The sequence below is a fragment of the Ranitomeya variabilis genome, chromosome 1 (assembly GCF_051348905.1).
Source record: "Ranitomeya variabilis isolate aRanVar5 chromosome 1, aRanVar5.hap1, whole genome shotgun sequence".
Taxonomy (NCBI): Eukaryota; Metazoa; Chordata; class Amphibia; order Anura; family Dendrobatidae; genus Ranitomeya; species Ranitomeya variabilis.
This window is the reverse complement of record NC_135232.1, coordinates 798,835,084-798,907,172: the sequence shown is the minus strand read 5'-3', so window position 1 is coordinate 798,907,172 and position 72,089 is coordinate 798,835,084. Positions and strand designations below refer to the sequence as shown.

Below are 72,089 nucleotides of genomic sequence, written 5' to 3'. Positions count from 1 at the left end.
ATTTTCCCACACAGCAGTGCCAAAAGTGAGAGTAGGAACTATTTATCGCAGAGGCGGAGGGATACAGTGCGGAAGGATACCTTCCGTCATTGTATTCCCAGAGCCCCTGGAGAGTGGTCGCATCAGCTGATGTGGCTGCTTTCCACGGGAGATTGTCGTGGAACAGTCATATTAATTGGATATCTGCGGACACAGGGAGCATATTGTTTATTGGTTTAATATTTTTTACAGGTGAGCAATGGCTTCGGGGATCAAGGTGATGGAGAGTATGTACTCTATGTTGTACGTACTGTATGTGTTGTGTATATGTACTGTATGTCTATATGTATGTGTTGTATGTACTGTATGTATGTACTGTATGTTGTATGTACTGTTGTATGTGCTATATGTTGTATGTTCTGTTGTATGTACTGTATGTCAAATGTATGTTCCATGTACTGTATGTAATATGTTGTATGTTCTGTTGTATATTGTATGTACTGTATGTCATATGTTGTATGTACTTGTTATATGTTGTATGTACTGTTGTATGTTCTGTATGTCATATGTTGTATGTACTGTTGTATGTTCTGTTGTGTGCTCTATATATCATGTTGTATGTTCTGTTGTATGTACTGTATGTCATATGTTGTATGTTCTGTATATTATATGTTGTATGTTCTGTTGTATATACTATATGTCATATGTTGTATGTTCTGTTGTATGTGGTATTTTCTGTATGTCATATGTTGTATGTACTGTATGTGGTATGTTATATGTTGTACGTACTTGTTATATGTTTTATGTACTGTATGTTGCATGTACTGTATGTTATATGTTGTATGTACTGTTGTATGTCATATGTTGTATGTAATGATGTATGTGCTATATGTTGTATGTTCTGCTATATGTACTGTATGTCATATGTTGTATGTACTGTTGTATATTGTATGTACTGTATGTCATATGTTGTATGTACTGTTGTATGTAATATGTTGTATGTACTGTTGTATGTCATATGCTGTATGTACTGTATGTCATATGTTGTATGTGCTATATGTTGTATGTAATGTTGTATGTCATATGTTGTATGCACTGTTGTATGTTGTATATACTGAATGTCATGTTGTATGTACTGTTGTATGTACTGTATGTCATATGTTGTATGTGCTGCTTGTTGTATGTTCTGTTGTATGTACAGTATGTTGTATGTACTGTTGTATGTTCTGTATGTGATATGTTGTATACACTGTATATTGTATGTACTGTCATATGTTGTATGTACTGTATGTGTTTGATTTTTACATTCAACACATTAGCCGGATGATGGAACTACTACTGTCCCATCATTGGCTAATGTGTCAATCACTGTCACTGTAGCAGGCATAGCCGATGGGACTTGTAGTCCCATCGGATGATGCCTGAACACACACACACACCCAAAGACCCCCGCACAGACCCCCGACAGCCCCGCACAGACCCCCGATAGCCCTGCACAGCCCTGCAGATGCCCCAGCAGACCCAGGGACAGCCCGCACACACATACATGCGCAGTCTCTGCCCACACACTTCCCTCCTCCCGATCTCCAGCGTTTCCTCCGCAGCTAAACCGTAGATCTTTTTTACATCTGCGGTTTTGCTGCGGATGTGCCCTACTCAATGCAAGTCAATGGGTGCAGAAACACTGCAGATCCACACAAACAATTGATATGCTGCGGAAAAAACAACGCTGCGTTTCCGCGTGTTTTTTTCCACAGCATGTGCACAGTGGATTGGGTTTTCCATAGGTTTACATGGTACTGTAAACTGCATAGAAAACTGCCACAGATCCGCAGCATCAAAAACGCTGTGGATCCGCGGTAAAATCCGCAATGTGTGAACATGGCCTTAGTGGAGAGATGGCCAGAATTTTGTCTACGCCACCACTTACATCGCTCTGTGACAGAGCCCTGTGCTCAAAATAGATGCAAGTTCCATTTGTGGGAAATGTACCTTGAAAGTATTTACTTGATGGCCGAGTATCGCACAAATGGTCCCTGAACAGTGATCCGTATGTAATCCGTTTGCAATGCGAGGATGTGATTTCCTCGCAACTAAATATCCGTGACATCCGTATGCCGTTATTTTCTTGCACACTTACAAAATGGACATTTAACTGATCCATGGCCTCAAATATTCGTCAAAACATATAAACATTATATACACTGCTCAAAAAAATAAAGGGAACACTAAAATCCCACATCCTAGATATCATTGAATGAAATATTCCTGTTGTAAATCTTTATTCATTACATAGTGGAATGTGTTGAGAACAATAAAACCTAAAACTGATCAATGTAAATCACAACTAATATCCCAGGGAGGTCTGGAGTTGGAATGATGCTCAAAATCAAAGTGGAAAATGAAGTTAAAGGCTGATACAACTTCAGTGGAAATGCCTCAAGACAAGGAAATGATGCTCAGTAGTGTGTGTGGCCTCCACGTGCCTGTATGATCTCCCTACAACGCCTGGCATGCACCTGATGAGGCGGCGGATGGTCTCCTGAGGGATCTCCTCCCAGACCTGGACTAAAGCATCCGCCAACTCCTGGACAGTCTGTAGTGCAATGTGACGTTGGTAGATGGTGCGAGACAGAGGCATAGCTAGGGTTTTGGTTCAGGGGGGCGAAGCTTCTGAGTGGGCCCCTAACCAGGTAACCTTGATTACAATTCGGTGACGCACCCTAATAGTGGAGGAGAACCAACATAGATATTACCACCATACGGTCAGTGGTAAATACAGTCCTACAGAACATATAAGAGATTACAGCACAGTTACAGATAATGTCTTACCCCTGACGTCCTTTCTGATGGAATTGTTCACTTTTCCCGTTTTTTCCATCTGGCCCAGACCGACATGACAACTTCTTCCAGCCAGGACTCGTCTGCAGAGAATACAACAAAGACACATTTCACTTCTCACATTCCAGCCCCATCATCATCTATTCCCAACCTGCACAAACTCCTCATCCTGCTGATACCCCAATACTGAGCCACTGCTGCTTTATGTGTCCCTATTACTGCACCTGATACCCCAATACTGAGCCGCTGCTGCCGCATGTGTCCCTATTACTGCACCTGCTGTGTAAATTCTAAAGAACCCCCTCTATAATATAGTAATTCCAGGTGCAAGTGCCCTAGAAAACACTGCCCATATTTTGCCCCCTAGAAAGTAATAATGCCCTGTGTGCCCCTTTGATAGTCACAGTAACTAGAGTTCCCCTATAACAATAAATGCCCACTTTACATTTAATAATGTCCCGAGTCTCCCCCTGTACAGCTCCCCTATACACAGCATGATGCTCCCTCAGTGTATAGTACCACCCACACAGTATACTGACCCCATAGTAGACTCCAAACTGATGGCTCCAACACTGTATGATGGCCCCTTCACTGTAATCCCCACACTGATGGCCCCATAGATAACCTCCATATAGTATAATGTGCCAAATAGACCTCAATATAGTACAAGACAGTACCCCTATAGGCAGACCCGCTAGTATAAGGCAGTACCCCTATAGGCAGACCCTGTGCTATAAGGCAGCACCCCCCATAGGCAGATCCTGTAGTGTATTAGGCAGCACCCCCCCCATAGGCAGATCCTGTAGTGTATTAGGCAGCAGCCTCCCCATAGGCAGATCCTGTTGTGTATAAGGCAGCCCCATAAAAAAACCACAATACTCTCACCTCCCTTCCTTATTCCAGTGGTGCTCCCTGCTCCCACTCTTGTTCTGACAGCGGGCGCAGGGCGGTGACGTGACCGCGCCCACTGTCAGTGTCGGCATGTGCGAGTGACGTTAGACGCTGACAGGGGGATAATGGGGGACGGAGCGCAGTGCTCCTTCCCTCATCAATGCGGTGAGCTGTATCGGCTAGTTGCCGATACAGCTCACCATGCGATGATGGCGGGGGGCCCACTGCTGGCACCAGGCCCCCCCGCCTGCTCAGGGGCCCCATAGCAGCAGGGCAGGGAGATTGATTCTCCCTGCTCTGCCGCAGAATGTAACTGTATCGGCGCGCTGCGCGCACCAATGCAGTTACAGTAGCGTAGCTCCGGGTGGGCCCCATCAGAGCGCTGGGCCCGGGGCGATAGCCCCCTCTGCCCCCCCGGTAGCTACGCTACTGGTGCGAGACATGATGTCCAAGATGTGTTCAATCGGATTCAGGTCTGGGGAACGGGCGGGCCAGTCCTTAGCTTCAATGCCTTCATCTTGCAGGAACTGCTGACATACTCCAGCCACATGAGGTCTGGCATTGTCTTGCATTAGGAGGAATCCAGGGCCAACCGCACCAGCATATGGTATCATAAGGGGTTTGAGGATCTCATCTCGGTACCTAATGGCAGTCAGGCTACCTCTGGTGAGCACATGGAGGGCTGTGCGGCCCTCTAAAGAAATGCCACCCCACACCATTACTGATCCACTGCCAAACCGGTCATGCTCAAGGATGTTGCAGGCAGCAGATTGCTCCCCACGGTGTCTCCAGACTCTGTCACGTCTGTCTGCACGGTATTGGGTTGTGAGCACAACCCTCATCTGTGGACATCAGGCACTCAGACCATCCTCACTGAGTCGGTTTCTAACTTGTGGCCTGCTGGAGGACATTTTGCAGGGCTCTGGCAGTGCTCCTCCTTGCACAAAGGCTGAGGTAGCGGTCCTGCTGCTGGGTTGTTGCCCTCCTACGGCCCTATCCACATCTCCTGGTGTACTGGTCTGTCTCCTGGTAGCACCTCCAGCCTCTGGACACTACGCTGACAGACACAGCAAACCTTCTTGCAACAGCTCGCATTGATGTGCCATCCTGGATGAGCTGCACTACCTGGGCCACTTGTGTGGGTTGTAGAGTCTGTCTCATGCTACCACGAGTGTGGAAGCACAACCAACATTCAAAAGTGACCAAAACATCAGCCAGAAAGCATTGGTACTGAGATGTGGTCTGTGGTCCCCACCTGCAGAACCACTCCTATATTGAGTGTGTCTTGATAATTGCCAATCATTTCCATCTGTTGTCTATTCCATTTACACAACAGCATGTGAAATTGATTGTCAGTGTTGCTTCCTAAGAGGACAGTGTGTGATTTCACAGAAGTTTGATTTAGTTGGAGTTATATTCTGTTGTTTAAGTGTTCCCTTTATTTGATTGAGCAGTGTATATACTGTATATATACTGTATATATCAGTGAGACACACACACACACACACACACACATATATACGTCTTTATATTTCATAGAAAGATAGATAGCAGAATAATTTGTTTGTTGGCTTCTATAAAATCATTGCAGAACCCGACAGGAGACATGGTTTACATGCAGTAAACCCATGCAGAACAGTGAGATTTATTTATGTCAGTGTCTAATACTGTTAGTACTATGTGTGTGTAGAATTTGGTACCTGTATGTAGTTAATAAAAGAATGTTTTCATGGAAAAAACTGGCGTGCGCTCCAGGGCAATTTTCTGTGCCAGAGAGGGAAAGCCAGTGACCGAGTGCAGATCTTAATAGCCTAGAGAGGGACCATTGTTATTGGCGCCCGGCTAAAAATAATCTGCCCCAGAAAAGGCACATTTGTAAGATGCGCCAATTCCGGCACTTAGCCCCTCTCTTCCCACTGCCCTGTAGTGGTGGCAAATGGGGTAATAAAGGGTTAATGTTACCTTTGTATTGTAAGGTGACATTAAGCTTGGCTTAGTAATGGAGGAATGTCAATAAGACACCTATCCATTGCTAATCCTAAAGTTTGTAAAGGGTTAAATAAACACACACACACATGCAGAATTAAGTATTTTAATTAAATAAAAGAACAGTTTTGCCACCTTTATTGTTCTGCTAAATCCAAACCATGCCCTCGATCTCCTGTAAAAAATAAAAAAACAACAATATACCATACGTGCCGAAAGGTCCCACGCAGTAATCCATATCTGGGGGTTAGTTTACAACCCGGAGTGGTGAAAATGCTACCGCGCCGCTGTAAACTACTGAGGAATTGAAGAATGAATGAGATGCTGCCGGCAGCAGCATCAGTGACGTCAGCGCAGCCTCCCAGCTATGAATTTGGCAGCATGGGAAAATGAACTGTCACTTTCCCACGCTCAAGAGTTCACCTCGGGTCAGGCTGGGAGGCTGCGCTGACGTCACTGATCTGCTGCTGGAAGCGTCTCATTCATTCTTCAGTGGTTTACAGCCGGGGAGGTAGCATTAGCACTGCTCCCGGTTGTAAACTATTTAACCCTTCGTCAGGGAAGGAATCTGTTCTGAAACTTGCATCGGGGCGCGCGTGGGTGCAGAACCTGTTAACCCCTAAAGGTACACTGCTCTTTTACTGATGTCCCTAGTTCTTTGTATTCACATTTTTTTCCACCTAGTTCATTATGCACATTGGGAGCTGAATACTCATGGCACTTTGCTCTCCATGTTCCATTTGCTTGCACTTATTTTTCACTCGGTAATGTTTTAACCTTGGATTCATTATGCACGTTGTGAGTTTTTTATATATTTATTGTATTTGCACTTTATATAGTCACACACGTTTTATATTAAATGTATTAGTACTTGGGCTATTTGTACTTTTATTACCATTTAGGGGTTACTATATATATTTTTTTTATATGGCTTTATGTATGTCAGTCCTGCATATGTGCACATTGATTTCATGTATTTTTATGTAATTTTGCTTGCCACCTATTAATAAAAATATGTTTTCACCTATTTTCCTGTCTGGGATTTTCTGCTTATCCAATTGTTCTGGATTGGTTGGTGTATTCATGCATTGAGTGGTTTCCACTTTCTTTCTCACCGAGCACCGTATCGGCCCATATAATATTGTGGATGTATATATGAGATTTGTACATATGTGACATTAACCCCTTAATATCCCATATGCCAATGCTACAGGGCAGTGGGAAGAGAGAGGCTATATGCTGTAATTGGCAGATCTAAGGCTACGTTCACATTTGCGTTGTGCGCCGCAGCGTCGGCGACGCAACGCACAACGCAAACAAAAACGCAGCAAAACGCATGCACAACGCTGCGTTTTGCGACGCATGCGTCCTTTTTTTGGTTGATTTTGGACGCAGCAAAAATGCAACTTGCTGCGTCCTCTGCGCCCGGACGCGTGCGCCGCAGTGACGCATGCGTCGCAAAACGCAAGTGCAACGCATGTCCATGCGCCCCCATGTTAAATATAGGGGCGCATGACGCATGCGGCGACGCTGCGGCGCAGACCGCAAATGTGAACGTAGACTTACAGATGCGCCTTTTCTGGGGTTGCAGGGGGCAGATGTTTTTAGCCAGGGAGGGCCAATAACCATGGACCCTCTCTAGGCTATTAATATCTGCCCTCAGTCACTGGCTTTCCCTCTCTGGCACAGAAAATTGCGCGGGAGTCCATGCCAGTTTTTTTCCGTGAATACATTCTTTTATTAAATACATACAGGTCCCAAATTTTACACACACAAATAGTAGTAACAGTATTAGACACTGACATATATAAGCCTAACTGTTCTGCAATGGTATACTGTATGTAAACCATGTCTCCTATCCTATCGACTTCTGCAATGATTTTACAGAAGCCGACAAATGAATCATCGGCTATTCTGCTATGAAATATCAAGACATATACAGTGGGGCAAAAAAGTATTTAGTCAGTCAGCAATAGTGCAAGTACCACCACTTAAAAAGATGAGAGGCGTCTGTAATTTACATCATAGGTAGACCTCAACTATGGGAGACAAACTGAGAAAAAAAAATACAGAAAATCACATTGTCTGTTTTTTTAGCATTTTATTTGCATATTATGGTGGAAAATAAGTATTTGGTCAGAAACAAAATGTCATCTCAATACTTTGTAATATATCCTTTGTTGGCAATGACGGAGGTCAAACGTTTTCTGTAAGTCTTCACAAGGTTGCCACACACTGTTGTTGGTATGTTGGCCCATTCCTCCATGCAGATCTCCTCTAGAGCAGTGATGTTTTTGGCTTTTCGCTTGGCAACACGGACTTTCAACTCCCTCCAAAGGTTTTCTATAGGGTTGAGATCTGGAGACTGGCTAGGCCACTCCAGGACCTTGAAATGCTTCTTACGAAGCCACTCCTTCGTTGCCCTGGCGGTGTGCTTTGGATGATTGTCATGTTGAAAGACCCAGCCACGTTTCATCTTCAATGCCCTTGCTGATGGAAGGAGGTTTGCACTCAAAATCTCACGATACATGGCCCCATTCATTCTTTCATGTACCCGGATCAGTCGTCCTGGCCCCTTTGCAGAGAAACAGCCCCAAAGCATGATGTTTCCACCACCATGCTTTACAGTAGGTATGGTGTTTGATGGATGCAACTCAGTATTCTTTTTCCTCCAAACACGACAAGTTGTGTTTCTACCAAACAGTTCCAGTTTGGTTTCATCAGACCATAGGACATTCTCCCAAAACTCCTCTGGATCATCCAAATGCTCTCTAGCAAACTTCAGACGGGCCCGGACACGTACTGGCTTAAGCAGTGGGACACGTCTGGCACTGCAGGATCTAAGTCCATGGTGGCGTAGTGTGTTACTTATGGTAGGCCTTGTTACATTGGTCCCAGCTCTCTGCAGTTCATTCACTAGGTCCCCCCGCGTGGTTCTGGGATTTTTGCTCACATTCTGACCCCACGGGGTGGGATTTTGCGTGGAGCCCCAGATCGAGGGAGATTATCAGTGGTCTTGAATGTCTTCCATTTTCTAATTATTGCTCCCACTGTCGATTTCTTCACTCCAAGCTGGTTGGCTATTGCAGATTCAGTCTTCCCAGCCTGGTGCAGGGCTACAATTTTGTTTCTGGTGTCCTTTGACAGCTCTTTGGTCTTCACCATAGTGGAGTTTGGAGTCAGACTGTTTGAGGGTGTGCACAGGTGTCTTTTTATACTAATAACAAGTTTAAACAGGTGCCATTACTACAGGTAATGAGTGGAGGAAAGAGGAGACTCTTAAAGAAGAAGTTACAGGTCTGTGAGAGCCAGAAATCTTGATTGTTTGTTTCTGACCAAATACTTATTTTCCACCATAAAATGCAAATAAAATGATAAAAAAACAGACAATGTGATTTTCTGGATTTTTTTTTCTCAGTTTGTCTCCCATAGTTGAGGTCTACCTATGATGTAAATTACAGACGCCTCTCATCTTTTTAAGTGGTTGAACTTGCACTATTGCTGACTGACTAAATACTTTTTTGCCCCACTGTATATGTGTGTCACTGATGCGTATTTCTCTCAAATCACACGCATGGTTCGTGTGGTATCCGTTTTCCCTCACACCCATAGACTTGCATTGGCGAGTCTCGGCCGATATACGGTGCAAATCGCAGCATGCTGCTACTTCACTCGCACATATAATACGGACGAAAAAAACCCAAAACAGATGATTGGAGCTGCAATTTTTTGTCGTGTAGCACTCGCCCGTATTCCTTTCTAGTGTGACTCCAGCCTTGTTGTGTTATGCAACTTTCCAACAGGCCCTGAACGAGACGTTTCTTTTTTGCCTGTTTCCAAATGTGTGACTCACCTGCAGTGAACTGTGCAATCTGTTTGGATTTGTGCTTTGGGGTAGTGTGGTGCCACCTGCAGGTCATTTTTCCTTACTGCAGGTTTATGAAAATTAATGTTTAAACTGTATTTTGTGATCACATCGTGGATGTGTGGTTTGTTTGGCTATTTTATTGCTGAAGAGGCCAAGTTTACCTTTCAAATGGTGCATCATTTGTGTGTGGGGGTGCAGTATGAACGAAGACACAAAGTAATCACCGAAAAAGAGTGTTTAGAAATAATATAAAAGGATGTTTCTATGAGCAGGATACAGCCTTCAATGGAATTAGTTTGCTTTCCCTAAGTGATATTTTAATCTCCGGTTTAAAAAAAGGCCTGCTTAGGCACTTCCTTACTGCGGCTAGGAAATTGATTCCAAGATACTTGCAACAAGAGAAATCTCCATCAGGTATTGAATTTGTGTCAGAACGTAAGGATACCCTCAGATTGAGGCAATTATTAGGCCAAATCACAGACATTTCAGAAAAAGTAAATCATACCTGGGCGCCCTGGATTATGTACAGAGAAACTCCATTTTTAGTTGATTGGCAAAAATAGGCATTGGGCCTCCACCTCTGGCTCATATCTATTCATCTCATTTTCTGCCCTCTTTTTAGTTTATGTATCATGACAAACATTAGAGGCTGGCACCGGCCCAGGAGAGACTCTGTCTCCTTCTTTTCTTTCTACTCCCTCCTACTTCTATTTCTTATCCTCTCTCACATCCCTGTCCCCTAGAGCAGAGGTGTCAAACTGCATTCCTCGAGGGCCGCCAATAGGTCATGTTTTCAGGATTTCCTTGTATTGCACAGGTGATAATTTAATCACCTGCACAGAATGATTCCAGCACCTTGTGGAATGCTAAGGAAATCCTGAAAACATGACCTGTTGGCGGCCCTCGAGGAATGCAGTTTGACACCTCTGCCCTAGAGTGACCCTTTCTGGACGCAGGGGTTGGCGACCTAACTACAGTACACAAATGGCACCCCGACAAGTCGTCTGTCCCAAATACACCCTAGAATTGTGCACAAAGTGGGCAGTGGATGCAGTTTTCAGACGCATCCGCTGCCCATTATGAATTCCGGGGAGGAGGGGGCGGAGTTCCGGCCGCGCATGCGCGATCGGAAATGGCGGATTTGACGGACGAAAAAACGTTCCCTTGAACGTTTTTTCGTCACGACGGGCCGCAAAATCACGATGCATCCGTTGCATGACGGATGCGACGTGTGCCCATTCGTCGCAATCCGTCGTCAATACAAGTGTATGGCAAAAAAAAACGGATCCTGAGGGCACATTTGCAGGATCCGTTTTTTTTACCAAAACGACGGATTGCGACGGATGGCAAAAAACGGAAATGTGAGGCCTAAGAGATTTTTTTTTTATATATCTAGATATTAAATATGGCCAAAGGCTACCCTCATCATTATCAAGTAGAAAAATATTTTATAGTAAAACCAGACGTACTTAGCCATGCAAAGTTTTTTTCCATTTGCTTTCTTTCCTTTATTTATAAACTGGAGTATTCTGTTCCCCAGTTTAATAACTGCCTGCACTGTACTATTTCACAATATCTTTATCCCTTACATTATTACTTAAGCTAGCATTGCAGCAGCAGTTTACCCAGTGGCGTAACTGGAGTCAGATGGGCCACGGTGTAAGATTTGCACCTGGACTCCCCGTATGTTGGTCAGATATACGGGCCCTTGTAGCGTCTAAATCCTTTCAGGACATACAGAACATTTTATTTTTTTACATTGCCGATTTTGCAAGTTTTGCTACCTACAAAGAATGGAGAGGTCTGTAATTTTTATCGTAGATATACTTCAACTGTGAGAGAAAATCTAAAAATAAAAACCAGAAATTCACATTGTATGATTTTTACATAATTAATTTGCATTTTATTGCATGACATAAGTATTTTATACAATGGAAAAACAGAACTTAATATTTGGTACAGAAACCTTTGTTTGCAATTACAGAAGACACGTTTCCTGTAGTTCTTGACCAAGTTTGCACACATTGCAGCAGGGATTTTGGCCCACTCCTCCATACAGATCTTTTAGGTTTCGGGACTGTCGCTGGGCAACATTGAGTTTCAGCTCCATCTAAAGATTTTCTATTGGGTTCAGGGCTGGAGACTGGCTAGGCCACTTCCAGGACCTTCAAATTCTTCTTACAGAGCCACTCTTTAGTTGCCCTGGCTGTGTGTTTCAGGTCATTGTCATGCTGGAAGATCCAGCCATGACCCATCTTCAATGCTCTTACTGAGGGAAGGTTGTTGGGCGAATTCTCGCGATACATGACCCCATCCATACTGCCTTCAATACGGTGCAGTCGACCTATACCCTTTGCAGAAAATCACCCCCAAAGTATGATTTTTTTTCCCCGCTTCACATTTGGAATGGTGTTCTTGGGGTTGTACTCATCCTTCTTCCTCCACACACGGTGAGTAGAGTGGATACCAAAAAGTTCTACTTTGGTCTCATCTGACCACATGACCTTCTCTCATGCCTCCTCTGAATCATCCAAATGGTAATTGGCGAAATTCAAATGGGCCTGGACATGTGCTGGTGTGAGCGGGGGGACCTTACGTACCCTGCAAGATTTTAAACCATGACAACGTAGTGTTACTAACAGTAATGTTTGAGACGGTGGTCCCAGCTCTTATTCAGATCATTGACCAGTCCCTCCCATGTAGTTCTGTGCTGATTCCTGAATTCTCACAGAATAATCCTTACCCCATGAGGCGAGACCATGCATGGAGCCCTAGCGTGAGGTAGATTGACAGTCATCTTGTGTTTCTTTCATTTTCTAATAATTGCGCCAACAGTTGTTGCCTTCTCACCAAGCTGCTTGCCTATTGTCCTGCAGCATATCCCAGCCTTGTGCAGGTCTACAATTTTGTCCCCGGTATCCTTAAACAGCTCTTTGGTCTTGGCCATGGTGTAGAGGTTGGAGTGTGATTGTGTGAACAGGTGTCTTTTACACAGGTAACGAGTTAAAAAAGGTGCAATTAGTACAAGTAATGAGTGCAGAGTACGAGGGCTTCTTAAAGAAAACTAACAGGTCTATGAGAGCAGAATTCTTTCTGGTTGGTAGGTGATAAAATACTTATTTCATGAAAAAAAATGCAATTTCATTATACAAAACACATACAATGTGATATTCTGGTTTTTATTTTTGGTTTATGTCTCTCACAGGTGAAGTGTATCTGTGCTAAAAATTACAGACCTCTCCATTCTTTGTAGGTGGGAAAATTTGCAAAATCAGCAGTGTGTCAAATATTTATAAGCACATCCAGCCAAAATAGGTCCTGGAAGGACCTCCTCCCATAAAGGCCGTCACACCCCATGCAACCGCGATAATTACGCCCGAGTTTACTGCTTTCAAAGGTGTTATCTTGCACTGGCAGCTCACTGTCCATTTTAGATAGATTTCGTTCGATGCCGCACAGGAAGATTACATATTTCCTTTAAAACTCTTTCACCTTGCAAATCGACAAACTGAACTTAAGTCTAAGGACTCGTTCAAGTATCCATTTTATCTTTCATATGAGAAAACCGGTTCCAGTTCCTCACTAATTTTGTTCAGTGTTGTCTGAGTTTCATTACTTTTTTTCAGATGAGGGGTAGGGGGAGAAAACAAAGTTTCTTTCTCTTGTAGTCCATGAAAAACGGAGAGCATACAGATGACATCCAAGTGCTTTGTTTTTCTTTTCAGATAAATTAAAATCAATGATTTGATCCGAATAAAAATGGACATGTGAACAGACCTCACAAATGAAACACTGACGTCTGGATGAGCCTGTAGGCCAGGTTCACATGAAACATACAGTACCGACCAAAAGTTTGGACACACCTCATTTAAAGATTTTTTTTTTCTGTATTTTCATGACTATGAAAATTGTACATTCACACTGAAGGCATCAAAACTATGATTTAACACATGTGGAATTATGTACTTAATTTCAGTTGTTTAACACTTTTTTGTTATGTCTTATATTCTAGGTTCTGCAAAGTAGCCACCTTTTGTTTTGATGACTGCTTTGGACACTATTGGCATTCTCTTTCAAGAGGTAGTCACTGGGAATGGTCTTCCAACAATCTTGAAGGAGTTCCCAGAGATGCTCAGCACTTGTTGACCCTTTTGCCTTCACTCTGCGGTCCAGCTCACCCCAAACCATCTCGATTGGGTTCAGGTCTGGTGACTGTGGAGGCCAGGTCATCTGGCGTAGCACCCCATCACTCTCCTTCTTGGTCAAATAGCCCTTACACAGCCTGGAGGTGTGTTTGGGGTTATTGTCCTGTTGAAAAATAAAATGATAGTCCAACAAAACACAAACCAGATGGAATAGCATGCCGCCGCAAGATGCTGTGGTAGCCATGCTGGTTCAGTGTGCCTTAAATTTTATATAAATCCCAACAGTGTCACCAGCAAAGCACCATTACACCTCCTCCATGCTTCACGGTAGGAACCAGGAATGAAGAGTCTATCCGTTCACCTTTTCTGCGTCGCACAAAGACACGGTGGTCAAATTTGGACTCATCAGACCAAAGCACAGATTTCCACTGGTCTAATGTCTATTCCTTGTGTTCTTTAGCCCAAACAAGTCTCTTCTGCTTGTTGCCTGTCCTTAGCAGTGGTTTCCTAGCAGCTATTTTACCATGAAGGCCTGCTGCACAAAGTCTCTTCTTAACAGTTGTTATAGAGTTGTGTCTGCTGCTAGAACTGTGTGACATTGACCAGGTCTCTAATCTGAGCTGCTGTTAACCTGCGATTTCTGAGGCTGGTGACTCAGATAAACTTATCCTCAGAAGCAGAGGTGACTCTTGGTCTTCCTTTCCTGGGGCGGTCCTCATGTGAGCAAGTTTCTTTGTAGCGCTTGATGGTTTTTGCCACTGCACTTGGGGACACTCTCAAAGTTTGCCCAATTTTTCAGACGGACTGACCTACATTTCTTAAAGTAATGATGGCCACTCGTTTTTCTTTACTTAGAATTTGTATTATGGAAAGAAAAAAAGCAGCTAAGAAAAACGAGTGGCCAACATTACTTTAAGAAATGAAGGTCAGTCCGAAAAATTAGGAAAACTTTGAAAGTGTTCCCAAGTGCAGTGGCAAAAACCATCAAGCGCTACAAAGAAACTGGCTCACATGAGGACCGCCCCAGGAAAGGAAGACCAAGAGTCACCTCTGCTTCTGAGGATAAGTTTATCCGAATCACCAGCCTCAGAAATCACAAGTTAACAGCAGCTCAGATTAGAGACCAGGTCAATGCACGACCCTGTCCATCACTCACATCAGATAACCTGAGATGCGCCTCCTAACTTCCAACATCCGCAGCTCTTGATTAGCCAGCCTGGATTAACATCATCATCATCGTGGTGGCATGATGTACATGTGATGTTGCAACAAGCTGGCTAGTTAAAATAAGAGCAGTGAATGTCATCTGGAGGGAGGTGCATCGCAGGGATCCTGTCCAGCGGCTACAGGGTACTGACATGGCCAATATAGACTGGGTCCCGCAAATCAATTTGCACCAATTCTCCACGGGAGAAAACAAATTTAAAACTAAAAAGGAGAATTATAGTTAAAGGCATCACCTGTTTATAGTCAAATTGTAAGACTGAGTTTCACTTGCACATACATCCATAAAAGATTTTTTTTTTTTTTCAGTCAATGTCATTATACATTTTGTCTCGTTAGTAAAAGGAAACATTTAGCATGAATGTAAAACTATGTTCCCCTCTCCACTCCAGCATTTGGGTAACGATACTTAGACGTTTGTCACTTGGTAAGCCTCCATTGCTGCGGTTTCACAATGTAGTTTTTATCTGTGAAGTCTGTTAAGGCAATATTGCATTAACCCCAGGTGCTTTACCTGTATAAGGGATTAGGCCAAAAATTACAAACCGTGCGTTTCTCCAAAAAATAAGACCAGGTCTTATATTTTTACTCCGAAAGATGAGTTAGGGATAATTTTCAGAGGCGGTCTTCTATGAACAGCAGACATGTGCCTGGAACCGCCACGGGTGGATCACGATTCCCGCTAACCCGTTAAATGCCGCTGTCACGTGATTGTGGATCAGCGATGGGTTGGCATGACAACCAGAGGTCTGCAGCAGACCTCTATGGTTGTCACTGCCGTATTGCCGATGCTTATAGCAACTCAGCTACATACAGGCCATTTGATCATCGCCTGTATGTAGCAGAGCCCATTGGGTAATGGCAGCTTCTAGTCTCCCGTGGAGACTACTGAGTAAACTAAAAGAATATTTATAAACAAACACACACACACCTTTCACCCCAATAAAAAAAAAAAAAAAAAATCAAACATACACATATTTGGTATCACCGCATTCAGAATCACTGGATCCATCGATATAATAATAAAAAAAAAAAAAAAAATTAACCACATCGCTAAACGACGTAATGAGAAAAAAGTAAAAAATGCCAGAATTACTTTTTTTTTCGTAGCCACAACATTGCATTAAAATGCAATAATGGGTGACCAAAAGATCGTATCTGCACCAAAATGGTATAATTAAAAAGCACACACACAAAAAAAAATAAGCCCTCACCCAACCCCAGATCACCAAAAATGGAGACGCTACGGGAATCGGAAAATGATGCAATTTTTTTTTTTTTTTAAACAAATTTTGGATTTTTTCTTTCAACACTTAAATAAAAAAACCTTTACATGTTTACAACTTCATAGACATCAATGACCTGGAGAATCATAATGGCAGGTCAATTTTAGCATTTGATGAACATGGTAAAAAAAAATTCCACAACACAGTTGTGGAATTGCACTTTTTTTTTTTTTTTTTTTTTTACAATTTCACCGCACTAGGATTTTTTTTTCCTGTTTTTGAGTACACAATATGGTAAAACCAATTGTATCGCTCTAAAGTACAACTTGTCCCGCAAAAAACAAGCCCTCACACGGCCACACTGAAGGAAAAAAAAAAAAAGTTATGGCTCTGGGAAGAAGGGGAGCGAAAAACAAACACAAAGACGAAAAAAGAGCTCCGTCAGGAGGGGGTTAAAATAAAACAAAACGAACTAGTCTGAACAATAAATCGTAAGTCTTTACACTGAGGTTCTCTCATCAATTTGTCCCTTCCACTGGGCGAGATTTCATCTTATCCGCAATCTCTTACTAACAATGGCCGTTTCTATGTGTCAGAGTATGTCCGGCTCCACCCGAGTTATATCCGATTTTTATTTACTTTTAATCTGTCTGGTTTTCTTCAATACCCAAAGGATGGGGATGGACCAGAGGGTGCAGAAAAGCAAGGAAGAGGACGTCATCCTATGAAGATGGGAGGCGCCGCACCTGGACCACGACGCCCATCGGACCGCCCCTGGGGGAGTAGAATCTAACCTCTTTTTCTCATCTTTCAGGATACATCGGCGGCTTATTTATAGCACTCCAGAATGCTGTAGAAAAGCCCCTGATGCTGGTGGGCTTAGCTCACCCTCGATTTTGGGGTGACAGGTTCCCTTTAAAAAGATAGTGGTAATATTCATTGGATCACTTGACATGGTAGGTCATTTTTTGGGGGGAAAACACAGAAGCTAATCACTTTCTGTCTGGGCACCCTTACCAAAAATATAAGTATCAGCAATGAGAACACGACATCTTGGGTAGAATATTTGACTCTTACAAGGAATAAATTGGCAATTACAAATGAACACATTCTTCACAGTTCAACATCAAGTGGCTTTTTTTTTTTTCTTTAAAAACAAAGAATAATGAAATTTACATGCCCCACATCTGGGGAGAAAAAAAAATAATGGAGGACTCCAATTTTAGCATAGAGCAAATGGCATCAATAAAGTTCTTACACCAACCCCATCGCTGTTATACATTATTCTACCAACTGATTCCATATTCTGAAACTAAGTGCTTTCCTTTAGCAAAGACTTTCTTCTTCCTCTAAATTCCTCCGCTGTGCAAAACAATGCAAAAAAAAAAAAAAAATGTTAGGGAACAAGATCAGGCAATATGTCTGACTGATCCTGAAAAGGTTACTTTAAATTAACATTAAACATACAGAACTTCACCCATAAAAAAGAAACTGCACAGAACTAAACACAGATATTTTGCTACAATAAGACTATCAATCTGTCATCCACACGTCCATAAAATAAGCCCCCTTTATATACGCCCACCCACCTTAGAGTGAGCACATATACATACATATATATGTCACAAATAAAAAGTTACGTGAAAAGCTGCGATTAGAGTTGCAATGAGTGGGATATTATATATATATATATATATATATATATATATATATATATATATATATATATATATATATATATATATATATATATATATATATTTTGTTATAGTATAGGAGATCTTTTGCATGCAAACAAGACGTTCTGTAGGGGAACATCGGTGCCTCTATAAAACAGAGCATGGTCCCAAAAAGTCTACAGTAGGTGTTTTCATGGTAGCTTCAAACTGCAACTGATTCTTCAAGGGGTCCATCTCAAGCAACATGATGATATACATAAGCGTTTATATACAAGCCCTTAAATACATAATCTATAGAACATGGTCAGTAGGGTTCTTATACCCACTACCCATTGTACGAAACACATATGTGGGCTCCTCTTTCCTCCAACGTCAATGATGGGAAAATGAATGAGATAGAACAGTGTGGTTTAATGCTTCCCATGCCAGTATAGGCTACTGATGAATCCCTGAACTGTACACAGCACTTTAGTCTCTCAGCTGAATTGGAAAGCAATGGTTTCTGGGCTCGGTGAAGAAAGAAGAGAAAAACTGCCAATGAATGACGGCCAGATTATCGTATCCTAGTGAAGAGGTTGAGAACGGAGACCGATTCCTAGAAGAGAAAGAGAAAAGTTAACGCCATGTGACTGTCACATTCATAAGAACACAACATTGACATTTTTAAAGGGAATCTGTAACCAGGTTTTTGCCACATAATCTGAGAGCAGCATGATGTAAAGGCAAAGACCCCGATTCCAGCGATGTGTAACTTACTGGGCTGCTTAGTGTATATTTCATACAATCACTATTTTATCAGCAAGAGATTATTACAGGACTAGTAATCCTGCTGCCAGGTAGTCCTTCATTGTCATGAGATCTGTAAAACCCCGCCCTCACCACTGATTGGCAGCTTTCTGTTTCTACAGCACATGGGCTGCCAATCAGTGGTGTGGGCGGGGTTATACACAGCTCAACATTTAGAGAACTGCTAGACCTGCAGCAGATAAAGTGATTTTATCAAAATGACAGCAAGCAGATCAGCAAGTGCCACCAGTAAGTGACTTATCACTGGAATCAGGGTCTCTGCTCCTACATCATGCTGTTTCAGATAGGGGAGCACAAATCTGCCGATAGATTATTTTTTTAAATGAAGAATTGCATTTGCCTCACCTTTGTAGATCGTGTTTTACTAAAAACATTCCAAAATCTTAATGTTTCATCACCAGCACCTGTAACAATAGCTTCACCATCTGGAGACATGGCCTGTGAAGCATAGAAATATATATCAAAATGAAATCAAGGCCAAAAAATACAGTCCAGCATTAAAAGGAGACTTCTCAAGACAAAACCTTTAGGAGAAATAAAGGAGTTTGGTTGTAAAAGTAGGTGTAAATTACTGTATAGACTATAGGCAGCCTTTAGGCTGTGTTCACACACGCTGCGGTTTTGCAGCATTTTACTGTCACAGCAAAGTGAATGAGACTTCTGGAATTTCATGCACGCGTTGCTTATTTTTTTCCTTACAGATCTGAAGCAGTTTCATACCCAAATACCAAGGTTACCCATGTAGTATGACGCAAGGCCCCATAGTTACTCGCCCTCATTTTTCTAGGCATCCTATACAATATATAAGGTACTTACAAGGTAGAGAACTCTATAAGAGTGTCCAGTCAATTTTGCCACCTGTGTAAGAGATGGATACTTCCACACAAGGATCTGATTCTGAGAATAGCCATGTGTGCTCACCTATGAGTAAGGAGAAGACAGTTTAGGGTCAAGAATGGTCGTAATTTATGGGAGACATTCTCAAATCTGTACAAGAAATGGAGACAACCCCTTTAAGCGAAAAGTTATTACAATCCCTACACTGTCTACTGCAGGTGATCCAGACGCGAATATATGTTATTCGTTTCTATAGCGCTAACATGTTCCGCAGCGACCTACAATTCACAGCGTACATGCACAATCAGACATTGCAGACAACCAGGCTAAAAAAAAATTCATAAAGTGAGGGGCCGACCGTCTACAAGGAGTTGGGGGAGAATCCCACGAGGTAAAAGCGGCAGATCCGCCAAGAAGCCACTTACCAGTTCGTTAGCATGCTTGGACCAGGCTAGGTTGCAGACCTGTGACCCAGTGTCAATACATTGCAGTGGCTGACCAGTGAGTGTGTTCCAGAACCTAATGCAACGATCAGCTGTGCCCCCGCCAGAAGCCAGCAGACCATGTTGGTGAGGAGACCAGGCGATTGCCTTCACTGCAGCCAGATGCTCGGTGTATTGCTGAACAGGGGTCAAACTTGAGTGATTCCATACGAGGAGCTGGAAGAAGAGCAAGATATTTCACGTGGTAAAGCGGGCAAACCGTCAACGTTATTAGATCTTCTCCATACTGTATATAGGTAATACCTTGTTGTCATTCCCTCCCGATGCAAGCAGCTGGTGGTCGGTGGACCACTTGAGGCCACAAACTTCTTGCCGGTGCCCTTGTAACCTCCTTTCAGACTGCACAGGTGGAGTTCGGATATCTCTCTGAAGGATCATGCGATCTCTACTTCCGGAGGACAGCTGATCTGCATTCCAAGCCAAGGCGCCTATAGCGGGTAGACGGACAACACTGCTGTGATGGTGCGCACAGATTACAAGAAAGGGGCAGAAAAAAGATGATCTGTAAAAATACTGGAGACATGACGATATGCCCAGCCTTACCAACTCTGGCTGTATGCCCCTCGAGTGTGGACAGCTTCTTCCCTGCAGATGCATCCCATATCTGTACAAAACCTTTGTGTGTCCCCACAGCTACAAGATTTCCCTGAAAATAAAAGGGACATTAATACCATTAATTCTGCAATCATTTTCTGGATTTTCTTTATATGGTGTACATTGTTCTGGAAAAATGACCCAAGGAGATGATTCTCCAGGTAAGTATGATTACAGAGGTACTAATCTTAATTTTTTTTTTTTTAATAATGACTTTTTTTGTTTAAGTTTACTTGTGTCTCCATTTTAAAATAACAGTAATGTTATCTTCATTTTTGGTTGATGAAGCTGTAAGAGGGCTTGTTTTTGGTTAGCTGGTTTTCATTTTATTGATGCCATTTCAGGGTATGTCTGACATTTTAATCACTTCTTAGTCTACGTTCATATTTGCGGTCAGCGCCGCCGCATGCGTCATGCGCCCCTATATTTAACATGGGGGCGCATGGACATGCGTCGCACTTGCGTTTTGCGCCGCATGTGTCCCTGCGGCGCCCGCGTCCGGGCGCAGAGGACGCAGCAAGTTGCATTTTTGCTGCGTCCAAAATCAATGAAAAAAAGGACGCATGCGGCGCAAAACGCAGCGTTGTGCATGCGTTTTGGTTTGCGTTGTGCGCTGCGGCGCCGACGCTGCGGCGCACAACGCAAATGTGAACGTAGCCTTATTGGATTTTATTGAATTAGTATATGATACATTGGGTACAGTAGTACAAAGCAGGATGTGCTGTAAATGTTTTCATAAGAATTTGGGAAAGTTATGAAATGTCCAATAAGTGTCTGTTCTGTTCCTGATCTAAGGATCTCGGCTTTTAGGTGAGATGAATCTGTGCTGCACTTTACGTACAGGCTCAGTAGTGACCAGTGCTGTGGGGTCAGAGGTGAGATGAATCTGTGCTACCCTTTATGTACAGGCTCAGTAGTGACCAGTGCTGTGAGGTCAGAGGTGAGATGAATCTGTGCTACCCTTTATGTACAGGCTCAGTAGTGACCAGTGCTGTGAGGTCGGAGGTGAGATGAATCTGTGCTGCCCTTTATGTACAGGTTCAGTAGTGACCAGTGCTGTGGGGTCGGAGGTGAGATGAATCTGTGCTGCCCTTTATGTACAGGCTCAGTAGTGACCAGTGCTGTGAGGTCGGAGGTGAGATGAATCTGTGCTGCCCTTTATGTACAGGTTCAGTAGTGACCAGTGCTGTGGGGTCGGAGGTGAGATGAATCTGTGCTGCCCTTTATGTACAGGCTCAGTAGTGACCAGTGCTGTGGGGTCGGAGGTGAGATGAATCTGTGCTGCCCTTTATGTACAGGCTCAGTAGTGACCAGTGCTGTGGGGTCGGAGCGGAGATGAATCTGTGCTGCCTTTTATGTACAGGCTCAGTAGTGACCAGTGCTGTGGGGTCGGAGGCGAGATGAATCTGCTGCACTTTATGTACATGCTCAGTAGTGACCAGTGCTGTGAGGTCGGAGGTGAGATGAATCTGTGCTGCACTTTATGTACAGGCTCAGTAGTGACCAGTGCTGTGGGGTCGGAGGTGAGATGAATCTGTGCTGCCCTTTATGTACAGGCTCAGTAGTGACCAGTGCTGTGGGGTTGGAGGTGAGATGAATCTGTGCTGCACTTTATGTACAGGCTCAGTAGTGACCAGTGCTGTGGGGTCGGAGGTGAGATGAATCTGTGCTGCCCTTTATGTACAGGCTCAGTAGTGACCAGTGCTGTGGGGTCGGAGGTGAGATGAATCTGTGCTGCCCTTTATGTACAGGCTCAGTAGTGACCAGTGCTGTGGGGTCGGAGCTGAGATGAATCTGTGCTGCCTTTTATGTACAGGCTCAGTAGTGACCAGTGCTGTGGGGTCGGAGGTGAGATGAATCTGTGCTGCCCTTTATGTACAGGCTCAGTAGGGACCAGTGCTGTGGGGTCGGAGGTGAGATGAATCTGTGCTGCCCTTTATGTACAGGCTCAGTAGTGACCAGTGCTGTGGGGTCGGAGGTGAGATGAATCTGTGCTGCCCTTTATGTACAGGCTCAGTAGTGGCCAGTGCTGTGGGGTCGGAGGTGAGATGAATCTGTGCTGCCCTTTATGTACAGGCTCAGTAGTGACCAGTGCTGTGAGGTCGGAGGTGAGATGAATCTGTGCTGCCCTTTATGTACATGCTCAGTAGTGACCAGCGCTGTGGGGTCGGAGGTGAGATGAATCTGTGCTGCCCTTTATGTACAGGCTCAGTAGTGACCAGTGCTGTGGGGTTGGAGGTGAGATGAATCTGTGCTGCACTTTATGTACAGGCTCAGTAGTGACCAGTGCTGTGGGGTCGGAGGTGAGATGAATCTGTGCTGCCCTTTATGTACATGCTCAGTAGTGACCAGCGCTGTGGGGTCGGAGGTGAGATGAATCTGTGCTGCACTTTATGTACAGGCTCAGTAGTGACCAGTGCTGTGGGGGTTGGAGGTGAGATGAATCTGTGCTGCCCTTTATGTACATGCTCAGTAGTGACCAGCGCTGTGGGGTCGGAGGTGAGATGAATCTGTGCTGCCCTTTATGTACAGGCTCAGTAGTGACCAGTGCTGTGGGGTCGGAGGTGAGATGAATCTGTGCTGCACTTTATGTACAGGCTCAGTAGTGACCAGTGCTGTGGGGGTTGGAGGTGAGATGAATCTGTGCTGCCCTTTATGTACATGCTCAGTAGTGACCAGCGCTGTGGGGTCGGAGGTGAGATGAATCTGTGCTGCCCTTTATGTACAGGCTCAGTAGTGACCAGTGCTGTGGGGTCGGAGGTCAGGATAAGTGAGGAGTCTGAGTTGGCGATTTGGCTTACCGACACCTCAGCCCTGGTGATGCCTGCAAACCACAGTACTGCAGTTTAGATGTTTTTTTTTCTCTCTTTTTGTGTTTCTAACCGATTGGGTTAATTAATTGCATATTTTGAGAGATTGGTCTTTTACGTAAACAACGATACCAAATATGTATTTTTTTATTTCTTCATTTTTAATCGGACGAGGATGGTGAGGCAGGCGTTTATAAAAATAAAAAAAACAAAAACATCACCTTATCACCTAATACTATATATAGGAAATATCAAGGTCTCCTATGAATGTCAACAATAGACTAGTTTTCGGTTGAGGACTGTCAAGGCAGGTATGAGAAGCCTTCAGCAGACCTGTGGCGGTCATGGTAATCCATCGATTGCGTCTCAGGGGGAAGAGTGCTGATGGGCGCCTGGAATACCACAACTCCATGCTGTAAATGCCGTTATCAAAGATTATCAGAGCCATATACCAGCTCAGCTCCACCTTTGGCTGTTAGAAACAGATGATGACTGAATAACACAGCGCTTGTCTGCCAGGAATGGTGCTGGCTCATCTCTTGAGCTTGGTCCATACTTGTACAGTAATAGTTGCTAAGGAGTTAAAGGGCTTGCATGAAGTGAATAGGATATCCCCTACTGATCTGAAGAATGGAGCTCTGAAGAGTCCAGTATAAACTGAACAGAGATTGAGCATGGGCACCTCCGTGTCATTCATTCTCTGGTATCGGAGGTGCCCATGCTCAACCTCAGATCCATTTGGATGCGGCTCCCTTCAGAGCCCTGTTCTCAGGATCAGTGGAGATTCCAGCAGCTTCTACCCTTCGTACAACCCCGTTATTGGCAGAAGCTCTGCTTCACATGGGAGCACTGAATCATCTGTTCCCTCACATTATTAAACATTAACCCCTTCACGACATGCACCGTACTAGTACTGCGCATCTCGTGTCTCCCCCTTTGATGTGGGCTCCGGCGCTGAGCCCACATCAAAGTTGCGACATGTCAGCTGTTTTGTACAGCTGACATGTGCGCGCAATAGCGGCAGGTTGAATCGCGATTCACCCGACGCTATTAACTAGTTAAATGCTGCTGTGAAACGCTGACCATCGGGCCGGAAATGACCGCATCGCTGACCCCCGGTCATGTGATCGGGGGTCAGCGATGCGTCGGCATAACAACCAGAGGTCTCCTTGGGACCTCGATGGCTGTTGATGCCGGCTTGCTGTGAGCGCCACCCTGTGGTTGGCGCTCATAGCAAGCCTGTAATTCAGCTGCATAGGAGCGATCTAATGATCGTTCCTCTGTAGCAGAGCCGATCCAGTTGTGCGAGCTTCTAGCCTCCCATGGAGGCTATTGAAGCATTTCAAAAGTTAAAAAAAAAGGTTTTAAAAAAAATAATGTGTGCAAACTGTAAAGCGCTGTGGAATATGTTAGCGCTATATAAAAATAAAGATTATTATAAAAATTTGAAAAAAAAAATAAAAATACATAAAAGCTTAAATCACTCCCTTTTCGCCCCATTCAAAATAAAACAATAATAAAAAAATCAAGCATGCACATATTTGGTATCGCCGCGTTCAAAATCGCCCGATCTATCAATAAAAAAAAAGGATTAATCTGATCGCTAAACGGCATAGCGAGAAAAAAAAATTCTAAATGCTATAATTACATTTTTTTTTGTCACCGCTACATTGCATTAAAATGCAATAACGGGCAATCAAAAGATCGTATCTGCACAAAAAGTGGTATAATTAAAAACATCAGCTTGGCACACAAAAAATAAGCCCTCACCCAACCCGAGATCCCGAAAAATGGAGACGCTACGGGTATCGAAAAATGGCGCAATTTTTTTTATTTTTTTAGCAAAGTTTGGAATTTTTTTTTCCACCACTTAAAAAATAACCTAGACATGTTTGGTGTTTATGAACTCGTAATGACCTAGAGAATCATAATGGCAGGTCAGTTTTAGCATTTGGTGAACCTAGCAAAAAAAAAGCCAAACAAAACTAGTGTGGGATTGCACCTTTTTTTTGCAATTTCACCACACTGGGAATTTTTTTCCCGTTTTCTAGAAAACGACATGGTAAAACCAATGGTGTTGTTCAAAAGTACAACTCGTCCCGCAAAAAATAAGCCCTCACATGGCCATATTGATGAAATAAGAAAAGTTATGGCTTTGGGAAGCGAAAAATGAAAACGCAAAAACGAAAAAAGGGCTGCGTCTTGAAGGGGTTAAAAGAAAATTGCTTGAATCTGAAAAATATTTTTTTATGCAAATGAAATAGGCTACCCCCAACTAGAAGGCCCCTCATCAAATCTCAGGAGATCCGACTGGGGCAAGATGCTATAACCCTTCTGTCCCCAGCAGATGATGAAGGTGGCCATCTATATGGTACAGGTTACTTCCCTCCGGCTTATAAGAGGGGCCCTTCGCTAACATCCATATGTGCATATGGTAAAAGGAGTCTCCTGAAGGTACAAACCATATAATAGCTTGTCTGAAAAGGTCTAATTTGCTCTGTACCGATTCTGAAGTATCAGTAGCATGGGGACATACTTCACTATAATTTGACAGTTTTATACAATCTTCTGAACATTGCAAGAACACCTTATTACCATGTCTTAAGGATACTCACTCTTTCAGACCAACCCACTGATGTCACCGAATCCCCTTCTACAGATAAGTCACAGAGCCTGGTCACCTGAAAAGAAAAAAAGACATACAATGATAACAGATACACGCGCAGAAAATATGAGGTCACGGTACACTAGATCTAAAGTGTGGCTCCGGACGTTAAAGCGGATCTGCAGCTCTCATGGTGCCTCTGTATTCCTCATGACATGAAAATTAAAGGGAACCTGTCACGTGGAAAAAAAATATATTAGCCTGCAGATATGGGGGTAATCTGCAGGTTAACAGCGTTCTGAACCTGCCCGATGCCTGTGCCGAGAGCCCTGCTGCCAGGAGGAAATGCGCTTTAATCTTCCCGGTAGCGTTCTGGTGTCAGTCATGTGGGCGGCAGCGGCGCGGGTTCAGTCACCGCTGTTTATAGAGAGCAGTGGCTGTAACCGTGCCACCAGTACTGACTGAATGGGAGACTAGGAGCTGCGATCATCTGCTGGATGCCCTGCTCTATGTAGCAGAAATGCTCACTTGCTCCGAGCGCCAACCGCTGGGCAGAACTCATAGCGATCCAGCAATGACAACCACAGGGGTCTCCTGCAGACTCCGGGTTGTCATGCCAACTCATTGGCGACCCGCGGTCATGTGACACGGGCGCCGATGGGCGTGATTAGTGAGGCGCTTCCTGCGTGTGCTGTCAGGGATTGACAGCGGCATTTAACATGTTAACAGTTGCGGGTGGATCACAATTCCACCCGCAGCTATTAGGGGCACATGACTGAAAAGGGTTGTCCACTATTTTTTTTATTGATAGCCAAACCTAAAGAAAGGCCCTCAATATCTGATCGATAGAATTGCCACACCAGGCACCCCCGCTGATCCCCCGATATTGGCACAGGTGGCAGACGGATGTTCTCAAATGTCGCTGAAACAGCCACGGCAGAGTAATGCAGATCCACCCGCTATACGAATGCCGCTGGTAACCGCTGATTGCCAGGGTGCTGTATGCTGCACCTCCACAAATCAAATATTCATGGCCTATCCTAAAACAAAAACCATCAATAAAAAAAAAAGCAGTGGCAAACGCCTTAAATTCAATAAAATCCCTGGTATTTGCATGCTTGAGACCAGTGGGCTGTCCTACCCAGTCTTCCCTGTATGACTGTACATCACTGAGTAGGACCGCCCACTGGACTCCTATACATACAAACACCAGGGATTTCAATGAATAAAATACAAGGTATACTGAATCAATTCCCACAAAAAAGTCCACCATTCTGCTCAGCTTCTCCTTATCTATACCATGCGGTCTACGGATCAGACGGCATGTACAGCGTGACAGGTTCCATTTAGCTTTCATATATAGCAAGTAGCATATACAGGGCACAGTGCTGGACGTTTTGCTTTCTGCTTCTATGTAATCAGATATATGCCCTCTAATTGTCACCCTTAGGGGTACACTACTTCGGCTCTGCTTGGATCTGTTTTTTATGGCGGTATAATTGGATTTTAGAATCCAGGATTCGTGTTTCAAAATTGTACTGGCAGTGAAAGGATTAATCTGTAACCCATGTATCATGTGTGAACCTTAGGTGGGCATAATCTGTAGCCAGAGCAGCTGAGTATGGAACTTGTATGGAGGTGGCAGATGTGGGTACATCCCCTTACACACACGGCTCTTGTCCTACCTGGCTTGTACACGCGCTCCACAGATATACACAGGTCCCCAGTCCTACACTCAGCACATTCAGGGATGACCAGTCCACTAGATTAAGGTAGAAATCATCTTGCAGTTCTGGGGCATCAAGTACTTTAAATGGAATTTTAGAAATCTTCCGTGTGGGTTTTCGTGGAGAGCGCAAAAGTTTTTGACTGTAGTAGGGAAAAAAATAATAAAATTATATAGTCTTTACCCCAGCAAGCTAGCTTTAAACTTTTAAAATGACAACTAAAAAGCTCTTACCTTTTGTTACTCACGGGTGACAAAGAATATGGAGACACTTCATTTCCATCATCGGGGCTGGATCGCTTTGAGCTTAAGGAATACTGAAAAGAAAAAGGTCAAACAATCACACAATAGAATGTAATAAAGACCTCCTAATAAGCACAGTACCATTCTCTTCCCCCAGAGTGGGCTGCTATCATTAAATATACTTTATTAGGATCCCATACTTATCGCCACTTCTAGCTGTCCCCATATGCCCTGATGCACCAGGACCGGGGGGCTGGATGGCTAAACGATCGGAAACATTGGGAATGTTGGTAACCATACCGTGAAGAGACTCTTTTTTTCAGGTGTGGATGGTTGAAGGCGGCGGTCTTCAGTTTGAGGGTCCTGAACTTTTTCAATTCCGGCCCCCAACAATTCATTTTTCAACAAAGCAGAATACGCCAATCCATCTATAAAGACATCACAAAGAAAAGAGCAACATTAATTGTACGTGAGCCGACGTAAGAGCATCACATAAGGTAGGAGTTCCTACACACCACGCAGGTCTAGGTTCTATTTTTCAATTAAGTGGTGAGAAAAAAATACAAAGTTTCTAAAAAAAAAAACAAAAAAAAACGCCATTTTCCAATACCCGTTGCGTCTCCATTTTTTGTGATCTGGGACGGAGGGCTTATTTTTTGCGTGCCGAGCTGACGCTTTTAATGATACCATTTTGGTGCAGATATGTTCTTTTGATTGCCCGTAATTGTAGCGTTTTTATTTTTTTTTCTTGTTACACCATTTACCGATCGGATTATTTATTTTTATATATTGATAGATCGGGTGATTCTGAACGCGGCGATACCAAATATGTGTATTTTTTAATTGTTTTATTTTGAAAGGGGCAATAGGGGGGTGATTTGAACTTTTATGTTTTTTTTTCACTTTACACTTGCTTCAATAGTCTCCATGGGAGATTAGAAGCTGCGATCAGCCGATCGCCTGTGCTTTAGCTGTGCTGTGTGTAGCAGAAATGCTCACTTGCTATGAGCGCTGTCCGCTGGGCGGCACTCATAGCTATCAGCCAATTACAACCACAAGGATCTGCTGCAGACCCCAGGTTGTCATGCCAACCCATCGGCGACCCGCAGTCATGTGACACGGGATTAGTGATGAGCTTCCGGCGCAAGCATGTTACATGCCGCTGTCTGATTGATACAATCAGCTGACATTTGCTGGAAAAGTTGCGGGCTCAGCACCAGAGCCTGCAGCAAACAGGGGGAGCCACCCTTAGACCTAACTATACGTCTAAGGTGGTAAAGGGGTTAAAGTTATTATCTTCTTAATATATTGCAATCATCATATTATATAGCACTGTGTACTTACAATTGCTCATTTTGCCTTTCTACCCAGTTATTTCTTATTTTTTCCATTAGGTCTCTGACATCACATGGTTAAAAACTGACTGACTATCTGAACACTTCTGAGCTCTATGTAGATACAAGAGGTCTATTTTCTTCATTAGAACTAGAATCCTACAGCACTGAAAAGTCCCTGTCAAACCAGCTGCACCAACTTTTCAACTCCTGACCCAGCTGCTTCCACCTCCCTTGCTTTTATTGCTCGTTCTCATTTATTTTTGTCAGGGAGGTAGGATTGTAGTTCTAATGATGACTTATACAGGGAAAAAGAGACTTCCTGTTTCTACATAGAGCTCAGAAGGATTCATCTAGTCATCTTTTAATCACATAATTTCATAGACCTGATGGAAAAGGGAAGAATTAGCTGGGTAGAAAGGCAAAATGAGCAATTGTAAGTGCACAGCGCTGTATAATATGATCACTGCAATATATTAAGAGGATAAAAATGATGATGGGAGGAGGAGTGCTTCTTAATTTTAGACATGTAAATATTCTCCAGAAACTACCCAAAGATTGTAATTCTAACAAATAATGTAATCCATCACCTTTCCCGGTATCAGAAGTGGCATCTTTGGCTTTTCTGTTCTGACTAGGAGATTTTTCGTTTTCCTTTAAAAGAAATGGGAAATACTTGGTTTTAAGGATTATACATAGCATTGTTGACAAAAAAAACACTAAGATCCATAACAATGAATATTTAGAAATAACTATGTGCACAAAACAAATGACCCAAAATGATATAAGTGTAGGTGAGTTTTACAACCACAAGGCCACTACATGACTGCACCAAAATGGTTCATGCCAATTTCAGCCACATTTTCCTTGCATGCTCCAAAAGCGAAGATCACTGCACTGTATGTAATATCAGTGACTGCAATTTGTACTGTGACCAGCATGATGTAGGGGCAGACACCCTGATTACAGCGGTTTATTGAACTGCTTAAATGTAGTTTTGAAAAAAAAATCAGTTTTATCAGCAGGAGTAATCCTCCCATGTAATCCTCCAGTCATGAGCGCTGTGTAACCAAGTCCACACCACTGATTGGCAGCGTTCTCTGTACACTGTGCATAGGCAGAAAGCTGTCATTAAGAGGTGTGGGCGGGGTAATACAGAGCTCAACATTCAGATAGATCTGCAGCCGATTAATGACAGATTTTGTCAAAATGACAGCAAGCAGCTCAGAAAGTAATACATAACTGTAATCAGTGTCTCTGCCCCTACATCATGCTGCTCTCAGAAGGGGTCGTATAAACAAGGTGACATTTTACATTATTAACGGTACCGAATTCTTCAGGATTAATATTTCACTCACGTTTATACGGTGAAAGTTAATACTCCAGTTTGCTCCGGCTCTAGATGGAATAAACCTATCTCCATGCTTACTGGGAGAAGACATAGGAGAATTGGATGGTGTCAATGTCCTTCTCATTTCGGTTACCTGCATGAAAATAATGGCAACAGCTTAGGGACAAGGAAGGAAAAAGTCTCTTCTATTACATCTCAATACTTAAGTTTCTTGGCAAAGGTCAAAGGGAGCCTGCCATCATAAAAATGCCGTCCAATCTGCAGGTGCCATGTTATTGGGCAGGAGGAGCAGACTAGACTGAATGTATATATATATATATATGGCAGTCGTATCAGTGACTGACAGCTCTCTATATGCACATTTATACAAATAATGCTGTCAGTCACTGATGGGATTTATGTGCAGTGTGAGGTCCTATCAGTGACTGACAGCTCTCTATATGCACATTTATACAAATAATGCTGTCAGTCACTGATGGGATTTATGTGCAGTGGGCGGTGCTATCAGTGACTGACAGCTCTCTATATGCACATTTATACAAATAATGCTGTCAGTCACTGATGGGATTTATGTGCAGTGGGCGGTCCTATCAGTGACTGACAGCTCTCTGCACATTTATACAAATAATGCTGTCAGTCACTGATAGGACCGCCCACGGCCCTGAAAATCCCAGAAAGAGCAGAGGATTAAATGATTCTACACAGGTTATACTGAGTGTTTTCTCAAAACTGTACAGCAATCTGCTCAGCTCCTCTGGCCCTGTAACATGATGCCTGCAGATTGGCCGACATTTTCATAGTGACAGGTTACCTTTAAAAAATTTTTATTTCAAGTTGTATATTCGGGAGCATGCTTGCTTTGCCGAAGGCGATGTGCTCCTGAGAATTTACAGTTCAGACCAGCAACATGGTCACGTTCTCTGCCGAGCTGATAGTCAGTGTGGCCTCCATAGCATTGGAGAAATGCAGTGATCCGGAGAACATCAGAGTAGCACAAGCGTAAAGCCTGCTTGCACGGGATGCACCTTACCTAGGAAGCCGGCCATGCTGAGATGATAGGGTGGCCGGTAACTGCAGCATTCTGCTTGTGTTAGATTGGTGTAGGTCCCACTAGATGGTCTAGGCAGGGACAAAATCTCCCTGCCATAGACAATGAGTGGCCTTATGGCCACAGTTGTGCAGTCAGGGGAGAACCGGTCTTAAAGAGGCATTCTCCAGTTTGAATGCTATCCCTATCCATGGTATGGAGGAATATGTTCTCATCAGGGCTCTGAAAACCATGTGTGAGTGGAACACCTATTAGCCATACACTGCATTCATTGTCAGTGGTGAAGACCAGCTGAGTGCAGCGCTTTACCATCTCCAGCACTCCCATTAAGAGTTAATGGAGTGACTGATCTTGGGCACTATTCACATGGGGCACTTCAAAGCCCTTTCTTAGGATAACTGGGGGCCCCAGTGGTCAGAAAATGACCCCCTATGCAATAATAGATAGAGGATAACCTTCCACTTCAATTGGTGGGATCCGCACCAATCTAATATTTATCGTCTAGCCAAAAATTAGGTGTCAAATCTTTGCAAGCAAGAGGACCCCTGCACAATTTGTATGCTTTCAATATAGTTACTGGAGCTATAGTTTCTAAGAAAGTCACTCCACCTCATACACCGTGCAGACACTGGAGAGTGCGGTGGATTTGGTACTCGGCACATTGAATGGCGCCGAGTATTTACATCCGGAGGCCACTGGGGCCATTTTCGGCAGATCAATGTAGGTTCTGTGTGTTAGTAATTTTTGACTGGACAACCCCTTTAAAGTAACACGTGCTTTTAATTTAGCAAGAGGCCAAGGGAACACTATAACTCAGGTTTTGTCTGCTGCCGGACGCAGGGACTAGGTTCTCACATGGACCGGCAGGGAGGCCATTTTCACTACACGCCTAAGCATCCCGATAAATAAGCACTTACATATATACACACTTTACTACTCAAGACTTCAACGTTCACAGCAGAACGTGACCGGCAACGCTGACGCCACACGACCGGCAACGCTGACGCCACACGACCGGCAACGCTGACGCCACACGACCGGCAACGCTGACGCCACACGACCGGCAACGCTGACGCCACACGACCGGCAACGCGGACCCCACACGACCGGCAACGCGGACGCCACACGACCGGCAACGCGGACGCCACACGACCGGCAACGCGGACGCCACACGACCGGCAACGCGGACGCCACACGACCGGCAACGCGGACGCCACACGACCGGCAACGCGGACGCCACACGACCGGCAACGCGGACGCCACACGACCGGCAATGCGGACACCACACGACCGGCAACGCGGACACCACACGACCGGCAACGCGGACACCACACGACCGGCAGGGAGGCCATTAGCACTACACGCATAAGCATCCCAATAAATAAGCACTTACATATATACACACTTTACTACTCTAGGGGCTTCATCGTTCACAGCAGAACGTGACCGGCAACGCTGACACCACACGACCGGCAACGCAGACACCACACGACCGGCAACGCAGACACCACACGACCGGCAACGCTGACGCCACACGACCGGCAGGGAGGCCATTAGCACTACACGCATAAGCATCCCAATAAATAAGCACTTACATATATACACACTTTACTACTCTAGGGGCTTCATCGTTCACAGCAGAACGTGACCGGCAACGCTGACACCACACGACCGGCAACGCGGACACCACACGACCGGCAACGCGGACACCACACGACCGGCAACGCGGACACCACACGACCGGCAACGCGGACACCACACGACCGGCAACGCGGACACCACACGACCGGCAACGCGGACACCACACGACCGGCAACGCGGACACCACACGACCGGCAACGCGGACACCACACGACCGGCAACGCGGACACCACACGACCGGCAACGCGGACACCACACGACCGGCAACGCGGACACCACACGACCGGCAACGCGGACACCACACGACCGGCAACGCGGACACCACACGACCGGCAACGCGGACACCACACGACCGGCAACGCGGACACCACACGACCGGCAACGCGGACACCACACGACCGGCAACGCGGACACCACACGACCGGCAGGGAAGCCATTAGCACTACACGCCTAAGCATCCCAATAAATAAGCACTTACATATATACACACTTTACTACTCTAGACTTCATCGTTCACAGCAGAACGTGACCGGCAACGCTGACGCCACACGACAGTATGACTGGACACCTTCACTAGTCTCCTAGCCGCTCTGTACACCCTTAGGTTCAGCCGATGGTCCTTATAAAGAAATGATAGTCCGATGGTCTTGTCATGTGTCTCCCGACTCATCCAGAAAATATGAACCAAAAACTACAAAAATTCAATTGCGGCACTAAAATCTGACACTGGCATAATAATCAGAAACAACAAGGACTATCCAATACTACAATACACAAGTCCCCGCTATACAGCGCCAAGTCACAATAGTTACCAGGTTGTGAACGTCACCGAGCGCAGCTTAATGGCGTCTCTTCATGGTAGGCCAGTGATCCTCAGCATGCACAACTCTACACTAAGTAGGTCCCACAAGGCGAAAGGCTATGGGTAAGAGGGCGAGTCCCCAATAGAAAGAAGGAGGGAGAAGGTTGGGAATGGAGGGAATTGGGGGATGGGAGGTAAATAATGAAGACAACAACTGCTGCGTCCTGAAAAGGGCTATTAGTAAGGACCAACAGCTGCTACAGAACTGGTCAGACCTGTGCTCACACTACATTAGGAACATTTTTACCAACTGTATGACATACTGATGTGCGAATGAAGACATCCGAGGGTCTCGGACCCCAATGCCTCTGGTCAGGAGAGTTAGTGGCCCATGCGCACACAGATTGGCATGGACGTCTGACTGCGCCCTTAAGATGATCACATTTGTATGATTATTGTCAGGCTACTAAAATGGCTAATTGGCTCCTATATTCTACAGCACTTTGTGCTTCCTAAGAGTGCGGCTCTGGCGGTGCGTCATCAGCATCGCTGGCCATAATGAGATTCAAGGATTACAGATATTTGCAGCTTATAGTGCATTGTTCTTGACTGCCACATTACTTTAATAAGTACAAGCAACTTAAATTTGGTATAATTTCAGACTGCCCTAATCTCAGAAAATTAAAGGGATATTCCCATCTCCAAGATACTATCCCAATATATAGTAGGAATAGTAATAATTTTAGCAAATGCCTCCAATTAGAAGTAGTATAGTTCTTCTGATTTGCTGTATTGCTAATTCCATGAGCAGTAGCTTCGGTATCCATGGTTATGACCACTCATAGTGAGTTAGTTAGCTGTTAGTGATCGTAACCATGGATACGTAAGCTACTTCTATGCCCTGCACATTTGGTAAGCGACACAGCAAACCAGAAGAACTATACTACATCTCTAATTTGAACTATTTGCTAATATTATTATTGCTACACCTACTACATGGTGGGATAGGATCTTGGAGATGGGAAAACTCCTTTATCTTATATAAACATGCAAGACATTTTCTGGCTTGAAGCTAAATGGTAGGTTTCTTTCAGGGTATGTGCACAAGTTAGGATTTCTTGCAGAAATTTTCCTGACAAAAACCGGACATTTCTGCCAGAAATCCGCATGCGTTTTTTCATGCGTTTTTTTCCCAAATGCATAGAATTGAGGGAAAAACGGGGAAAATCCGCAAAATTAATGACCATGCTGCTTTTTTTTACCGCGATGCGTTTATTTCGTGGAAAAAAATGCACCATGTGCACAAAACATGCAGAATGCATTCTAAATGATAGGATGCATAATGTATGCGGTTTTAATGAGCTTTTATAGTGTTTTTATAGCGAAAAAACCTGAACGTGTGCACATACCCTGAGTGGCAAATCCGATAATGATCAAGAGACAGAAATCCACGTTAGAATACATGTAATTTTTCATGAGGATCTCGGATCTAATGAGCTTTTCGAAGAGTTTTTATTTTTTTGCTGCCTTTGACTTGACTGTGTCAAATTCTGAGCAGATTCCACATTAAAGTATGCCAAACACAAATATTAGTAGTTTCCTTCTATTTTTTTTATTTAATAATACTCAAAATCATATTAAAATGTGTAAATATTGAAAAAGATATACAAAAGCTGGCATAATGACCACAGGCTCCGTCAGCACAATCTCACTCTCCACAACCCCCACGGGATCTGAACTCATAGCGTAAAGGTACCTTCACACTGAACAACTTAACAACGATAACGATAGCGATCCGTGACGCTGCAGCGTCCTGGATAGCGATATCGTTGTGTTTGACACGCAGCAGCGATCAGGATCCTGCTGTGATATCGCTGGTCGGAGCTAGAAGGCCAGCACCTTATTTCGTCGCTGGATCACCCGCTGCCATCGCTGGATCGGTGTGTGTGACGCTGATTCAGCGATGTCTTCACTGGTAACCAGGGTAAACATCGGGTTACTAAGCGCAGGGCCGCGCTTAGTAACCCGATGTTTACCCTGGTTACCAGTGTAAATGTAAAAAAAAAACAAACACTACATACTTACATTCCGGTGTCTGCCGCGTCCCCCGGCGTCCGCTTCCCTGCACTGTGTCAGCGCCGGACGGCCGTAAAGCAGAGCACAGCGGTGACGTCACCGCTCTGCTTTACGGCCGGTGCTTACACAGTGCAGGGAAGCGGACGCCGGGGGACGCGACAGACACCGGAATGTAAGTATGTAGTGTTTGTTTTTTTTACATTTACACTGGTAACCAGGGTAAACATCGGGTTACTAAGCGCGGCCCTGCGCTTAGTAACCCGATGTTTACCCTGGTTACCCGGGGACTTCGGCATCGTTGGTCGCTGGAGAGCTGTCTGTGTGACAGCTCTCCAGCGACCACACAACAACGAAACAGCGACGCTGCAGCGATCGGCATCGTTCTCTATATCGCTGCAGCGTCGTTTAATGTGACGGTACCTTAAGACTAGATTTACTCACTGGCACGCAGATGAAAGGAACAAGGATAACTGGCCGGGAATTGGTACATGGGAGTCGCAGCGCAGGGAGCGTATAGACAGTGCCGCACGTGTATCATAGCAGCACAGGGAACGTATAGACAGTGACGCACGTGTATCATAGTAGCGCAGGGAACGTATAGACAGTGCCGCACTTGTATCATAGCAGCGCAGGGAGCGTATAGACAGTGCCGCACGTGTATCATAGCAGCGCAGGGAGCGTATAGACAGTGCCGCACTTGTATCATAGCAGCGCAGGGAACGTATAGACAGTGCCGCACGTGTATCATAGCAGCGCAGGGAACGTATAGACAGTGCCACACGTGTATCATAGCAGCGCAGGGAACGTATAGACAGTGCCGCACTTGTATCATAGCAGCGCAGGGAACGTATAGACAGTGCCGCACGTGTATCATAGCAGCGCAGGGAGCGTATAGACAGTGCCGCACTTGTATCATAGCAGCGCAGGGAACGTATAGACAGTGCCGCACGTGTATCATAGCAGCGCAGGGAACGTATAGACAGTGCCACACGTGTATCATAGTAGCGCAGGGAACGTATAGACAGTGCCGCACGTGTATCATAGCAGCGCAAAGGGTTTAAGGATCGCTCTCCTCATGCATAGGTGCTGGGTGACTGGGCTCCTAAATACAAGGAAGTCTTTCAATATACAGATTACTAACATTGTCAGCCATCCTTGAGATATTAAAAGAAGTCTGTCACCCCCAAAACGAACATTAAACAATTTCCATGTTCATAGAGAGGATTTAGCCCCTATAATCCATACTGGTATAGTAGATTTTACTTCTTGCAATTTACATAAATACGGCGTTATTAGATACTTAAGGCCCCGTCTCACATAGCGATTTACCAACGATCATGACCAGCGATACGACCTGGCCGTGATCGTTGGTAAGTCGCTGTGTGGTCGCTGGGGAGCTGTCACACAGACCGCTCTCTCCAGCGACCAACGATCAGGGGAACGACTTCGGCATCGTTGAAACTGTCTTCAACGATGCCGAAGTCCCCCTGCAGCACCCGGGTAACCAGGGTAAACATCGGGTTACTAAGCGCAGGGCCGCGCTTAGTAACCCGATGTTTACCCTGGTTACCAAAAAAAACAAACAGTACATACTCACCATCTGATGTCCGTCAGGTCCCTTGCCGTCTGCTTCCTGCTCTGACTGAGCCGCCGTACAGTGAGAGCAGAGCGCAGCGGTGACGTCACTGCTGTGCTCTCACTGTACGGCGGCTCAGTCAGAGCAGGAAGCAGACGGCAAGGGACCTGACGGACACCGAAAGGCGAGTATGTACTGTTTGTTTTTTTGGTAACCAGGGTAAACATCGGGTTACTAAGCGCGGCCCTGCGCTTAGTAACCCGATGTTTACCCTGGTTACCAGTGAAGACATCGCTGGATCGGTGTCACACACACCGATTCAGCGCTGTCAGCGGGACCTCAACGACCAAAAAAAGGTCCAGGCCATTCCGACACGACCAGCGATCTCACAGCAGGGGCCTGATCGCTGGTACGTGTCACACATAGCGAGATCGCTACTGAGGTCGCTGTTGCGTCACAAAACTTGTGACTCAGCAGCGATCTCGCTAGCGATCTCGCTATGTGAGACGGGGCCTTTAGATTAGGGGAATCGGTGCCCCATTCCAACCCCCCAACTCCTATCTTCCCTTACAGTTGTTGGGAGTGATGCCTGATCTAAATCCCCAGCCCTGCACACAGACACAGCAGGAGCTGAGAGCACACAGTGTCAGTGTATGGGCTCTCATCCTTCCCATGTGCCAGGAGGGAGAAATAAGGATGCGCACAATGTCAGTGTCTGCAATTACTTCTGTCCCTCTCCTGTCAGCAGCGGCTGCCTACTGCAGTAATTTACTGACGACGGAGAGAAGATTCTGCACACACTGACACTGCAGTGTCAGTGTGCATGCGCTTTAAAGCTGGTAACAGCATGTTTCAGCAATCCCCATGTCTACTGTGATGTATACAGGCTCCCCCCAGCCCCTCCCCGTGATGTATACAGGCTCCCCCCAGCCCCTCCCCGTGATGTATACAGGCTCCCCCCAGCCCCTCCCCGTGGTGTATACAGGCTCCCCCCAGCCCCTCCCCGTGGTGTATACAGGCTCCCCCCAGCCCCTCCCCGTGATGTATACAGGCTCCCCCCAGCCCCTCCCCGTGATGTATACAGGCTCCCCCCAGCCCCTCCCCGTGATGTATACAGGCTCCTCCCAGCCCCTCCCCGTGATGTATACAGGCCCCCCAGCCCCTATATATAAATAAATAACAAATGCAATAGTTAGCAAGTTGTCTTTATGCCTACACCATATTCACACATCCTAGGCCTTTTCCTGGTATAATCTCCCCCCAACCAGGGCCCATTACAGTAATGTCCCCCATCCGGTTATAATCTATAATTCCTGGTATGTCCCCCATCGTGGGCCCCTTCCAGTAATAATGTCCCCCATCGTGGGTCCCTTCCAGTAATAATGTCCCCTGTTGTGAATTCTGCTCTTGGGCTCCCCCCGGTGGTTGTAAGTGGTAGCGCTGCTGTCTCTGAATCGCAGCATTTATCAGGTGTGTTCACTTTTTGCAATTTTGACTGGGCTATTTAGTCTTGCTTCACCCTTTAGTCTTGCTTCACCCTTTAGTCTGTGCCAGTTGTCCATTGTTCCTGGAGGATTCACATCCCTGCCTGGTCTCTTCTGCTGTGCAGTTCAGTTCAACAAAGATAAGTTCTGGCCTTGATTTTTGCTGTCCACATGCTGTGGCCTTATTGTTCAGTTCTTTTCCATGTTTTTGTCTTGTCCAGCTTGGTCTGTATAAGGAGTTGTTTAGCCAAGCTGGTATCTCTGGAGATGCAGATATACCCTCCATATCTTTAGTTAGCTGTGGAGTTTTTGTATTTTCTGTGGTGGATATTTTCTAGTGTTTTAATACTGACCGCATAGTACTCTGTCCTATCCTTTCTATTTAGCTAGAAGTGGCCTCCTTTGCTAAATTCTCATTTCAGTCTGTGTATGTTTTTTCCCTCTCCTCTCACAGTCAATATTTGTGGGGGGCTGTCTATCCTTTGGGGATTTTCTCTGAGGCAAGATAGAAAAGGGAAAACTATCTCTAGGGGTAATTAGTCCTCCGGCTGTGTCGAGATGTCTAGGGAGCGCTAGGTACATTCCACGGCTACTTCTAGTTGCGGTGTTAAGTTCAGGGTCTGCGGTCAGTACAGGTACCACCTTCTCCAGAGTACGTCTCATGCTGCTCTTAGGCCACCAGATCATAACAGTCCCCCATCCTGGGCCAGTAATGTTCCCAATCCTGGGCCCCTTCCTGGACCCTCATCCTGGCCCGCTTACAGTAATATATGTCCCCATCCTTTTATAATCCTTCCAGTAATATCTCTGTTCTGCGGCTCCTCAACAAATAACAAAATGGAACAGAAGTCACATGCAATTTACAACACCCCTTCTTCCTGGTAGTCATAGCCACGCCATATTTTACTAGCTGCCCCTGAAGAAGGTAGCCGTTATTTTTAGACATTACTGACAGGTTTGCTGTAAAACAGTCACACAGCGGGTTTCCAACACCCGTCTTGTAAATGCATTAAAGGGAACCTGTCACCCCTCAGGCGTTTGTAACTAAAAGAGCCACCTTGTGCAGCACAAATGCTGCAGTCTGACAAGGTGGCTCTTATAGTTATGATGCCCGCACACGCTGAAATAATCACTTATAAAATGTGTCACCTGATACCGTGAGACCGTCCCGGAGGTGGGACTTTCCTTCGTAATGGGACGCAGCACAGCCGTCATTCCTACCCCCTTGGCGCCGTGCGCCGCCTCCTCAGCGTTGTTTGATTCTGTCCCGGTGCCTGCACTGTTATGTTAGCCCTTGGCCATGCGCATTTAGCGCTGCCCGTCTTCTGACATCATTTGATGTCAGGCTAACTGCGCCTGTGCGGCCGCGCTGCCCGAGATCCCGCAGATCAACCAGCAGATTAACCCCGTATCTGAAGGTTAATAGCGTTTTTTCATGTGACGGGTTCTCTTTAAGTTGAAAAGTATCACACATGATAAGATTAGCTGCAGTGGCTCAGTGGACAGTACCACAAATGAGCGTAGCCTTAGATACACTGGCTCAGCATGACTCATGTGCACACTAGCTAGGCAGCATGTCAGTATTTAAGGGATCAGATACCAGGGTACAGCAGTAGCACAACTGAAGGGCTTAGATGCACTGGCAAACCAGCACAGTATCACACATGATAGCACTGCTTCTCCAGTATATCCACGTCAGACTGGAGGATTAGATACACTGGAGAAGCAAGGAAACCTCCGATATGAGACTGTGCATACAAGCCTGGAGCACACAAACGTGACAACTGGGGGCGTGTCCCAGCAGGCTGACCTGCCCAATCTCAAATGGCTCCTCCCATGAACAGATCCCTCATGTGTTATGCTTAAAGGGATGGTTCAAAAAACAAACTCATTTCAAACTTAAATGTATATCTATTTGAAGTCATAATCAATATTTTTTTTACTAATACACTTTGATTAAAAATTCCATATTCTTCCCTCACTATTAGTGATAAGCGCAAGAGCTCGTTACTCAAGTTTGCGGACGATGCTGCTTGCATGCAGGGATTGTGTTAAATAGTCTGTATTCCAAGGTGTGCACATCGCTAACACATCTTTCTCTTTATTGCATGTGGGGATAGCCTGACAAACATGGCCAATCCCCGCATGTTTTGGGGCAGTCTAACAGCCACAAAACATGTGGCAGCGAACACTCGAACATGTCACTTGAGCACCCGTGCTACTCAGTGCATACCCGAGCATCCTCGGCAAATTCGAGTAACGAGCAATTCCGCTCATCACTACTCACTATACAATATGATTTTTTTTTTCTTCTTCCTCTTTGATGATGCTTCAATTAAGAATCCCAGGGCATGCTGGGATATTCAAATGAAGAATCAAAGGTCTCCCTGAAAAACCGTAACCTCTGTTTCAAGGGATGGTCTAGTCCCTGCTCTACTGAGCACGCATTGGTTGTCAATTCCGATGGATGCTCAGTAGCTTCTGTTCACTGTGTGATGTGCACAATGACAGTGCACTCTTATCGGCACTCACCAGAAGTAACGAAATGGCAGGAGAGAGCACACTGTCAGTGTGTGTTTTAAGAATACCACCGCTGTCCCAGGAGGTGACGTCACAGAGCGCACTGTCACTGTGAAGCACAGTGCACAGTGACAGTAATCGTCTGTCGGAATTGACAACTGGCCAATGCTCAGTAGAGCAGGGAATAGCCCAGCCCTTGAAACAGACGTCACTGATGACGCTACGTTTCAGGGAGGTGGCAGAGGCTGTGGTAGTGACCGCAGCCTCTGCCGCTTCATTTGTGTATCCCAGCATGCACTGGGAATCTCAAAAGAAGCATCATCAATGCGGAAGTATAAAGAAGAAAAAACAAACAAACAGTGTACTGAGAGAGTAGGGACGATTAAAAAGTGTATTAGAATAAGATTAGCGTATAACACCAAATAGGCATTTAGGATTAAAACGGATTTCTGCTTCAGACCACCTCTAATGATGACCAGCCCTTTCTGCGTCACTATTATTTTTCCTTGCCGAGAAAGAAAAACTCACAAAAACCTAGCTGCATAAGCAGAAATCTCAATTTCCCATTGAAATCAACAGGTTTCTGTGAAAATCACAAATGGCAAAAGTGTGTAATCCGTGTGCACATTGACTTTGTAATGAACAGGAAAAGCTTTGCAACTTATTTTTCTTCAGTGAAACCCATTGAAAAAACTGAGTGATGAAAAACGGATAGAAAACACTGAACAACAGTCCGTCTTATTATGTACCAGAAAAATCATGGACATCTGAATGACGCTTCAAAGTTGTTAAAGGGGTTGTGCAGGACGTTTATATTGATGGCCTAGCCTTAGAATCAATATCATATTGGTAGAGGAGCGACACTCGGCACCCCCGCCGATCAGCTGTTCCCAGGGTGAAAGATCTGTTAGGGAGCTCCATAGTAGAGCGCCATCAAATGTCTAGTGGCCACGCCAGGTACTGCACATCCACCCTCTATCAATTTGAATGGATGAGCAGTACCTGGCTGCTATGCAGTTGATGGATCTAAGCAGCTCTGCAACTGAGAACGTCTGCCTGCCGCTGCCCCTCTGAACGGTAGATCGGCGGATGTCGCACCTCTACCGATCTAATATTCATGACCTAAGGAAAGGCCATTAAGCTAAGCTATAACAAACCAAACAATAGTCCTAAAAGATGGATAGCTGATATTCCATCCTTATGTATAGCCACTATACTGACCTCATTACAGACAATATGCTTATAAACCCCTCCCGTGCCCAGTAAGCGGAGATGACCCTTTAGACCATGCACAGATGCCCCATCAAGAAACCCCCATCTTCTGAGTCACATGATGGCTCTCCCGACTTTCAAGCTCACACAGGGTTCTATGTATAAGATGGATGTGAATGTTACAATGCAAGGCTCCATAGACTTACATTGTAAAAGGGACTTCCAGCTCACAGATAGACCCCAGTGTGATTCAGAGAGTCTCAATTGCCATCACGTCTCAGAAGAGGACAGGAGTGGCGCTGGATAATGGAGAAGACAGATCGGTGATTATATTAAATAAAAACACCATACATTAACATTTACACTGGGTTGGGGGGAATAAAAAAAATAAATAACTTGAGTACTTCTTTAAGTAAAGAACTGACATTTATCACCATCTATTGGATGATCACTAGGGCCTGCGGGATGGCGCTCCCTGAGTGGGTTGGGGATACTCACTTGGCAACGGGATTAAAGCACTCAGGCACGGTTTCTCACATAAACAGTGCATTTAGTTTATTAACTCCGCATAAACCACATAAAGTCCATTTCATGACATCCACGAACATATCATGACCACCAGTCTGTTCATGCAGCAGATAAACCTCTCAGCCATATATTACAACCCCCCTTGTCTGGGATTACCTTCAAGGATCTCCACTCCTCAAGCTGACTCCTTGTCAGTCCTGGCTTCGCCAACACAGAAGGCGTCCCAGGCTCTGTAGGTACATGGTCTCATCAGGTGCTATTTAGGAAGTCTCCACTCACCGGAACTTCCAACACAGACCTGACCTCTTTCAGGGCCTACAACACAGACCATTCAGGTCCAAACACTCTGAACCATGTGACCACACCATGGTCACATTATGTACCTGTAACCCCTACCCTGGATGGGAGGTGTGTGTGGTTGGCCAGACCCGCCGAGCTCTCCAACCAACCCTGTAAGCCTCCTTTTTACTATACAAATACTTGTGGGACTACAGGTCCCAGAACAACAATACTACAGGCTTACAGACTCCCTCTGCGACACATACCGGCCATTTACAGTCATGCCGAACACGGTTTCATTATCACTATTACGCCTCCATGCGTATCCTGAGGAGCACATACAGCTACCCTGGCTTTAACATGGGTCACTGCATCACAGGCCCTTCATCTATCACCAGAACAAGGCGCAGCTCCAAAATTCCCCACTGCACCTTATTGCAAGACTACAAGTTGGAGGCGTTTGAATGGAGGGAATTTCAGCTTACCACTCCATTGAATGCCTCAGATTGATAGAAACACCCAAGAGCTGTGCCAAGGTAATCTGGAAAAGCGATTGTAGAAAGCTCAAAAAATGATAAACTTACGCAAGGCATAGTGTTCTCATTCTGGAGGTTGATTTGCCGCAGAAGGCGCCTTTCATAATCTTGGTCCATAGTGGCAGCAAAGTGTTGAATCGGAAATGGGAATAGAGTTGACCACGAGGTGCAGCTCTGGTGGGTATTGTCCACCTAATGCCTAGGGCAGAGAGCTAGACAAGCAAAAACACTGTCAATATACACCCATAGAAAATATATTCATTTGCACTTACAAAGGCTTAAAACTAACAAATTCAGTGTAATAGGCTCCAGTGGTCTTCAACTGATAAGGAGCCATAACATCACCATTCTTACTCACAGGACCACAGACATCTGAGATTGGCTGCAGTGGTCAGGCGACTAGAATAAATGTAAGTGAACTTCTAGGGCAGGGGTCCCCAACCTGTAGCTCGGGAGCCACATGTGGCTCGCGGTCCCATGAATTGTGGCTCGCGGCTGTCTGTCAGCTTGGTGCATTAGCTCCAGTTGTAGCAAACCATTAGGAAGAGCACATGTGAAAATGGTGAATTTTGTGAGCAGCCCTGCACAGAAGAGCAGATCTGGATGCACATATACCGGTCTTAGGGGTTTTGAGATGATTTAAGAGGAGGTGTTTGAAGCTGGATGTGACAGTGTCTTGGGAGTGCTTTATAGGAGAATACTGAATGGGGTATTGTAGGAACCCCTGGATCTTTGTATACTGCTTTGGGGTGATTGATTTTTCTGGAAAAGCTTTGGTTACCATTATTGTGTGGGGGGCGGGAACTGAATGTGGCTCGCGACCCTCTCTCAAGGCTGGATGTGGCTCGCGACCCTCTCTGAGATTAATGTGGCTCTTAAGGTCAGAAACGTTGGGGACCTCTGTTCTAGGGTAAACATACAAGGCGATGGCTTTTGACTTGACAGGGTCAAGTTTGGAGCGGATTTCACTAGGAATCTACATCAAAATCACTTTGGTTTGTGGATTTTTCAGCACTGTTTTTGCAAAATCCGCAGGTAAACAGCACTGCGGATTACCCGCGTTTTTTGAGCGTCTTTCACATGCGGTTTTACACCTGCGGATTCCTATTGAGGAGCAGGTGTGAACCGCTGCGGAATTCGCACAAAGAATTGACATGCTGTGGAAAAAACATGGCTGCGTTTCCGCGTGTTTTTCCCCGCAGCAGGTGCACTGTGGATTTTGTTTTCCATACGTTTACATGGTACTGTACAATGCATGGAAAACAGCTGCAGATCCGCAGCGTCAAATCCTCAGCGTGTGCACATAGCCTTATTTTCCTCTGCAAGATTCAGGGTAAAAATCACTAAACAAATGTTGATTTCTCATTGAAAATCAATAAGAGGACTTGAACCAGATCAAATTTCAAACCAATGTAGAAAAAAAACCAAAACACTTCTGAACATATCCATAGATATATTATTGGAATTTCACTTGCGCATATTGACTTTATTAAAGGAAGTGTTTCATCAGAAGTGAAGTGTTTAAATCAGGTTCTCATGTATTTATTTTTTTCCAGTTGCCAATTTTTCCACAATCTTTATTAAAAATTTGTTAAGTAACCTTGCAATTTTCTCAGAGGTAGGACTCATTCTTTCCTATGAGCAACAGTTTTCAGCTGGCTCCTTATCATGAGAGGCATGATTACAATGACAGTTGACATCCATACACTGGTGATAATACAGAATCCACCAATGACAGGTGATGTCACAGCTCCCTCCTTCACAATGACCTTTGCAGACACATTAGTTACAGATGACTATTGTGGCTATGTACATGTGTTGTTTCCTGAAACAGGAAGTTAAGAGTTTAAAAAAGCCCCAGTGGTCAGGGTGAAAATGGCAAGATTTTTATTCTTTATTTTAAAAACAGATTGTGATATTTAAAAAGAAAATAAATGCCAACATTTTTTTAAAAATACACTTAGCACAAAAGCCTTTTTTAACCAGTTCAAGACCAGTCCATTTCTCTCAATTCCTGCCCACTCTTTGGGCTGTGTGCTCACGATCAAAAATAACAGCGTTTTGGACATTCAAAATGCTGCGTTGTACAGTACAAGCACACTGGATGGGAATTATAGACATCCCATGCCCACTGTGCTTCTGTCGCTGCATAAATTCACCCGTGGTGTCTAGGAAGGCAAGTTTTTGCAACAGAAATTTCCACAACAGAATGTATTGATGCGATAGATCCGCACTCTTCAGTGAACAAATGCGGATTTATCTGCGTCGTTAGAATGCAACGCTTTGGAAGCAGGAAAAATAGGCTGCATCCAAAACACTGCTAGTTCCTGATCATGGGAACGTAGCGTTAGGGATTTTAGTACATGTGGTTTAAAGAGTTGTACTTTTTTTTTTTTCTTCTTTAGACATTCAAATAATTTTTGCAATACATCCTCTTTTTTGCAAATATAGATGGGAAAATAAAATACATATGTCGGTTTTTCACATTTGTTAATTTTTTTATGGGCTACTAAAATACATTTTATAATTTGTTCCACTTTCTGTAACAATTATTTATGTATATCAGATATTTTGTATGGGATAGGGATAGTTAGTAACAGCAATTTGGATTGACTCCAGTTTTATGTTCCCTTTTAATTTTATTCATACATTGTGCCACCCATTATGTCATGAAAAAAATCATTTGAGGGGCATTTCAAAATTTACATACCGTATATACTCGAGTATAAGCCGAGATTTTCAGCCCAAATTTTTGGGCTGAAAGTGCCCCTCTCGGCTTAGACTCGAGTCATGGTCGGCAGGTGAGGGGGAGAGAGCAGTGTCAAATACTCACCTGGTCCCGGCGCTCCTAACGCTGTCCCATGGTCTCCCTCGCTGCAGCTCTTCCTCTATTCAGCAGTCACGTGGTACCGCTCATTAAAGTAATGAATATTGACTCCACTCCCATAGGGGCGGAGCCGCATATTCATTACAGTAATGAGCGGTACCGGTGACCGCTCATTACAGGAAGAAGCTACGGTACCATGGGACAGGCAGGGACAGCGTCAGGAGCGCCGGGACCAGGTATTTCATATTCACCTGTCCGCGTTCCATTCGCCGGGCGCCGCTCCGTCTTCCCGTCCTCTTGCAGTGACTGTGCAGGTCAGAGGGCGCGATGACGTAGTAGTGTGCGCGCCGCCCTCTGCCTGAGCAGTCAGTGCGGAGAGACGGGACGCTGAGGGGCAGCGACGAGAGGTGAGTATGTTTTTTTTTTATTGCAGCAGCAGCATTACATGTGGCACAATGCTATATGGAGCGTCTATAGGGCCATAAAGAACTGCATGGAGCATTATATGGGGCCATAACTGTATGGAGCATTATATGGGGCATCTATGGGGCCATAACTGCATGGAGCATTATATGGGGCCATAACTGCATGGAGCATTATATGGGGCCATAACTGCATGGAGCATTATATGGGGCCATAACTGCATGGAGCATTATATGGGGCCATAACTGCATGGAGCATTATATGGGGCCATAACTGCATGGAGCATTATATGGGGCCATAACTGCATGGAGCATTATATGGGGCCATAACTGCATGGAGCATTATATGGGGCCATAACTGCATGGAGCATTATATGGGGCCATAACTGCATGGAGCATTATATGGGGCCATAACTGCATGGAGCATTATATGGGGCATCTATGGGGCCATAACTGCATGGAGCATTATATGGGGCCATAACTGCATGGAGAATTATATGGAGCATCTATGGGGCCATAAAGAACTGCATGGAGCATTATATGGGGCTCATGATTCAATATGGATATTCAAAAACACTTAACCTACTGATGTCTCAATTAATTTTACTTTTATTGGTATCTATTTTTATTTTTGACATATACCGGTAGCTGCTGCATTTTCCACCCTAGGCTTATAACTCGAGTCAAGTTTTCCCAGTTTTTATTGCAAAATTAGGGGGGTCGGCTTATACTCGGGTCGGCTTATACTCGAGTATATACGGTACTTTTTATCCAATTTCCACTGTAACTGGTATATTAGCCCCAGTGACAGGAGCAATTCAGCCTTCTGCCTGCATAGCGGAGATGCCAGGGACACTCAGAATCCTGCAATCAGGCTCATTGTTTTCTCATTTGTTTACACAGCACTTATTCAATGCTGTGCAACATTAGAGGGGTTGTTCACTACTAGGAGGCGAGTATAGGCTTTTTAATTTTAGTGTGGCATGGGGTAAGACAAGGGGATGTCCTAGTAGTGGACAACTTCTTTAAGGAGGAAATGGTAAGGAGAGCTTTAAACCAGAGCGCTATGGGATGGGATATATATACGGCTAGGAAAAATATATGCAGCTAGTGAATTCTTTTGAGAACCCTTCTATTAGAAGTGGAAATGAAGAACAAAAACAACAAATTCTGAATGAAAATAGAGGAGCAAGAGAAACCAACAACAAACTAAAATGTGTCTATACAAATATACAAATGGGCAGTGCATGGGAATCAAACAAGGAGAATTGGAGCTGCTAACACAGGAAGAGAGATATGATGTCATAGGAATCACTGAAACTTGGTGGGATGATACATATGATTGAAATACAAACCTTAAGACTACAACTTATTTATTACAAACAGGATTAACAAGAGGAGGAGGTGTTGCACTGTGTGTTAGGAAAACGTATATTTCCACAGAGATCCACGCTTCAGAGACCGGTAGCTCTGTAGAAACTGTTTGGGTAAGAATACAAGGCGAGAAAAACAGAAAGGACGCTATTGTAGGTGTTTACTATAGGCCACGTAGACAGACTGAAAATATAGATATACTCTTTTTACATCAGATGCCTTTGTTTTCAAAAAAGTATGACATAGTGATCATGGGAGTTTTTAATTATCTAGATATTTGTTGGGAATCTCTCTCAGGCAAAAGTTACAGGTCCAGACAATTCTTATCTTCTCTTGCTGACAACATTATCTTTCAAAAAGGTAGAAAAAAAGAAGAGGATTTTCAATCTTGGACCCAATTCTTACCAACAGGGAGGAAATGGTTGAAGTAGTAAAGGTGGCTGGGAATTTAGGAGGCAGCAACCATGCTTTCCTTGAATTTTGGATAAAAAAAAAAAAAAAGAATAGGAAGACTAGTGAGGACAGAAATGTCCAAGAAGAATGGCAGATTTTGCTAAATGAAATTCTCACTGCACAATCGGTAACAAGGAAGATTTGGAAGCATTTAAAGAGACCAGGATGGATGAACACAGAACTTAATCACTAGCTCAAAAGGAAAAAAAAAAAAAAAAAAGTACTGTATATACTCGAGTATAAGCCGAGATTTTCAGCCCATTTTTTTGGGTTGAAAGTCCCCCTCTCGGCTTATACTCGAGTCATATCCAGGGGTCGGCAGGGGAGGGGGAGCTGTCTAATTATACTCAACTGCTCCTGGTGCGGTCCCTGCAGGTCCTGACTCCCTGGCGCCCCAGCTTCTTCCTGTACTGAGCGGTCACATGGTACCGCTCATTACAGTAATGAATATGAGGCTCCATCTCCCATAGGGGTGGAGCTGCATATTCATTACTGTAATGAGCGGTAACGGTGACCGTTCAGTACAGGAAGAAGCTGCGGCTCCGGGGAAGCAGGGACTGCACCACGCCAGGAGTAGGTGAGTATGACGGGGAGGGGGAGCGCAGCGCTGAGCGATATTCACCTGTTCCTCGTTCCGGGCGCCGCTCCGTCTTCAGGGTCCTCTACAGTGACACTCAGGTCAGAGGGCGCGGTGACGTAGTTAGTGCGCACCCTCTGCCTGAACGTCAGTGCAGAAGACGCTGAAGATGGAGCAGCGCCGGTGAATATTGAAAGTGCCGGCGGCCTGAAAGGCGAGTATGTAATTTTTTTTTTTATAGCAGCAACAGCAAATGGGGCAAGTGTCTGTATGGGGCATCTTATGGGGCAATAACGTTTGTGCAGCACTATATTGGGCAAATGTCTGTATGGGGCCATAACGTTTGTGCAGCAGTATATGGGGCAAGTGTCTGTATGGGGCCATAACGTTTGTGCAGCAGTATATGGGGCAAGTGTCTGTATGGGGCCATAATCAACGTTTGTGCAGCACCATATGGGGCAAATATCTTTATGGAGCATCTTATGGGGCCATGATTAACGTTTGTGCAGCATTATATGGGACAAATGTCTATATGGAGTATCTTATGGGGCCATAACGTTTGTGCAGCACTATATGGGGCAAATATCTTTATGGAGCATCTTATGGGGCCATAATCAACATCTGTGCAGCACTATATTGGGCAAATGTCTCTATGGAGCATCTAATGGGGCCATTATTAACCTTTATGCAGGACTATATGGGGCATATTTTAATATGGAGCATCTTATGGGGCCATAATGAACAGTATGGAGCATTATATGGGGCTCCTGATTCAATATGGATATTCAAAAACACATAACCTACTGATGTCTCAATTAATTTTACTTTTATTGGTATCTATTATTACTTTTGACATTTACCGGTAGCTGCATTTCCCACCCTAGGCTTATACTCGAGTCATTAAGTTTTCCCAGTTTTTTGTGGCAAAATTAGGGGGGGGTCGTTTTATACTCGAGTATATACGGTATATTAAATGGAGGGAGGGGGGCATATCTAAAGAAGAATATAATGCTGTTTGCAGGGAATGCAGGGCAAGCGTCATAAGTAATGAAGTGAGGCTTGCAAGGGAGACCAAAAGCACTAAAAAAGGATTTTGTTGATATGTCAAAAGCAAAAGAAAAAAGTCAAAGATGCTATAGGATTTTCACAGGATGAAAAAGGGTGAAGTGGTCAAAAATGATGTTGAAAAGTCTGAACTTATAAATTCCTATTTTGCATCTGTGTTCTCTAGGAAAGCAATTGTAACATTAACTGATCTTCATGGTATCATCGAAGGAATAAAAGATTCCACACTATATGGTGGAGAACACAGTTAATTTAAATTCGTTTAAATCTCCTGGTCCAGATTAATTACATCCTAGGGTAATGAAAGAGTTAGCAGAGGAAATTGCAAAACCACTAGCCGGTAATTTAGAAAAATCCTGGAGAACGGCATATGTTGTCCCCATCTTCAAAAAGGAAAAGAAGATGGAGCCAGGAAATTACAGTGAGCCTTACTTCTATACCAGGAAAGGTCTTTGAACAAATTATTAAACATGCATGAAAGTACTTGGATAAGAATACAGTAATTAACCAGAGCCAGCATGGGTTTGTAGCAAACAAATCATGCCTGACTAATCTAATTTCCTTCCATGATGGAATCACTGACTTGGTGGATCAGGAAAATGTTGTAGCTATAGTAGATCTCGATTTCAGCAGAGCATTTGATAAAATATCTCATACTATCCTTATTGAAAAAATGACCAAGTATGGGATTGACTAGGCTAAGGTTAGGTGGATTCATAACTGGCTCAGTGATCATACTCAAAGAGTGGTAATAAATGTTTGCACATCCAATTGGAAGAGTTTTAAGTGGGGTACCACAAGACTCAACATTTTTATAAATGATCTAGATAAGGGAACTGAAGGTAAACTGATCAAATTTGCAGACGATGCAAAGCTAACATTAGGGTACTGTCACACAGTGCAATTTTGATCGCTACGACGGCACGATTCGTGACGTCGCAGCGTCGTATGATTATCGCTCCAGCATCGTAGACTGCGGTCACACGTTGCAATCACGGCGCTGGAGCGATGCCGAAGTCCCCGGGTAACCAGGGTAAACATCGGGTTACTAAGCGCAGGGCCGCGCTTAGTAACCCGATGTTTACCGTGGTTACCAGCGTAAAAGTAAAAAAAAACAAACCGTACATGCTCACCATCTGATGTCCGTCAGGTCCCTTGCCGTCCGCTTCCTGCTCTGACTGAGATCCGGCCGTACAGTGAGAGCAGAGCGCAGCGGTGACGTCACCGCTGTGATCTGCTCGCACTTTCCGGCCGGCAGACAGTCAGAGCGGGAAGCGGACGGCAAGGGACCTGACGGACATCAGATGGTGAGCATGTACGGTTTGTTTTTTTTTACTTTTACGCTGGTAACCACGGTAAACATCGGGTTACTAAGCGCGGCCCTGCGCTTAGTTACCCGATGTTTACCCTGGTTACCAGCAAACGCATCGCTGGATCGCTGTCACACACAACGATCCAGCGATGACAGCGGGAGATCCAGCGACGAAAGAAAGTTTCAAACGATCTGCTACGACGTACGATTCTCAGCAGGGTCCCTGATCGCAGTAGCGTGTCAGACACTGCGAGATCGTAACGATATCGCTAGAACGTCACGAATCGTGCCGTCGTAGCGATCAAAATTGCACTGTGTGACAGTACCCTTAGAGAAGACAGAGAAAGGAATCAGAAGGATCTAGATAAGCTTGAACAATAGGCAGTGACTAAGAGAATGATATTTTATAGGGAGAAATGCAAGATTCTACATCTGGGCAAGAAAAACATAAATTACGTCTACAGAATGGGAGGAATAGAACTAAGCAACAGCATGTGTGAAAAAGACTTGGGTATACGAATAGATCACACAGAGTCAGCAGTGTAATGCAGCAGCAAAAAAAGCAAACTGTTCTAGGATGTATTAAAGGGAACCTGTCCCCCCAAAATGGAATTTGAGCTAAGCCCACCGGCATCAGGGGCTTATCTACAGCATTCTGGACACGATGACCCATGAAGCCCCTTCCTACTCTACGATTCTAAACCATCTGTGCCTTCTCTGGCTATATCTGACAGCCAGCTCCCCACTCCTAGAGATGCACGACGTTGTGCAGCTGCTATATTATGTGGTGACATTTTACAATGTCACTGCTGAGTTTAATGTGGACCACCCGGGCGTTAATAGCTCACGGACAGGCTGCAATCATTTTCTGATGATAGTTTCTCTTTAACGGCACTTCATCACTTCTTTAAGAAAGAATTAAAATAGAATTAAAAATTAGAGATGAGCAGATCGATCTGGGGGACTCGGGTCCAGCATCCAGGTAAAGCCTCTTTCACACTTCCGTCTTTTAGAATCAGTCACAATCCGTCAAAGTGTTAAAAAGACGGATCCTGTGCAGATTGTAAAAAACGGATGCACTGGATCCTGTTTTTTGACGGATCCGTCAATGCAGCAGCTGCAGGAAAAATGGGTTAAATTAAAGGAATAGAAATCCTTCCAGGCATGCTCAGTGTAAAAAAACGGAATCTGTTGCTGGATTCGGTCATTTGACGGACAGCAACGGATCCTGCGCCCATAGGCTTCCATTCTAGCCAACGACGGACGCCGCAGGATCCGCTGCTGTACGTTTTTTCGACGCAGACAAAAAACGTTATATTGAACGGTTTTTCCAGACGACGGTCTGCCAAAACACGATGGATCCGTCGCACGAAGGATGTGACGTGTGGCCATCCGTCGCTAATACAAGTCTATGGGAAAAAAAACGGATCCTGCGGGCACATTTTGCAGGATCCGTTTTTTTCCCAAAATGACGCATTGCAACGGATCTGAAAAGACGGAAGTGTGAAAGAGGCCTAAAGAGGCCTAAGTGGTAACTGGCAGATAAACGGAGGCCCACCAATCTCTTACCTTCTGGCATTGCTTTTATTTAGCCAGGGCTGGCACAACATCCGCTCTGCACCAAGAAGAACAAATGATGTCACACCAGTCCTTACCAATCAAATGCCACGTCAGGGAGCTGGAAGGTAACACACTTGTGGGCATCCGGTCTAGCCGCCATGTAACGCTGACCGGCACGCTGGGCACGAGTCCCACATATCCATCCGCTCGCTTCTATTAAAAATGGTTCTCAGAATGATGTACAAAATATCCTAGATGTTGGATTTATTCTCAGCAGTCTCATCAGTATAGCCAGCATTCTGATCTGGATCTATACGATACAAGACATGAAGAATTGATGATGGAGGCCACCGTCATCAGAGCACCGAGGGTTGGGCTCACTTCACTATTCCTCTGCACTTATGTGCCTGACATTCCGGAGGACACACATGGTGCTAGTGGAGACCACCAGAGTGGTGGCGGTCCACACTGGGAACACTATGACCAGTTTAGAAGGAAGGGTGGAAAACCTTTCTAATGATACAACACATGACTTCCGTTCCTATGACAGCCCTGGCAGAGCCCTTCATATACCGCACACGTTCATCTGAACTAAACTGGGATCTATTTTGATCTTAACAGATTTATTAGCAGACGTGCACACAATATCTGTGCCAGAGAACCCGCATCGTTTTTGAAGCAGAAAACACTTGAGGATTGGGGGTTTTTTCAGGGCTTTTTCAAGTAGGCTCCAGTCATTCTGCATCTAACTAACGCCAAGTGCACAAACCCTCAGCAACAGACTGTTATAGAAGGGATCCAACGCGCTTCTGGTGTTCTCTACATCAGGGGTGTCAAACTGCATTCCTCGAGGGCCTCAAACCATGCGTGTTTTCAAGATTTCCTTAGCATTCCACAAGGTGCTGGAATCATTCTGTGCAGGTGATTAAATTATCACCTGTGCAATACAAGGAAATCCTGAAAACATGACCTGTTGGCGGCCCTCGAGGAATGCAGTTTGACACCTCTGCTCTACATGATGGAGCAGTGAATCCTGGGAAGTGCTTCTGGCCAATAAAAGCCAGAGACCGGGCGTTACACAGGTGTCTGACCAATCAGTGCAGTGCACATTCAGGAGGCGGAGCTGGTGAATGAGCCCAATTATTGGCCGTGTGACACACTGGTGCAATACTGCCGGAAAATCCACAGTGCAGCCGTATGAGCAGAATTGTAACAGGGGTGTTCCATTTCTAAACAGTGACGGACTACTGCTAGGTCTGACCCCGAGAACGAACACTACCATAGCTCTGCAGCTATCAGAGGTGACGCCCCGGCACACTGTAGGGACGGCGGTGCCCCGGCACACTGTAGGGACGGCGGTGCCCCGGCACACTGTAGGGACGGCGGTGCCCCGGCACACTGTAGGGACGGCCCCCGGCACACTGTAGGGACGGCGGTGCCCCCGGCACACTGTAGGGACGGCGGTGCCCCCGGCACACTGTAGGGACGGCCCCCGGCACACTGTAGGGACGGCCCCCGGCACACTGTAGGGACGGCCCCCGGCACACTGTAGGGACGGCCCCCGGCACACTGTAGGGACGGCCCCCGGCACACTGTAGGGACGGCCCCCGGCACACTGTAGGGACGGCCCCCGGCACACTGTAGGGACGGCCCCCGGCACACTGTAGGGACGGCCCCCGGCACACTGTAGGGACGGCCCCCGGCACACTGTAGGGACGGCAGTGCCCGGCACACTGTAGGGACGGCAGTGCCCGGCACACTGTAGGGACTGCCCCGCACACTGTAGGGACTGCCCCGCACACTGTAGGGACTGCCCCGCACACTGTAGGGACTGCCCCGCACACTGTAGGGACTGCCCCGCACACTGTAGGGACTGCCCCGCACACTGTAGGGACTGCCCCGCACACTGTAGGGACTGCCCCGCACACTGTAGGGACTGCCCCGCACACTGTAGGGACGGCCCTGGCACACTGTAGGGACGGCCCCGGCACACTGTAGGGACGGCCCCGGCACACTGTAGGGACGGCAGTACCCCGGCACACTGTAGGGACGGCAGTACCCCGGCACACTGTAGGGACGGCAGTACCCCGGCACACTGTAGGGACGGCAGTACCCCGCACACTGTAGGGACGGCAGTACCCCGCACACTGTAAGGACGGCAGTACCCCGCACACTGTAGGGACGGCCCCGCACACTGTAGGGACAGCAGTACACCGCACACTGTAGGGACAGCCCCTGCACACTGTAGGGACGGCCCCGCACACTGTAGGGACGGCCCCGCACACTGTAGGGACAGCAGTACACCGCACACTGTAGGGACAGCTCCCGCACACTGTAGGGACGGCCCCGCACACTGTAGGGACAGCAGTACACCGCACACTGTAGGGACAGCCCCCGCACACTGTAGGGACGGCCCCGGCACACTGTAGGGACAGCCCCGCACACTGTAGGGACAGCAGTACACCGCACACTGTAGGGACAGCCCCCGCACACTGTAGGGACGGCCCCGGCACACTGTAGGGACGGCCCCGCACACTGTAGGGACAGCAGTACACCGCACACTGTAGGGACAGCCCCCGCACACTGTAGGGACGGCCCCGGCACACTGTAGGGACGGCCCCGGCACACTGTAGGGACGGCCCCCGCACACTGTAGGGACGGCTCCCGCACACTGTAGGGACGGCCCCGGCACACTGTAGGGACGGCCCCGGCACACTGTAGGGACGGCCCCCGCACACTGTAGGGACGGCTCCCGCACACTGTAGGGACGGCCCCGGCACACTGTAGGGACGGCCCCGCACACTGTAGGGACGGCCCCGGCGCACACTGTAAGGACGGCCCCCGCACACTGTAAGGACGGCCCCCGCACACTGTAGGGACGGCCCCGGCACACACTGTAAGGACGGCCCCCGCACACTGTAGGGACGGCCCCGCACACTGTAAGGACAGCAGTACCCCGCAGACTTGGCCATTTATAAGGAGGTCTATAGACAATAACCTGAGTGCAGGCTCCCAGCAGAATCCCGGCAGCTGCCAGCTGATCTGCCCGGTGATCTCTGTACACGGGGCAGGGGGACGGTATACAATACAGAACCGATGTAGCACTCTGATACCGAGTATGATTCACAGCGGATGACGTAAGAGCGGACTGCCGATCTGATAGTACGGCCGCACACGGGAACCGGTAACAGCAGAGCAGCCTGTCAGGGGCCATCATGGCGGAGAGGCCGCTTATTACCGGACTGTCGGCTGATCGGGATGTGTACACTGCGCTTTATAGCAGAAGAGGCGGCACATCCGCCACCTACATAGGCCAAGCGTCACCAGACGGGTGTTCCGGTACGGACACTACCCCCTCCCCCACATTAGTGTTCCACTTGCCTGATCCCCGGTATCCCAGCTTTCCGTTCACTTCACGGTGCCAATATGGCGGCGCTGCCGTATCTTGTTCTCCCCTCCCCCTTTTCAGATTTGGTTCCCGCATTGCATGTCGGGAAACGCAGTCAACGTCACGATTTTTCGAATCAATACAGGAAAGGCAGGGACACGCGTCTCCGTGGAAACCAGACATGCGCAGAGAGTAGCTGTGCGGCCATTTCTATGACGACTGCAGAGCCAGGGCTTTGGCTTGGGGGCTGTAGGGACTGTGTTGTCCTGGAACACGGAGGAGTGACGCCCTCTGGTGGAAAGGTCTATGCATGCCATAGGATTCCCCATGTTCCTGCCCGAGCTCCGCAGGTTTTGGCCATTTTACATTAGCCACACGTTATACAGTATGTCTGTGCCAAGAAAAGATGACTGATTTGCGCCACTCTCGCCCCTTTGGGTCGGCAGGTGTGGCAGATGTCTCTGGCCGCAGTAACATACTGGGCTCATATACTCCTCTAGGTTTGGGCTATATTTAAAGGGGGCATTCTCAAGATTTTACTTTATCCTCTACCTATGGGGACAGGGGATAACTTACCAATCTGCTGTGATCCCCCCGATCCTGAGAACAAGGCCCTGCGTTTTACCTGCTGATTCCCTGGAGATTTAGGCCAGTTTCACATTTGCGGTTGCGTTTGTGCCGCAATTTTCCGCATGCGTTGTGTTTTCCTATATTTACCATTAGGGTCGCATGTGTCTGCGATTGGTTGCGTTTTGCCGCGTTTGACGACGCATGCGTTGTTTCGCCATCTGCGGTTTGGCGCGGTAAACGCTACATGTAATTTTAAAGGCGTCAATTTGCCACCTAGAAACGTATGCGATTGTTAGCGCAAGGAATGCGGCAAAAAGCCCCGCATTACTATCTATGGGAACGCATGCGTACATGTCTTTGTGTACGCATGCGTTTGATGCACTTGCGTACTTCAGACTGCGCATGTCCAGGAACTGATTTAGACACGCCCATTAAAGACACGCCCTCCTGGAAATATCAAACGCATGCGCATAAAAAGCGCAAACATATGTAAAAACGCATGCAAACGCTGCCTTTTTTTTCCCCATCATGTGTAAGCTGGTGCGGATAAAAAACGCTGCGTTATCAGACGTTGGCATGCGTTTTTCCATGCGTTTGCGGTTGTGGACAATACGCTGCGGACTTAACCGCAAATGTGAAAGTAGCCTTACCTGCGGTTTTTGTGCGTCTTACACCTGTGGTTTTACACCTGCAGATTCCTATTGAGGAGCAGGTGTAAAACGCTGCGGAATTCGCACAAAGAATTGACATGCTGCGGAAAATACAACGCAGCGTTTCCGCGCGGTATTTTCCGGACCATGTGCACTGCGGATTTGGTTTTCCATAGGTTTGTCAAAAGTCGGGTAGGGTGAAATCGGCCGATTATTGCAAAAAGTCGGGGGCTGACTGAAACACGAAACCCAATGCAAGTTAATGGGGCATCAAAGTCGGCAGTGAGTGGAGGACAGGAAAACACCTACAGTGCCCATTTTAATGCCAAAAACATCAATTCTTATTACTGATGCTTGTCAATCTTAATTTACTTTATAATAATAGTTAGGCATTGAAAACTGGGGGTCATTTGGCTAAAGTTGTGGGGGGGTAGGGCTGGCTCAAGATTTTCGTGGGCCCAGGAAACGCGGAATACATCACGGCGGTGGAGCAGGGAGAGGTAAGTATTTCAACTTTGCAAGTGCTGTGATCCTGAGCAAGCAGTGGGGGCAAGCAGTGGGGGCCCACCCGTTGGCATTGGCACTGGCACAGGGACCCTCATAGTACGGCGGTATGTTTGTCGGCGGGTGGTGCCTCCCACCGGCAGAGACACTTTTGTGTACTATGAGGGGCCCTGTGCCAGTGACGTCACCAACGAGTATGCCCCCCCCACCTGATGAAGGAACCTGCACTTTCATCTGCACCTTCCTCTTTGTCCTCGTGTAAGGTGGTATAGTATGCGGGAAGGGGAACCTGACTTTCAGCAGGGTCAGATTCTGGCTGTGTAGAGTGCAAGGGGAATGCAGTGGTCTGGGTCAATGTACCAGCAGACTCATCTAGCAGTGGCTGGGCAATGGGCAGGATGAGGAGGAAACACAGATATAGGCCCAAATAATAAAGTGGGCTAAATGCAATTCAAAATTGGTAACAGGACTAACCAGGCGGCATTTCTTTGTTCAGCGGAGGACAACTGTAATGAGAGGCTGACACAGTGAGTAGGCCAAAATAATAATGCAGTTCAAAATTGGTAACAGGAATAACCAGGCGGCATTGCTTGGTTCAGCGGAGGACAATTGTAAGGAGTGGCTGACACAGTGAGTAGGCCCTAATAATAAAGTAGGCTACCAAAAATTTTTTTAAGAAATAACCAGGTGGCATAGCTAGGTACAAGGGTGGGCTCCTCTGCTGAGTAGCACACAGTGGTAGTAGGCGCAAAGTATTAACTGGTCTAAATGGAGGCCAGGGCCCCTGTATATTTTAACTATCATCTATCATTTCAACAAATTTGTATTGGCAGTGCCATTGAAGGATTTAACAGCACAGACTACACAGTGGTGGAGCAGGGAGAGGTTAGTATTGCAAGTGGTAGAGCACTGTTTGAGCTGGGGGGAACACTCTCTCGTGGGCGGCGGTACTGGCACAGGGCCCCTCATATTACGATGGTGTGTCTGACGTTGGTTGTGCACCACCACCGTCAGAGACACTTCATTGTACTATGAGGGACCCTGTGCCAGTGCCGTCGCCCAAGAGTGGGCCCACCCACCTGTCCAGGCAAACGGCACTTGCACGGGTGCTTGCGCCAGGTGGTGACCACGGCCCTGTGGGGGGAGTCCGCCCATTTAGAGAGGTATATAAATGGCCTATGGTGGACATTCAGCATCTGCAAATGGAGGAATTGGAGAAGTCAGTAAGAGGAGGCCAAAAGCAAGATATGTTTCAGGCAAGCTACGTGTCAGCAGGGGAAGGTAGGGCCAAATAATTTGAAATCCATGATTGGTTCATTTTAATGAAGGTTAGATCATCCACATTTCGGGTAGCCAGACGTGTCCTTTTTTCGGTCAGTATTGAACCAGCAGCACTGAATACTCTTTCTGATAGCACACTAGCAGCAGGGCATGCGAGCTCCTGAAATGCATATTCTGCCAATTAAGGCCAGGTGTCTATTTTAGATGCCCAATAATCAAAGGAGAATGACCTGTGAGGGAGAACATCGATAAGGGCGGAAAAGTAGTTCGTAACCATACTGGAAAAATGCTGTCTCCTGTCACTTTGAATCGATGCAGCTGTACCTGTCGTGTCAGCGCTCATTGCGAAATCACTCCACAACCTGGTCATAAAACCCCTCTGTCCAACGCCACTTTGGATTTGTGCACCTCTAACACCTCTGCCATGTTGACCACTGTGAGAACCATCACCGCCACTGTGTGCTGGGAATGCCTGAACCAAATGGTCTACAAGAGTTGCTTGTTTGGTAGCCAATATTTGGTCAAGGTTCTCATGTGGCATGATATTTTGTAATTTTCCTTTATATCGTGGAGCCAGGAGGCAGGCCAACTAGTAATCGTCATCGGTCATCATTTTGATAATGCGGGGGTCCCTTTTTAGGATACGCAAGGCATATTCAGCCATGTGGGCCAATGTTCCAGGTGTCAATTCACTGCTTGTGCTGGGTCGAGGAGCACTTTCTTTCAAATCAACATCACTTGTGTCCCGCAAAAACCCTGTACCTGACCTTGCAACTCCACCAGTTTCTATTGCCCCCTGAGAAGCATCCTCCTCCCATAAATATTCATCCCCATCATCTGCCTCCTCCTCTTCATCCGCCACCTCATCCAGGAGAGTTCCCTGAGCTGACAAAGGCTGACTGTCATCAAGGCTTCCCTCCTCTTCGGCTGCAGACGCCTGCTCCTTAATGTGCGTCAAACTTTGCAACAGCAGACGCATTAGTGGGATGCTCATGCTTATGATGGCGTCGTCTGCACTTGCCAGCCATGTGCATTCCTCAAAACACTGAAGGACTTGACAGAGGTCTTGTAGCTTCGACCACTGCACACCAGTCAACTCCATGTCTGCCATCCAAGTGCCTGCCCGTGTATGTGTATCCTCCCACAAATAAATTACAGCATGCCTCTGTTCGCACAGCCTCTGAAGCATGTGCAGTGTGGAGTTCCACCTTGTTGCAACGTCAATTATTAGGCGGTGCTGGGGAAGATTCAGCGATCGCTGATGGTTCAGCATACGGCTGGAGTGTACGGGCGACTGGCGGATGTGCGAGTAAAGTCTTCGCACCTTTAGGAGCAGGGCTGGTAACCCCGGATAATTTTTCAGGAAGCACTGCACCACCAGGTTCAAGGTGTGAGCCAGGCAAGGTATGTGTTTCAGTTCTGAAAGGGCTATGGCAGCCATAAAATTCCTTCCGTTATCATTGACTACCTTGCCTGCCTCAAGATGTACACTGCCCAGCCATGACTGAGTTTCTTGCTGCAAGTACTTGGCCAGTACTTCCGCGGTGTGTCTGTTGTCGCCCAAACACTTTATTTGTAACACAGCCTGCTGACGCTTAACACTAGCTGTTCGATAATGGGACGCTTCGTGTGCAACACTGGCAGCTGCGGATGGAGTGGTCGTGCGACTGCGCTCTGTGGACAAGATTTTGCTTCTGGAGGAGGAGGAGGAGGAGGAGGAGGGGTGGCGAACGCCTACAGCCAACTGTTTCCTAGACCATGGGCTAGGCAGAACTGTCCCACTATGGCTGTCCCCTGTGGACCCTGCATCCACCACATTAACCCAGTGTGCCGTGATGGACACGTAACGTCCCTGGCCATGCCTACTGGTCCCTGCATCTGTTGTGAGGTGCACCGTTCCACTGACTGATTGCCTCAGTGCATGGACAATGCGGTCTTTGACATGCTGGTGGAGGGCTGGGATGGCTTTTCTCGCAAAGAAATGCCGACTGCATAGGTCATAGCGTGGTACTGCGTAGGCCATCAGGTCTTTGAAAGCGTCGCTTTCAACCAACCGGTAGGGCATCATCTCTAACGAGATTAGTCTAGCAATGTGGGCGTTCAAACCCTGTGTGCGCGGATGAGAGGATGAGTACTTTCTTTTCCTAACGAGAGTCTTTTGTAGGGTGAGCTGGACTGGAGAGCTGCATATGGTGGAACTAGCGGTGGTGGTGGTGGACATGGCGGATTGAGAGAGGGTTGGTGATGGTATTCTTGATGTTGGCCTACATACAGTGTTTCCTACCAATAACCTTGTAATTCCCTGACTGCTTTGGCCTTGCGACGATACCTCCACATTTGCTGCTGGTGGTGTCCTAACCGGTGGACTTACAGTGAGGGAAGCAATGTAGCGTTGCTGACTACCTTCATTCTGAGCAGGTGCACCAACGGTACGTGATGTTTGGTAGTTAGTCCAGGCTTGCAAGTGCATGCTGGTTAAATGTCTACGCATGCACGTTGTATTTAAATTTTGAAGATTCTTCCCTCTGCTAAAGGTCTTTGAGCATTTCTTACAGATAACTGCACTGATCATTCGGATCTTGGTTAAAAAATTGCCACACTGCACTCTTCCTACTATCGAATACCTTTTCAGGCATTGCACACTGTGCTACTTTCACCGGATGGCCATGCTGTCCTAAAACTGTTTTTGGTTTTGACACGTTTTTGGCCTGATACGGGCCTGCCAGATGACAGCTGTTGCGATGTAGATGGCTGCTGCGGATCATTCTCCTCCGCTTCTGAGCTACTGGCAGCGGCACCCTCTTCCCCCAATGGCTGCCAATCTGGGTCAACAACTGGGTCATCTATCACCTCCTCTTCAATGTCATGTGCACTTTCCTCTGTGCCACCGTGTAAGGTGCTATAGCGTTCGGGACGGGGCACTATAGTCTCATCAGGGTCAGATTCTGGCTCAGTACACTGCGAGGGCAATGTAGTGATCTGAGTCAATGGAACAGCATAATAATCTAGCTGTGGCTGTGCATCAGTGCACTCCATGTCCGATTCATCTTGTAATGGCAGTTAACAATTTCCCTTTCTAACCCAGGCACGGTATGTGTAAAGAGCTCCATGGTGTAACCTGTAGTGTCGCCTGACGCATCCTTCACTTTTGGTTTGGGTGAAGGACACAAGGAAGCGACTTGTTCCTGACCGGAAGCATCCACTGACGACTCGCTGCTTTTATATTTGGAACTTTCTGAAGAGGAGGCGAAAGAGCTAGAGCCTGAGTCAGCAATGAAAGCCAAAACATTTTCCTGCTGCTCCGGCTTTAAAAGCTGTTTTCCTACTCCCAGATAAGGGAGCCTTCGAGGCCTTGTGTAGCCAGATGATGACGCTGGCTCAACACCTCCAGCCTTAGGTGCTATTTTGCTTTTCCCACTACCACCAGATGCACCACCACCACCACCATCAGTACCAGCTGGTAACCACCACCCACGGGCTCTTCCACCAGACTTCCTCATTTTTTGGAAAATCTAAAAATTTAAATCTCCCTTTTTTTGGGGGAGACTGAACCAAAACTCAGGCCCAGTGTATAACACAACACAATGTACGTGGCAGAAAGTGGCTTGCTGATATACGACAAACTAACAGGACTGAAGTATATCCACTTTGTGAGAATTTGAATCTCACTTTTTTTTGGGAGACTGAACCAAAACTCAGGCCCAGTGTATAACACAACCCAATGTACGTGGCAGAAAGTGGCTGGCTGATATACGACAAACTAACAGGACTGAAGTATATCCACTTTGTGAGAATTTGAATCTCACTTTTTTTTTGGAGACTGAACCAAAACTCAGGCCCAGTGTATAAAACAACACAATGTAAGTGGCAGAAAGTAGCTGGCTGATATACGACAAACTAACAGGACTGAAGTATATCCACTTTGTGAGAATTTGAATCTCACTTTTTTTTTGGGAGACTGAACCAAAACTCAGGCCCAGTGTATAAAAGAACACAATGTAAGTGGCAGAAAGTGGCTGGCTGCTATACGACAAACTAACAGGACTGAAGTATATCCACTTTGTGAGAATTTGAATCTCACTTTTTTTTTGGAGACTGAACCAAACCTCAGGCCCAGTGTATAACACAACACGATGTACGTGGCAGAAAGTGGCTGGCTGATATACGACAAACTAACAGGACTGAAGTACCGTATTTTCCGGCGTATAAGACGACTGGGCGTATAAGACGACCCCCCAACTTTACCAGTTAAAATATAAAATCTTCTTAAAAGTCGGGGGTCTTCTTATACACCCTATGTCGTCTTATAGGGCCGGTGAATATGTGCCTTTTGGGGGGGGGGGGGAGTGATCCTGATGCCGAGGGGGCGTCTCACAGGAAAGTGAGTATCCCCCATTACCTTATCGTAGCGGTGCAGCGTGGGGGTCTCAGTGCTGGGAGTGGCGGCGGCGGCTGCTGTGCTCTGGTGCGGCGGCTGCTGTGCTCTGGTGCGGCGGCTCCTCTTCTGTGTGGGGCCTCTGTGCTGTGAGGTGGCGGTGGCGGCGGCATATCTTTATCCAGTTGGGGCTCCTCCGGCATCTCCTTAGCCCTGGAGGCCCCGCCGCAACTCCATCGGTGCAATGCAGCGGCCATTTTCCCGGAGGCAGCTCAATAGGTGCGATGCGGTGGCCTCCGGGAAAATGGCCGCTGCTCAGATTCAGATCTCGTCCCGAAATCTCGGGACACGAGATCTGAATCTGAGCAGCGGCCATTTTCCCGGAGGCCACCACATTGCACCGATGGAGTTGCGGCGGGGCCTCCAGGGCTAAGGAGATGCCGGAGGAGCCCCAACTGGATAAAGATCCGCCGCCGCCGCCACCTCACAGCACAGAGGCCCCACACAGAAGAGGAGCCGCCGCACCAGAACACAGCAGCTGCCGCCGCTCCCAGCACTGACACCCCCACGCTGCACCGCTAGGATAAGGTAATGGGGATTACTCACTTTCCTGTGAGACGCCCCCTCGTCATCAGGATCACTCCCCCTCCCCACCCACCATATACACCGGCGTACACGACGATTCCCGGCGTATAAGACGACCCCCGACTTTTAAGAAGATTTTCGGGGGTTAAAAAGTCGTCTTATACGCCGGAAAATACGGTATATCCACTTTGTGAGAATTTGAATCTCACTTTTTTTGGGGGGAGACTGAACCAAAACTCAGGCCCAGTGTATAACACAACACAATGTACGTGGCAGAAAGTGGCTGGCTGATATACGACAAACCAACAGGACTGAAGTATATCCACTTTGTGAGAATTTGAATCTCACTTTTTTTTATGGGAGACTGAACCAAAACTCAGGCCCAGTGTATAACACAACACAATGTACGTGGCAGAAAGTGGCTGGCTGATATACGGCAAACTAACAGGACTGAAGTATATCCACTTTGTGAGAATTTGAATCTCACTTTTTTTGGGGGGAGACTGAACCAAAACTCAGGCCCAGTGTATAACACAACACAATGTACGTGGCAGAAAGTGGCTGGCTGATATACGACAAACCAACAGGACTGAAGTATATACACTTTGTGAGAATTTGAATCTCACTTTTTTTTATGGGAGACTGAACCAAAACTCAGGCCCAGTGTATAACACAACACAATGTATGTGGCAGAAAGTGGCTGGCTGATATACGACAAACTAACAGGACTGAAGTATATCCACTTTGTGAGAATTTGAATCTCACTTTTTTTGGGGGGGAGACTGAACCAAAACTCAGGCCCAGTGTATAACACAACACAATGTGCGTGGCAGAAAGTGGCTGGCTGATATACGACAAACTAACAGGACTGAAGTATATCCACTTTGTGAGAATTTGAATCTCACTTTTTTTTGGAGACTGAACCAAAACTCAGGCCCAGTGTATAACACAACACGATGTACGTGGCAGAAAGTGGCTGGCTGATATACGACAAACCAACAGGACTGAAGTATATCCACTTTGTGAGAATTTGAATCTCACTTTTTTGGGGGGGAGACTGAACCAAAACTCAGGCCCAGTGTATAACACAACACAATGTACGTGGCAGAAAGTGGCTGGCTGATATACGACAAACCAACAGGACTGAAGTATATCCACTTTGTGAGAATTTGAATCTCACTTTTTTTTATGGGAGACTGAACCAAAACTCAGGCCCAGTGTATAACACAACACAATGTACGTGGCAGAAAGTGGCTGGCTGATATACGACAAACTAACAGGACTGAAGTATATCCACGTTGTGAGAATTTGAATCTCACTTTTTTTGGGGGGGAGACTGAACCAAAACTCAGGCCCAGTGTATAACACAACACAATGTGCGTGGCAGAAAGTGGCTGGCTGATATACGACAAACTAACAGGACTGAAGTATATCCACTTTGTGAGAATTTGAATCTCACTTTTTTTTGGAGACTGAACCAAAACTCAGGCCCAGTGTATAACACAACACGATGTACGTGGCAGAAAGTGGCTGGCTGATATACGACAAACCAACAGGACTGAAGTATATCCACTTTGTGAGAATTTGAATCTCACTTTTTTGGGGGGGAGACTGAACCAAAACTCAGGCCCAGTGTATAACACAACACAATGTACGTGGCAGAAAGTGGCTGGCTGATATACGACAAACCAACAGGACTGAAGTATATCCACTTTGTGAGAATTTGAATCTCACTTTTTTTTATGGGAGACTGAACCAAAACTCAGGCCCAGTGTATAACACAACACAATGTACGTGGCAGAAAGTGGCTGGCTGATATACGACAAACTAACAGGACTGAAGTATATCCACGTTGTGAGAATTTGAATCTCACTTTTTTTGGGGGGGAGACTGAACCAAAACTCAGGCCCAGTGTATAACACAACACAATGTGCGTGGCAGAAAGTGGCTGGCTGATATACGACAAACTAACAGGACTGAAGTATATCCACTTTGTGAGAATTTGAATCTCACTTTTTTTTGGGGAGACTGAACCAAAACTCAGGCCCAGTGTATAAAACAACACAATGTAAGTGGCAGAAAGTGGCTGGCTGATATACGACAAACCAACAGGACTAAAGTATATCCACTTTGTGAGAATTTGAATCTCACTTTTTGGGGGGGACTGAACCAAAACTCAGGCCCAGTGTATAAAACAACACAATGTAAGTGGCAGAAAGTGGCTGGCGGATACACGACAAACTAACAGGACTGAAGTATAACCACTTTGTGAGAATTTGAATCTCACTTTTTTTTTTTGGAGACTGAACCAAAACTCAGGCCCAGTGTATAACACAACACAATGTACGTGGCAGAAAGTGGCTGGCTGATATACGACAAACTAACAGGACTGAAGTATATCCACTTTGTGAGAATTTGAATCTCACTTTTTTTGGGGGGAGACTGAACCAAAACTCAGGCCCAGTATATAACACAACACAATGTACGTGGCAGAAAGTGGCTGGCTGATATACGACAAACTAACAGGACAGAATTATATCCACTTTGTGAGAATTTGAATCTCACTTTTTTTTTTGGAGACTGAACCAAAACTCAGGCCCAGTGTATAACACAACACAATGTACGTGGCAGAAAGTGGCTGGCTGATATACGACAAACCAACAGGACTGAAGTATATCCACTTTGTGAGAATTTGAATCTCACTTTTTTTTTATGGGAGACTGAACCAAAACTCAGGCCCAGTGTATAACACAACACAATGTACGTGGCAGAAAGTGGCTGGCTGATATACGACAAACTAACAGGACTGAAGTATATCCACTTTGTGAGAATTTGAATCTCACTTTTTTGGGGGGGAGACTGAACCAAAACTCAGGCCCAGTGTATAACACAACACAATGTACGTGGCAGAAAGTGGCTGGCTGATATACGAGAAACTAACAGCACTGGAGTATATCCACTTTGTGAGAATTTGAATCTCACTTTTTTTTTTTTGGAGACTGAACCAAAACTCAGGCCCAGTGTATAAAACAACACAATGTAAGTGGCAGAAAGTGGCTGGCTGATATACGACAAACTAACAGGACTGAAGTATATCCACTTTGTGAGAATTTGAATCTCACTTTTTTTTTTGGGAGACTGAACCAAAACTCAGGCCCAGTATATAACACAACACAATGTACGTGGCAGAAAGTGGCTGGCTGATATACGACAAACTAACAGGACTGAAGTATATCCACTTTGTGAGAATTTGAATCTCACTTTTTTTGGGGGGAGACTGAACCAAAACTCAGGCCCAGTATATAACACAACACAATGTACATGGCAGAAAGTGGCTGGCTGATATACGACAAACCAACAGGACTAAAGTATATCCACTTTGTGAGAATTTGAATCTCACTTTTTTTTTGGAGACTGAACCAAAACTCAGGCCCAGTGTATGATACAACACAATGTACGTGGCAGAAAGTGGCTGGCTGATATACGACAAACTAACAGGACTGAAGTATATCCACTTTGTGAGAATTTGAATCTCACTTTTTTTGGGGGGAGACTGAACCAAAACTCAGGCCCAGTGTATAAAACAACACAATGTACGTGGCAGAAAGTGGCTGGCTGATATATGACAAACTAACAGGACTGAAGTATATCCACTTTGTGAGAATTTGAATCTCACTTTTTTTGGGGGGGGACTGAACCAAAACTCAGGCCCAGTGTATAACACAACACAATGTACATGGCAGAAAGTGGCTGGCTGATATACGACAAACTAACAGGACTGAAGTATATCCACTTTGTGAGAATTTGAATCTCACTTTTTTTTTTTGGAGACTGAACCAAAACTCACGCCCAGTGTATAACACAACACAATGTATGTGGCAGAAAGTGGCTGGCTGATATACGACAAACTAACAGGACTGAAGTATATCCACTTTGTGAGAATTTGAATCTCACTTTTTTTTGGGAGACTGAACCAAAACTCAGGCCCAGTGTATAAAACAACACAATGTACGTGGCAGAAAGTGGCTGGCTGATCTACTACAAACAGGACTGAAGTATATCCACTTTGTGAGAATTTGAATCTCACTTTTTTTTTGGAGACTGAACCAAAACTCAGGCCCAGTGTATAAAACAACACAATGTAAGTGGCAGAAAGTGGCTGGAAGATATATGAAAAAATACAAGGACTGTAGTACAATTTCAATCTCCCTACAATGATCTCAGGGCAAGTATGACAGCAATAAAAAGGACTGCTGCACACAAAAGTGTGGACAAATAAACAAGATACAGTAACTGTGCAGAAAGGAGCAACAGGATTTTTGCTTTTAAAAAAGCAGTTGGTTTGCACAGCAGCAGTGCAAACAGCAATGCAGCTATCAGGGAGCCTTATAAGGCAGCCTAATAAGCTACAGAGCTGATGCACAAAAATATAGCCTCCACTATCCCTGCAAAAAAAGGTGGTGTTGGACAGTGGAAATCGCTACAGCACAAGCAGTTTGGGGGTTAATCTTCCGTCCCTAACTATATCCCTTCTGATGAAGCTGCAGCAACCTCTCCCTATGTTAACATCGGCAGAAGTAAGATGGTGGTTGGCGTGCACGCCCCTTTATAGCCCCTGTGACGCCACAGAAAGCAAGCCAATCACTGTCATGCCCTTCTCTAAGATGGTGGGGACCGAGACCTATGTCATCACGCTGCCCACACTCTGCGTCCTCCTTCATTGGCTGAAAAATGGCGCTGAAAGCGTCATACGAAACGCGACTTTTGCGTGCAGATCGCCGACCTCATGCCTGATCCCACACTAGGATCAGGTCAGGTTTCATGAAACCCGACTTTGCCGAAAGTCGGCGATTTTTGAATTTGTCCGATCCGTTTAGCTCAACCCTACTGAGCAGCTTCTATCACTGAGCAGTTCCTAGCAGTGAGTAGATCCTAGCATTGAGCAGTTCCTAACAGTGAGCAGTTCCTAGAAGTGAGCAGTTCCTAGCACTGAGCAGTTCTTAGAATTGAGCAGCTCCTATCACTGAGCTGCTCCTAGCAGTGAGCAGTCCCTAGCACTGAGCAGTTTCTAGCACTGAGCAGTTCCTATCACTGAGCTGATCCTAGCAGTGAGCAGCTCCTAGCACTGAGCAGTTCTTAGCATTGAGCAGCTCCTATCACTGAGCTGCTCCTAGCAGTGAGCACTCCCTATCACTGAGCTGCTCCTAGCAGTGAGCAGTTCCTAGCATTGAGCAGTTCCTAGCACTGAGAAGCTCCTAGCAGTGAGCAGCTCCTAGCAGTGAGCAGCTCCAAGCAGTGAGCAGTTCCTAGCACTGAGCAGTTCCTAGCACTGAGCAGCTCCTAGCACTGAGCAGTTCCTAGCACTGAGCAGTTCCTAGCAGTGAGCAGCTCCTAGCACTGAGCAGTTCCTAGCACTGAGCAGTTCCTAGCACTGAGCAGCTCCTAGCAGTGAGCAGCTCCTAGCAGTGAGCAGCTCCTAGCAGTGAGCAGCTCCTAGCACTGAGCAGTTCCTATCACTGAGCAGTTCCTAGCACTGAGCAGCTCCTAGCACTGAGCAGCTCCTAGCACTGAGCAGTTCCTAGCACTGAGCAGTTCCTAGCAGTGAGCAGTTCCTAGCAGTGAGCAGCTCCTAGCACTGAGCAGCTCCTAGCAGTGAGCAGCTCCTAGCACTGAGCAGTTCCTAGCACTGAGCAGTTCCTAGCGGTGAGCAGTTTATAGCGGTGAGCAGTTCCTAGTGGTGAGCAGCTCCTAGCAGTGAGCAGCTCCTAGCACTGAGCAGTTCCTAGCACTGAGCAGTTCCTAGCACTGAGCAGCTCCTAGCAGTGAGCAGCTCCTAGCAGTGAGCAGCTCCTAGCAGTGAGCAGCTCCTAGCACTGAGCAGTTCCTAGCATTGAGCAGTTCCTAGCACTGAGCAGCTCCTAGCAGTGAGCAGTCCCTAGCACTGAGCAGTTCCTAGCAGTGATCAGCTCTTAGCACTAAGCAGTCCCTAGCACTGAGCAGCTCCTATCACTGAGCAGTTCCTAGCAGTGATCAGCTCTTAGCACTAAGCAGCTCCTATCACTGAGCTGTTCCTAGCAGTGAGCAGATCCTAGCAGTGAGCAGTTCCTAGCGGTGAGCAGCTCCTAGCACTGAGCAGTTCCAAGCGGTGAGCAGTTCCTAGCGGTGACCAGTTCCTAGCGGTGAGCAGCTCCTAGCACTGAGCAGCTCCTAGCAGTGAGCAGCTCCTAGCGCTGAGCAGTTCCTAGCACTGAGCAGTTCCTAGCGGTGAGCAGTTTATAGCGGTGAGCAGTTCCTAGCGGTGAGCAGCTCCTAGCAGTGAGCAGCTCCTAGCACTGAGCAGTTCCTAGCACTGAGCAGTTCCTAGCGGTGAGCAGCTCCTAGCACTGAGCAGTTCCTAGCAGTGATCAGCTCCTAGCACTGAGCAGCTCCTAGCACTGAGCAGCTCCTAGCAGTGAGCAGCTCCTAGCACTGAGCAGTTCCTAGCACTGAGCAGTTCCTAGCGGTGAGCAGTTTATAGAGGTGAGCAGCTCCTAGCACTGAGCAGCTCCTAGCAGTGAGCAGCTCCTAGCACTGAGCAGTTCCTAGCGGTGAGCAGCTCCTAGCACTGAGCAGTTCCTAGCACTGAGCAGTTCCTAGCGGTGAGCAGTTTATAGTGGTGAGCAGTTCCTAGCGGTGAGCAGCTCCTAGCACTGAGCAGCTCCTAGCAGTGAGCAGCTCCTAGCACTGAGCAGTTCCTAGCGGTGAGCAGCTCCTAGCACTGAGCAGTTCCTAGCAGTGAGCAGCTCCTAGCACTGA

The 72,089-nt window shown here is 46.1% G+C and overlaps 1 protein-coding gene across 2 annotated transcripts; it reads right to left on the bottom strand.

Moving 5' to 3' along the window:
• Positions 1–18,230: 18,230 nt before the first annotated feature.
• FZR1 (fizzy and cell division cycle 20 related 1) lies at positions 18,231–57,494 on the bottom strand. 2 transcript variants are annotated; one of them, XM_077273777.1, is made up of 14 exons: positions 57,323–57,494; positions 44,400–44,563; positions 30,657–30,782; positions 29,889–29,952; positions 28,265–28,392; positions 27,956–28,038; positions 27,681–27,864; positions 26,006–26,071; positions 20,530–20,632; positions 20,230–20,414; positions 19,909–20,142; positions 19,463–19,567; positions 18,992–19,084; positions 18,231–18,434 (listed from the first exon to the last, which is right to left on the bottom strand). In XM_077273777.1, exons 2-14 carry the CDS (start codon positions 44,466–44,468, stop codon positions 18,393–18,395), a joined length of 1,482 nt encoding a protein of 493 aa, XP_077129892.1. In that variant the 5' UTR covers positions 44,469–44,563; positions 57,323–57,494; the 3' UTR covers positions 18,231–18,392. The 2 variants fall into 2 exon arrangements, with proteins under 2 accessions (XP_077129892.1, XP_077129901.1); XM_077273786.1 differs by lacking the exon at positions 44,400–44,563 and having other exon boundaries at positions 57,323–57,436.
• Positions 57,495–72,089: the final 14,595 nt, after the last annotated feature.

Excerpts from the sequence above, each read along its gene's own strand:
- FZR1 (XM_077273777.1), bottom strand. The coding sequence starts at position 44,468 with ATGGACCAAGATTATGAAAGGCGCCTTCTGCGGCAAATCAACCTCCAG. Across the intron at positions 27,865-27,955 it reads TCACCCGTGAGTAACAAAAG|TCAAAAACTTTTGCGCTCTC; the intron begins GTAAGAGCTTTT and ends TCCCTACTACAG. Across the intron at positions 19,085-19,462 it reads CTTATAGAGTTCTCTACCTT|GCCATGTCTCCAGATGGTGA; the intron begins GTAAGTACCTTA and ends TATGCTTCACAG.